Genomic DNA, 71,890 nt, shown 5'->3' with positions numbered 1-71,890 from the left:
TATCTTGACTATGATGCAGGGCGTCTGTCCTTCTATCAGGTGGGTGATCACATCCGACACTTACACACCTTCACCGCCTCCTTCTCCGAGCCGCTCTATCCTGCTTTATATCTGTATGATAATTGCATCATCAGAATGATAAAATAATGGCAAAGGTCACGCTTAAAGTCATCCCTCACCATCTATCATGGATCTGGAACAGAACCAATATTGAAAAACTGTCTGGGTGAAGGAAGAGCTGCTGCAGACTGCCTGAAATCTAGGAAAATTGCTATAACTCAACTGTTTACCCCTGTTCAATCCTGTCTCAGTTACCATTAAACTTGTTGAATTCCAGTAAGTAAATTCTTCTTGGTCTGTTGTTGTCGCCCGCATTCCCAAGATGTTCACCGCACTGCTCATACATACCCTGACAAACTCTCTTGGATGAAATAAGCTTACATTCTAGTAGTTTGGTCTCCAGCCACTATGTCCACACATAATACCTGAAAACAAAGGATTAGTGATGGGTGAACTCGAACTGTAAAGTTCAGGGTCTGTACCAGATACCTACTGTCCATGCACGGACCTGGAATACGGAGTTCTCAGGGAACTCCCTTGTTACGTTTCAGGTTCGGCCACCCTGATAATTTATTTTTTTAAATTAAGGAATAAAGCAGGACCATTATGTTTACAGACCTTCCCCGTGGCTGTAACACTACTTTCAGGTCTGCTCATTAGCCCTTATACATATTCACTGTTTCCCCCACCCACAGACAGTCCCGACGTCTGTGATTGGTTGGAGTCCGACTGCACCACACCCTTTTCACTTGCAGGGTTAGTAATGGGGGGGTCTCATAGATCCCTCCCCATTACTAATCTAGGGCTTAGTGGCAGCTGTGAGCTGTTATTACCCCTTATATTATGCCGATTGTCACCGCATCAGGAAAATTTGGATGAGCTAGGTAAAGTGCCAGAATTGACAAATCTAATGGATGCAACCATTCAGGGTGACTGCAGGCTGCTATTTTTAGGTTGGGGGAGGGCCCAATAACCATGGGCTTCCCCAGCCTGAGAATAACAGCCTCCAGCTGTCTGCTTTATCATGCCAATTTATTTATTTTAACACAACTATAGAGATGCAGTCAGCGCGTGTAATTCCAACCAATCTCAGATGCTGTCACAGAGGGTGGGGGCGCAGTCTGACTGAAACCAATCACAGACGCCTCGACTGACAGAGGGCGGGGGAAGCAGTGAATATGTATGAGGGTTAATGAGCAGACCCGGAAGTGGTGTGACAGCCAGGTCGGTAAGTATAATAATGCTCCTGCTTTAATCCCCCCAGCCATTTCAACTACCATTTTACAGCACAATAACTTATAATTGTTTGGGTCCCCTTAGACTTCTATAAGGTTCCCATAGACTCATATGGAGTACATATTCTGGTTGAAGTTTGGTCCCAAGTCAGATTTTTTTTAATGTCCATCTGGACCCAAACATCTGCGAGTTCGCCCATGTCTGCAAATGATCAAAGATATTCCTTCTCTAAAAGGACATTTTAGAATCTGTAAATAGCTGGAGGACCATGTCTGGTCATAAAGATTGTCACCCAACTTTTTTACCACCCAAAAAAATCTATTGATTAGGCCTCTTTCACACATCCATGAAAAACCACGCACGTTTTTCACGGACGTGTCAAAGGTGCGTAATGCCCTCCGTGAGCTGTGTTTATGGCACACGTGTGTTCTCCGTGTGTTATCCATGATAACACACGGAGAACATGAACTTTCTACTCACCTGTCCCTGGCTTCGCTGTCCTTTGTGCTGATCTTCGGTCTCCGGTCCTGCAGACTCCCCGCTACTGCTGCTTCCGGCCGCAGTGAAGTGAATATGCAATGAGCATAATGAGCTGCGGTCGGAAGCAAGTGACAGCAGCGGCAGAGACAGCAGTGCTGGAGAAGGTGAGTAAAGTTTTGTTTTTTTTCTCGCAGACACATGTGTTTTCTCCAGTGCGTGTCACACGGAACACATCCATGTGGTCCGTTTGCATTATGTATGACCCGTTTGCGTTCCGTGTGACACCCGTGATGCCGGAGAAAAAACGGACATGTCTACGTGTGCAGCACACGGGCACACGTATGCTCCACACGTACAAACGGTCCATGGCAGAAAACGCACGTGAGCGCAGACCCATTGATTTTAATGGGTCTACGTGTGCCAGTGTCTCCGGTACGTGAGGAAATGGACCAAACACGTATCGGAGGCACGGACGTGTGAAAGAGGCCTAAAGCAGTGAATGTGGAGCTACTTACTGGTAGATGAAAGGATTTACAATTATAGGAGGAATTCTTCATACCTTGGGGTAAAGGGCAATATAATAGGAACAACTTAGTCGCGACCTCCATCATGACATGGTGTCACCCACCCACAGTTATTGGTAAATTCCTGCAATACTGACACTATTTCTGTGAGTTGAATGTTTCTCTATGAAAAGAAAGCAATGTTATGGGTGCCCTGTTTGTCTTTTTGGCACATGGTTTGTATCATGGTATTGTCCCTGCTGGTGATGCTGACCCCCAATATAAATGATAAGAATGTGATAGGTCACTGTAAGATGGTCAATGGTAAAATCCTGGAGGGGAGATAGTGTTCACTGAGGTTATTGGCTTCAGTGATGTGAAGGCCGGAATGTATGCTCCAGCATGCCAGGTGCTGAGAGAGGTAATGGGCTATGACAACTGCTGAGGTTTTTTTTGTGAATAGTCAGAAAAGAGATGGGTGGGATGGCCGTTCACATATCCACCCTATGGTGTGGTGCAGCAGGTAAATGAAACACTCTGCAATAACTCTGTGTTCTGTGTCTATAGGTACCAGTGCATCTCAATAAATTACAATATCCTCAAAAAGTTAATTTATTTCAGTAATTTAATACATAAAGGGAAACAGATATTATATAGAGTCATTACACACAGAGGGATCTATTTCACAAGTTTATTATTTATTATATAAAGTCATTACACACAGAGGGATCTATTTCACGTGTTTATTATATAGAGTCATTACACACAGAGGGATCTATTCCTATATATTATATAGAGTCATTACACATAGAGGGATCTATTCCTATATATTATATAGAGTCATTACACACAGAGGGATCTATTCCTATATATTATATAGAGTCATTACACACAGAGGGATCTATTCCTATATATTATATAGAGTCATTACACATAGAGGGATCTATTCCTATATAATATATAGAGTCATTACACACAGAGGGATCTATTCCTATATATTATATAGAGTCATTACACAAAGAGGGATCTATTCCTATATATTATATAGAGTCATTACACACAGAGGGATCTATTCCTATATATTATGTAGAGTCATTACACACAGAGGGATCTATTTCTATATATTATAAAGATTCATTACACACAGAGGGATCTATTCCTGTATATTATATAGAGTCATTACACACAGAGGGATCTATTCCTATATATTATATAGAGTCATTACACACAGAGGGATCTATTCCTATATATTATATAGAGTCATTACACACAGAGGGATCTATTCCTATATATTATATAGAGTCATTACACACAGAGGGATCTATTCCTATATATTATATAGAGTCATTACACAGAGGGATCTATTCCTATATATTATATAGAGTCATTACACAGAGGGATCTATTCCTATATATTATATAGAGTCATTACACACAGAGGGATCTATTCCTATATATTATATAGAGTCATTACACACAGAGTGATTTATTTCAAGTGTTTATTTCTGTTAACATTGATGATTATGGCTTACAGCCCATGAAAGCCCAAAAGTCATTATCTCAGAAAATTAGAATAATTACCACAAAACACCTGCAAAGGCTTCCTAAGCATTTAAAATGGTCCCTTAGGCGGGCTTTGCACACTACGACATCGCAGGTGCGATGTCGGTGGGGTCAAATTGAAAATGACGCACTTCCGGCATCGCATGCGACATCGTAGTGTGTAAAGGCTCGATTATACGATTAACGAGCGCAAAAGCGTCGTAATCGTATCATCGGTGCAGCGTCGGCGTAATCCATGATTACGCTGACGCGACAGTCCGATGTCGTTCCTCGCTCCTGCGGCAGCACACATCGCTGTGTGTGAAGCCGCAAGAGCGAGGAACATCTCCTACCGGCGTCACTGCGGCTTCCGTAGGATATGCGGAAGGAAGGAGATGGGCGGGATGTTTACATCCCACTCATCTCCGCCCCTCCGCTCCGATTGGCCGCCTGCCGTGTGACGTCGCTATGACGCCGCACGACCCGCCCCCTTAACAAGGAGGCGGGTCGCCGGCCAGAGCGACGGTCGCAGGACAGGTGAGTCCATGTGAAGCTGCCGTAGCCATAATGTTCGCTACGGCAGCTATCACAAGGATATCGCTGCTGCGACGGGGGCGGTTACTATCGCGCTTGGCATTGCAGCATCGGCCTGCGATGTCGCAGCGTGCAAAGTACCCCTTTGTCTGGTTCAGTAGGTTATACAAATCATGGGGAAGACCGATGACTTGACAGATGTACAGAAGGCACTCGGACGCACTCCACTAGGAGAGTAAGCCACAAAAGGTCATTACTAAATATGATGGCTGTTCACAGAGTGCTGTACCCAAGCATACTAATGGAAAGTTCAGTGGAAGGAAAACGTGTGGTAGAAAAAGGTGCAGAAGCAACCGGGATAACCACAGCCTTGATAGGATTGTTAGGAAAAGGCCATTCGAAAATTTGGGGGGATTAACAAGGAGTGGACGCTGCTGGAGTCAGTGCTTTAAGAGCCACCACACACAGACGTATCCAGCAGGGCTGTGGAGTCGGAGTCGGAGTTGGTGTTCATTTTGGTGGAGTCGGAGTTGGTATAAAATGGAGCAACTCCGACTCCTAAAATATATAATAAATGGGGTACAGGAGTTCAATGCAGAATGTGTTGATTATTTTTTCATAGGAATCTGGGAAAGTTATGTAATGTCCTATAAATGGCTGTCCTATTCCTGATCTAAGGCTACATTCACACACAGCGTTTTTGCTGCGTTTATTGAGGATACGTTTTTCAGCTGCAAAAGCAGATCAGCTTTTTCAAAAACAGCATCACCTGAAAGGTTTCTGAGCTCATAGATAATATTTTCAATAGCAAAAGCAAATTAGAAAAATACCGGACAATGCTTCAAACATGATAAGTACAATTACACTGATGAATGAGAGTAATGACCAACACCTAATAGAAAATGTAGGATTCAGTCTGTGTGAGATGGAGCCACAGCGCTGTTCATGTAACTGAGGAACAAGCAGATATTACAACAGAAGAACAGCAAAATGATACTTTAGGATTAGATGATCTTGTTGAACCTGCTTCAAAACACTTTCATATCCATCACATGCGCGGTGTTGTGCACACGATGCAGCCGGCAATAAGAGATAGTCTGCAGGAGGGACATGCTGGAAATCTGATTGGAAAAATGAGGAAATTGGTTATTGCTGCCAGAACCCCTAAAATTGATTCCATCTTGAAAAGACGTGCTGGGAAAGGAGTAATTGTTGATCAAGCCACTCAGTGGGGCAGCACTTACTTAATGATTGAGCGATTGCTTGAACTAAAACCATTTCTTATAGACATGGCAAACCCTCAGGTAACCCTAAATGAAGGTGAATGGACACGGGTGGCTGAATTGAAGGAATTGCTTAATCACCCATTTACCGTGACTAAAAAATTACAAGCTGAGGATTTAACTCCTGGCATTTTCGTAAGGTATTAGAAGAACTTGCTATGTTGCCTGTCCTAAAGAGAAGGTTTAATCGCAGATGGCATTTCTGCTTCAATGAAACGGAGATAGACACAGCTATTGGAAAATAAAATTCTTCTGGCAGCTGTTTATGTGGACCCAAGTCAGCGTATACTGCTTGATGATCAACAGCTTACTAAAGGAAAATAAGCTCTGACTGAGGTAGCAGTTAGGATGAGCGGCTACAGGACTGCCAGGCGCAAGAGGACTTGGGACCTGACAGTGCTACTGCTGCCATATCTTCATCCCCGTCAGATGAGGAGTTTAACTTTGACAAGTATTTGGATGACATGGAGCAGGCAAAGCGCTGCAGCAAGGAAAAAAAGATTTCACTCCGTCTCCTATAGCAGCAGATTGACCAGATTTCAGAAATTTTTTTCACTTGCTCTCAAATTAATAGAAAAATTCAACAGTTCATCAAACCTGACTTGGCATGAAGCCATTCCTTTATACCCGGAAATTATTAGAGATGTTCCCATGTGGTTACGGCTTTGCCTCCAACCCAAGTTACTGTAGAGAGGCTGTTCTCTAGCCTTAAAATTATTAGGTCAGATTCGAGGTCATCTGCGAAGGAGGATCTGATGGAGGCAATTCTATTTCTTAGAATAAATTCATAGACTGCACAAATGGTATTTAGTATGTTTTTGTTGAAAACTTATTTTTTGCCATTTTATATATATATATATATATATATATATATAAAATCTATTACATAGTGTATTACATATTTACAATTTATTAGTTTTTTGTGTTCTAAAGTTGTATCCAATAAATATATTTTATGTTCTATGTAATATCTTGATTATTGTATCATAAAAATGATTAAATGTCTGATGTTCAGATTATACTACAATACATTTTCCACTTAAATATAAGCAATATATGTGGGAGTCAGAGTCGGTGCAAGGGAAATTGAGGAGTCGGAGTCGTAGGTTTAGCTTACCGACTCCACAGCCCTGGTATCCAGGACATGGGCTACAAGTGTCACATTCTTTGTGTCGCCACTCATGACCAATAGACAACGCCAGAAGCGTCTTACCTGGGCCAAGGAGAAATGGAGCTGGACTGTTCTCAGTGTCCAAGGTGTTGTTTTCAGATGAAAGTAAATTTTGCATTTAATTTGGAAATCGCGGTCCCAGAGTCTGGAGGATGAGTGGAGAGGCCACAATCCAAGCTGCTGAGGTCTGGTGTGAAGTCTCCACAATCAGTGATGGTTTGGGGAGCCATGTCATCTGCTGGTGTAGGTCCACTGTGTTTTATCAAGACCAAAGTCAGCGCAGCCGTCTACCAGGAAATTTTAGGGCACTTCATGCTTCCCTCTGCCGACAAGCTTTTAGGTGATGCAAATGTAATTTTCCAGCAGGATTTGGCACCTGTCCACACTGCCAAAAGTACAAATACCTGGTTTACTAACCACAGTATGATTGTGCTTAATCCGCCAGAAAAACTCGCCAGACCTAAACCCCATAGAGAATCTATGAGAGCCACCAATGCAGACCAGCTGAAGGCGGCTATCAAAGCAACTTGGGCTTCCATAACACCTCAGCAGTGCCACAGGCTGACGCCTCCATGCCACATTGCCGCATTGATGCAGTAATTCATGCAAAAGGAGCCGCGACCAAGTATTGAGACATGTACTGTACAGACTTTTCAGTAGGCGCCAACATTTCTGAGTGTAACATCATTTTTTCAGTTGGTCTTATATAATATTCTAATTTTCTGAGATAATGACTTTTGGGTTTTCATTGGCTGTAAGCCATAATCATCAACATTAACAGAAACAAAATAGATCCCTCTATGTGTAATGACTCTATATAATACACACGTGAAATATTATTATTATTTATTATTATAGCGCAATTTATTCCATGGCGCTTTACATGTGAAAGGGGTATACAAAATAGGGACAAGTACAATAATCATTGTGAGGTAAATCCGGAGATATGACGATAAATCATGATATTCAAGTATGTCAGGAAGCCCTCTCCTGGTGTCACCCCCCCTTTCCTTCACACAACTGGTTTAGCAACAAATCCCATGGCCATGTCCTGTGATATGGAAATGAGGTGGTGTGGGAACAATGGACACAGGATGACTCCCTGCCGTCACCCTGTAACAAGAGTTGTATCTCATTAGCAAGGCTATGGAACTAGCTAGACAGAACGACTCCAGTAAAAAATGGTTCATATCTCGCAAGCCATATTTCCGATAAATATGGCAACCATAAAAATGGTGTCTCTGCATGCGGACGATGCCGGCACACCCTTTTTATGGGAGCAGGACATTGGGAAATGCCCCAGGCGTGATATCAGCCAATGGGGAACTGGCAGACAGGTCATGAGTCCCCTCGTTCTGTAGCTAAATTCATAACTGTCACAATGAGAGCATTGGCGTCTGCCTACGACGCTCCCAGGCAAAGTCATGGCCAATATCCCCTTTGCTGGATAATTCTGATCCATGCAGGGGGAGTGGCAGTGCTTCCCTGTGAGGTCACTAAGGTAGGAGGGGACCTGGATCTGCCCAGGTTGATAACCCTACTTCGGCCATTTTCCAGTGTACTTTCGCTGGGGGCACGTGTAGGAAACATCTGTGGGAGTTCCTGGAAACCTGGGTACAGCGCCCCCCTGTGGCCAGACGCAACAAGGTAACTGCTGGAACTGTGTATGCCTGTTTGTAACCCATGCTTTATCTGTAACTGTACTCTGACATAACTGTATATTCTGTAGATTCCCTATTGTATATATTGTAGTTTCTAGTGTGCTTTAGGCTGATTAAATTATATAATTAATCTTGGGCTGTTCTGTTATCTCGATCTTGAATCCCACGTCTGTGTGTTCGGCTAATAGTTACCGTAAATCGGTTGGTGGCAGCGAATTGTGCCAAGGATTATTGTGGGGAGGCCAGTGAGATTCGGGGAGATTTTATATATTCCGCCCGCGGAGGTCGGGGGAATATATACCTTACTCTCACCGGGGACCCTTCAATAATCGGCATAAGTAGTATAGCGGCCTCCTTGCTTATTGTCGGGCAATTCCATAATTGGCCTGACTATAAGAGGGGCGCTAGAGAGCGCGTCACGTGCTCTGTCTGTCGGTCGGGAGGTATAAAGGAGGGGTGACCCCCACTTGTTACCCCCCGATTGTGACGTACTGGTAGCCAGCGCGGGGGATTTCTGAGTGACCCCCCCGGTGGTTTGTGACATATTGGTGGCATAGCGGTGGGATCGAGATAATAGTGTGTGTGAGTGTGAGACCCATACTCCCAGACACTAAAGACTGCCTGCAGCAGCTGTGGCTGCTGGGGTCTTCAGACTAGCTCAACACTAGAGTGTCAGAGTGCAGATACTGTAAGGTGTGTGGAGGCATCAGGTGTCAGTTCTGTGTCAGTGACCAAAAGTCTGCAAGAATGGCTGATGGCACCAGGAGCAGAGCTATGCAACTGGCCAATGCTAAGGCAGGAGCCGAAGAGAGGGAGGACGGTGCTGTGGACAGCAATGAGGAGGTTGCCCACGAGTCCTCCAGGAGCTCGACGCCAGAAAACCGTTCTGCCGAGGACATTGCGCAACCTGGCACTGCTGGACAAGATGAGGAGGAGCTCACCCAAGGTTCCTCAACGAGCCAGATGCCAGCCCTCCGCTCTGAAAGGGACAGTGAATCACCAGGCTCCGCAGCGTGCCGCAGATCACCACGTGCCATTCCACCGAGCCTGGGAGGCTCGGATAGCCTTCTTCAAATGGCTATGGCCCTTCTCCAGGCTGGAGACCAGAAGGGCTACAAGGAACTCCTGGCAGAGCGCAGGGCAGAGCGGCACGCAGAGCGTGAGGCTGCGGAGCGAGAGCGGCAGGCAGCGCGTGAAGAGCGAGAGCGAGAGCGACAGGCAGACCGTGACTACCAGCTGCAGCTAGCTCAGCTCCGGCCCTCATCAGCCACATGTGACCTTCAAAACACCAAACTTCCAAAGGTCCGTGTTGAGGACTTCCCAGTGCTGGAGAAGGATGGAGACTTGGACTCTTTCCTGACTGCTTTTGAACGGACTTGCTTGCAGCACCATCTGAACAAGGACCAGTGGGCCAAATACCTGACCCCCCGTTTAAGGGGTAAGGCCCTGGATGTCCTTGGGGACTTGCCTGCTGAGGCAGATCAGGGCTACGACACCATCAAGCGGGCCCTGATCCAACAGTACAACCTCACTCCAGAGTCCTACCGCAAGAAGTTCCGGAGCCTACAGAAGGGACCAAAGGACTCCTGGGCTGACCACCGGCGGGCACTTGCCCGAGCTGCCGACCACTGGACCCAAGGCCTGCAGCTTTCCACCGGACCGGAGATCCTGGACTTGTTCATCACGGAGCAACTCTTGTGGAACTGCCCTGAGGATCTCCGCCAGTTCATCCGAGACCAGAAGCCAAAGGGGTCCACGGCTACAGCTGCCCTTGCCGATGACTACACCAACAACCGGGCCCCTGAGGCCAGGAGAGCGGCCACCAGCAGCACCTGGAGAGGGGGTAAGATGAATTCTGCGACTGCCCCACCTGCCCCTAGACTGCAGGGGGTGTCCCCCTCAACTCCCCTCTCCAGGCCCGTGGCGGAACCAAGACGGTGCCACCAGTGCAACCTACCTGGACACTTCAAGGCCATGTGCCCTCAGCGTCCCAAGGCCCCGGCTCCGTCCCCGTCCCAAGGGCCGCCCAAGGTGTATTGTGTGGGTGGGGGTGGTGGTAGGTCCCTGGACAGCTTCCAACCTGTCACCGTCGGCCGGTCTGTGACCATAGGACTGCGAGACAGCGCCTCGGAGGTGACTCTGGTGCGGCCTGAGATGGTGTCCCCCCAAGACTTGATCCCTGGAAAAACCCTCGCTGTCTCCGGGATTGGAGGCACTGACCCGGCGCTGCCTGTTGCTGACATTTATGTGGACTGGGGCGCAGGGCGGGGGGTGAGAGAGGTGGGGGTAACTGATCGGATCCCTGCAAACGTGCTACTTGGGACAGATTTGGGGCAGATAACCTCCCAGTTTGGGCCCCAACCAAGGGCTGAACCTTCAGCCCGTACTGACATGCCTCCGGACAATGTTAATGTGTTATCTATGAATGATGTAAGGGAGGAGGGAGTGAACTCTGATATTTCTGCTTGCATAGACACCATAGACACACACTCAGCTGCAGCTGTGACAGGGGAGGGGGTCAGAGAAAGGTGTGACAATGCCTCTACAAGTAACCAGCCTGTGAGCTGGGATCTGTTGCCCTCTGCAGGGATAAGCAGAGAGCAGGGTGCTGCAGGGGGAGGACCAGTGTGTGGGGTGGGGGCTACCACAGCAAATGTGGGGTCCCCAGAGATTTCACAGCGGGGTTCTGTTGCTGCAGGAGGGGAACAGGCAGGTGAGATTGGGGCCGGTCCAGGAGCGGAAGTGCTCCCAGGTAAGATCTCGGTGCATGGTTCCCCCACAACCGGGGTGTCAGGAAGCCAGGTAGGTCTGCCTGAACCGGCGACTTGGTCAGGAACGGAGGAGGAGCAGGCACGACCCACGGTCGCAGCGGCTGTGGCCGCTGTCACCCGCAGTGGGAGTGCTGGAAGCCAAGGGGCCTCCCGGAGGTCCGATAGCTCTTCCCCTTCTGACCAAGTGGCAGCCGAGTCAGGTGGAGGCCAGGACACAGGTCCCGGGGTACTGACTGAAGATGTGACAGTCTCGTCGATTCTGGCCACATCTAGTCAGGGGTTTCAGGCAGCGTTAGAAGCTGACGACAGCCTGAAAGCTCTTAAGGAGCAGGCGGCACAGCCTCCCTCGGACTCGGACCCGGAGCGAGTGGTCTGGGACCAAGGACGGCTGTACCGGGCCACGGTCCAGCAGGGTTCACGGGAGGCGTGGCCCAGGGACCGACAGTTGGTGGTACCCTATCCGTTCCGGACGGAGTTGTTGCGGATCGCACATGAGATTCCGATGGCCGGACACCTAGGGATCGCTAAGACCAAGGCCAGGTTAAACCAGCATTTCTACTGGCCAAAAATGGGGGCCGATGTGGCTGCCTACTGCCGTTCGTGTGAAACCTGTCAGAGAGTGGGGAAGGCGGGGCCACGCCCCAAAGCCCCACTAGTATCTCTGCCAATCATCGATGAGCCTTTCAGGAGGGTGGCTGTGGATCTGGTCGGCCCGCTGGCCATCCCCAGCAGCTCCGGGAAACGCTTCCTACTGACGGTAGTGGACTATGCCACCCGGTACCCAGAAGCAGTGGCCTTGTCGTCCATTCGGGCTGACAAGGTGGCCACCGCATTGCTGGAGATTTTCTCCCGAGTGGGTTTTCCCCAGGAAATGCTCACTGACCGGGGGACCCAATTCATGTCCCAGCTGATGGAGGCCCTCTGTAAGCAGGTCCAGGTGCGACATCTGGTGGCCAGCCCGTACCATCCACAGACTAATGGCCTGTGCGAGCGGTTTAATGGCACCTTAAAGCAGATGCTTAAGATGTTGGTCGACTCCCATGGGCGTGACTGGGAGCGGTATCTCCCACACCTGTTATTTGCTTACCGGGAGGTTCCACAGGCCTCAACAGGATTCTCACCGTTTGAGCTCCTGTACGGGCGACGTGTGCGGGGCCCCCTGGCTCTGGTGAAAGAGGCTTGGGAAGGGGATTTGGCCACCCCTGGAGTGTCGGTTATCGAGTATGTCATGCGCTTCCGGGACAAAATGCAGGCCTTGACGCAACTGGTACACGACAATATGGCTCAAGCCCAGGCCGATCAGAAGCGTTGGTACGACCAGAACGCTTGTGAGAGGACCTACCAAGTGGGTCAAGAGGTGTGGGTACTGGTCCCCGTACCACAGGACAAGCTTCAGGCAGCCTGGGAAGGCCCATACCTCGTGTACCAGCAGCTCAACCCTGTGACGTACCTGGTCACCCTGGACCCTGCCCGTGGAAGGCGGAAGCCCTTCCATGTGAACATGATGAAGGCACATCATGAGCGGGAGGCATGTGCGCTCCCCGTGTGCAACCTGCCCGAGGAGGGAGAAGCGGAAACCCTCTTGGATATGCTAGCCCAGGTTAGGGCAGGCGGATCCATTGAGGATGTGGAGGTTGGCCACCAGCTCTTGGAGGACCAACGGTCCCAGCTGTGGGCCACCCTACACCCCTTCCGGGGGTTGTTTACCAACCAGCCCGGAAGGACTGACTTGGCTGTCCATCACGTGGACACTGGGGATCATCCCCCGATCCGGCGTTCAGCATATCGGGTCTCCCTGGAGGTGCAGCAACACATGCGCCAGGAGATTGACGAGATGCTGAAGCTGGGGGTGATCCAGGCATCCAACAGCGCTTGGGCCTCGCCTGTAGTCCTCGTCCCTAAGAAGGACCGAACCACTCGGTTCTGCGTGGACTACAGGGGGCTCAATGCGGTCACGGTCGCCGATGCGTACCCAATGCCACGCATCGATGACCTGCTCGATCAGTTGGCCGGGGCTCAGTACCTGACCATCATGGATCTGAGCCGGGGATATTGGCAGATCCCCCTGACTCGCAAGGCCAGGGAACGCTCTGCCTTTATTACCCCATTTGGACTGTACGAGTCCACGGTGATGCCATTCGGGATGAGGAATGCCCCTGCCACTTTCCAGCGGATGGTCAACACCCTGCTCAAGGGACTTGAAGGGTACGCGGCCGCGTACCTGGATGACATTGCCGTCTTCAGTCCCACCTGGGAGGACCACCTAGAGCATCTAGCACAGGTGCTCAGGCGGATCCACCGGGCAGGTTTGACCATCAAGCCGGGAAAGTGTCAGCTGGCCATGAGCGAGGTCCAGTACCTCGGTCACCGGGTAGGTGGGAGAACACTGAAGCCCGAGCCTGAGAAAGTGGAAGCCATCGCATCCTGGCCCACCCCCAGGACCAAGAAGCAGGTGATGTCCTTCTTGGGGACCGCTGGGTACTATAGGAGGTTTGTTCCATGCTATAGTAGCCTGGCAAAGCCCTTGACGGACCTCACCAAGAAGAAGCTGCCCTCTGCAGTCGATTGGACAATGGACTGCGAGACAGCCTTCCGGGCCCTAAAGGACGCCCTGTCCAGCCCGCCCGTGCTACAGGCAGCCGACTTCACGCGGCCGTTTGTAGTACAGACCGACGCCAGTGACTTCGGCCTCGGTGCGGTGCTCAGCCAGGTGGACTCTGCGAGCCAAGAGCACCCAGTCTTGTACCTGAGCAGGAAGCTGTTACCAAGGGAAGTTGCCTATTCCACGATGGAGAAGGAGTGCCTGGCCATAGTGTGGGCCCTGCAGCGTCTGCAACCCTATCTATACGGGCGCCACTTCATCGTGGAGACGGACCACAATCCCCTCAGCTGGTTGCACACCGTCTCTGGGACGAATGGGCGATTGTTGCGATGGAGCCTTGCGCTCCAGCAATACAACTTCACCATTCGCCACAAAAGGGGCCGTGACCACGGTAACGCAGACGGGCTATCCCGACAAGGAGAGGTCGCGGACGGGCGCACGGGGGAACACCGGAGTGTGCTGCCCCCTAGCGCCCTCAAAAGGGGGGAGGTGTGAGGTAAATCCGGAGATATGACGATAAATCATGATATTCAAGTATGTCAGGAAGCCCTCTCCTGGTGTCACCCCCCCTTTCCTTCACACAACTGGTTTAGCAACAAATCCCATGGCCATGTCCTGTGATATGGAAATGAGGTGGTGTGGGAACAATGGACACAGGATGACTCCCTGCCGTCACCCTGTAACAAGAGTTGTATCTCATTAGCAAGGCTATGGAACTAGCTAGACAGAACGACTCCAGTAAAAAATGGTTCATATCTCGCAAGCCATATTTCCGATAAATATGGCAACCATAAAAATGGTGTCTCTGCATGCGGACGATGCCGGCACACCCTTTTTATGGGAGCAGGACATTGGGAAATGCCCCAGGCGTGATATCAGCCAATGGGGAACTGGCAGACAGGTCATGAGTCCCCTCGTTCTGTAGCTAAATTCATAACTGTCACAATGAGAGCATTGGCGTCTGCCTACGACGCTCCCAGGCAAAGTCATGGCCAATATCCCCTTTGCTGGATAATTCTGATCCATGCAGGGGGAGTGGCAGTGCTTCCCTGTGAGGTCACTAAGGTAGGAGGGGACCTGGATCTGCCCAGGTTGATAACCCTACTTCGGCCATTTTCCAGTGTACTTTCGCTGGGGGCACGTGTAGGAAACATCTGTGGGAGTTCCTGGAAACCTGGGTACAGCGCCCCCCTGTGGCCAGACGCAACAAGGTAACTGCTGGAACTGTGTATGCCTGTTTGTAACCCATGCTTTATCTGTAACTGTACTCTGACATAACTGTATATTCTGTAGATTCCCTATTGTATATATTGTAGTTTCTAGTGTGCTTTAGGCTGATTAAATTATATAATTAATCTTGGGCTGTTCTGTTATCTCGATCTTGAATCCCACGTCTGTGTGTTCGGCTAATAGTTACCGTAAATCGGTTGGTGGCAGCGAATTGTGCCAAGGATTATTGTGGGGAGGCCAGTGAGATTCGGGGAGATTTTATATATTCCGCCCGCGGAGGTCGGGGGAATATATACCTTACTCTCACCGGGGACCCTTCAATAATCGGCATAAGTAGTATAGCGGCCTCCTTGCTTATTGTCGGGCAATTCCATAATTGGCCTGACTATAAGAGGGGCGCTAGAGAGCGCGTCACGTGCTCTGTCTGTCGGTCGGGAGGTATAAAGGAGGGGTGACCCCCACTTGTTACCCCCCGATTGTGACGTACTGGTAGCCAGCGCGGGGGATTTCTGAGTGACCCCCCCGGTGGTTTGTGACAATCATAAACTATACAAGGCACAGACAGATACAGGAGGACGGCGGTCCCTGCCCGTGAGGGCTCACAGTCTACAAGGGATGGGAGGATACAGTAGGTGAGGGTAGAGCTGGTCGTGTGGCACTGTATGATAGATCCCTCTGTGTGCAATGACGCTATATCATATATAATACACACATGAAATAGATCCCTCTGTGTGCAATGACTCTATATCATATATAATGCACACGTGAAATAGATCCCTCTGTGTGCAATGACTCTATATCATATATAATACACACATGAAATAGATCCCTCTGTGTGCAATGACTCTATATCATGTATAATGCACACGTGGAATAGATCCCTCTGTGTGTAATGACTCTATATCATATATAATACACACATGAAATAGATCCCTCTGTGTGCAATGACTCTATATCATATATAATACACACATGAAATAGATCCCTCTGTGTGCAATGACTCTATAACATATATAATGCACACGTGAAATACATAATTTCTGTGTGTAATGACTCTATATAATAGATGCATTTCCCTTTTTGTATTGAATTACTGAAATACATTAACTTTTCGATGATATTCTAATTTATTGAAATGCAGCTGTACATAGCGTAGCTATGACTTACAGAAGTGCAGGAGTTAATTATACCTCAGAGACCCTCCCCCCCCCCCCCCCGCCCCCCTTTCTGTGTGGTGAAGAAACCTTTTCACTTTCGGCTCCCGCTCGTTCACTCTACAATGGCGTCTGCTGAGCTGAGGGACGAGCTGAACTGCTCCATCTGCCTGAGCCTCTATACAGACCCCGTATCCCTGAGATGTGGACACTTCTTCTGCCGCTCGTGTATTGTGAGTGCGCTGGATGCACAGGAGGCGGCTGGAGTGTATTCCTGTCCTGACTGCAGAGCACAATATCCGGAGCGTCCGGCCCTGGAGAAGAACCGGAAGCTGAGGAACATAGTGGAGCGTTTCTCATCTACTCAACCTGAGATGGAGGAGACCAGAATCTTCTGCACTTTCTGTACAAAGTCTCCTGTCCCGGCTGTGAAATCCTGTCTCCATTGTGAGACTTCAATGTGTGAGGAGCATCTCGCAGCCCACAACAAGTCTGTGAATCACAATCTAATTGAACCTACGGTGTCATTTATGGATCGAAAATGCTCAACGCACATGGAGGTGCTGAAATACTACTGCCCTAGAGACAACGCCTGTATCTGTGTGTCCTGCTGGGTGGCCGGAGCCCACAAGGGACATGATGTGGAGCTACTGGATGTGGTCTCTGAGAAGAAGAAGCAGGAACTGAGGCCTGATATAGAGAGACTAAAGTTCAAGAATGAAGATGCCAAAAAAAGAATCCAGAATCTGAAGGATCATGGGGCAGAACAGGAAAAGAAATCATCTGGACTCGCTGATAAAGTCTCTGATCTGTTTACTGATCTCCGGAAGAAGCTGGATGATCTAGAAGAGAGAATCCAGGGAGAGATCTCCAGGCAGAAGGATCAGGTCTCACTTTCAGTCTCTGACCTGGTCGGACAGGTGGAGCTTCACATGAAGGAGGTGTCGAAGAAAATTAATAGCCTTGAAGGATTATGTAATATCTCTGATCCATTATCTTTTCTACAAAATGTAAACACCGGTGACATCAGTGCTGGGGGCTGTGATGTCATCGGTGATGTAAGAGATGCTCCATGTGTGGATGAAGGCCTCGTCTCGCAGATATTACACAAAGGAATTTTGAAATTTGTTGATGACCTGATTGATATGAAGATGAAGAGACAGTTCTCAGTGATGGAGAAATCGGACATATTACTGGATATAGACACGGCTCATAATAAGATTATTATATCTCAGGATCTCAGATCTGCTTCTCATACCTCTACATCACAGAACAGACCCGATGGGCCCAAGAGGTTCAAATGCCGTCAAGTGTTAAGTTCCCGCAGCTTCTCCTCCGGGAGACATTACTGGGAGGTGGACGTGACTCAGGCGAGTAGTTGGATGGTTGGGGTGGCCGGGGAAAGTCTGGAGAGGAAGGTCAATGACAAAATATCTTATATTGGCTATAATGAGAAATCCTGGGCCATCATTTTTTCGAAAAACCTTTTTGCAAGTCATAACAATATCCATAAACTGCTGGTATCAGATTCTCCTGTGCGGGTTGTGGGGGTCTATCTGGATTATGAGGCCGGGCGTCTGTCCGTCTATCAGCTGTGTGACGCCATCACACACTTACACACCTTCACCGCCTCCTTCTCCGAGCCGCTCTATGCCGCTTTACATATATATGATAATTGCGTGATCAAAATTATAAAATAATTACAATAAAATGGCGACTGTAAACCCTAAAATTAATCCTTCATCATCTACCGGCCTCACACTGCGAGGTCTGACTCTGTCCTGACTCCAGACAGGGCCCGAGGGGCTGCAGACGGGGGAAGTTTTGCCTGACTGTTATTTCAGTAATCAATGTCCATGAACCCTACGGAGTGTAAAAAAATTATAAAAGTTTAGATCTTTTTTAGAAAAAAATAAATAATTTTTTAGCCGCCAACCTCGTAAGATATAGTTTAGCTGCAAGTTTCTCCCCCTTAATGTCTCCAATAAATGTATTGAATCGTTCATCACTTTTTCCACGTGATATCACTGTGCTTATGTGGGCGGGTATGAAGGGTTTCCATAGAATTATTTTTTTAAGGAGACATCATGATTACAGCTAAACAGCCTTGTGAAGACTTCACAGAGAAGGCGCTTTTAACTCCTTGGCCTCCTTGGTGTGAACCTTGGAGCTGGTGTGCCAGAATGGTTGGACTTTGGAATAGAGATGAGCGGATCCGTGGAAGTTTATGTTAGCGGCTTCATCTCGATTCTCGACTTAAAGTTCCGTATGGGACCCGAATTTGACCTGAACCCAAATGGAAGTCACTGACTGACCAGTTCAGGTCTCAGCCCACATGCCTCCAGCCATGCACAGATCACTTCCGGGGGTGGGTGGGCCAGGGCTGGACTGGGACTGAAAATCAGCCCTGGCATCTGAAATCAGACAGGCCCACCTGATATGAAGTTAATGTAACATAAATTTGTCGATTTGTGGATTGCCTGAGCAAATTTCCAGTGACTAAACTGCTTGGAAGCTAGAATTATACTTTGTGGAATTTAAGTTTCCCTACAGAAAATTTAGAGGATTAGTCTAAAGCGGGCTTTACATGCAACGACATCGCTAGCGAGATGTCGTTGGGGTCACGGAATTCGTGACGCACATCCGGCCTCGTTAGCGACGTTGTTGCGTGTGAAACGCAGTAACGACCGTTAACGATCAAAATTACTCACCTAATCGTTGATCGTTGACACGTCGTTCCTTTCCCGAATATCGTTGCTGTTGCAGGACGCAGGTTGTTCATCGTTCCTGCGGCAGCACACATCGCTATGTGTGACTCCGCAGGAACGAGGAACATCTCCTTACCTACGGCCGCCCGCAATGAGGAAGGAAGAAGGTGGGCGGGATGTTCCACCCACTCATCTCCGCCCCTCCGCTTCTATTGGGCGGCCACTTAGTGACATCGCTGTGGCGCCGAACGAACTGCCCCCTTAGAAAGGAGGCGGTTCGCCGGTCACAGCGACGTCGCTAAGCAGGTAAGTAGTGTGACGGGTCAGCACGATTTTGTGTGCCACGGGCAGCGATTTGCCCGTGACGCACAAACAATGGGGGCAGGTACGCTCGGTAGCGATCTCGCTAGCGAGATCGCAGCGTGTAAATCAGCCTTTACACGCTTCAATTTCTCGTGCGGTCGCATGTGCGATCGCACCCGCCCTCATCGTTTGTGCGGCACAGGCAAATTCTTGCCTTTGTCGCACAAAGTCGTAAATCCCCGTCACACGTACTTACCTCCCAAACGACCTCGCTGTGGGTGGAGAACATCCACTTCCTGAAGGGGGAGGGACGTTCGTCGTTACTGCCACGTCACACAGCGGCCGGCCAATAGAAGCGGAGGGGCGGAGATGAGTGGGACGTAAACATCCCGCCCACCTCCTTCCTTCCGCATTGCCGGCGGGACGCAGGTAAGCTGCAGTTCATCGTTCCCGGGGTGTCACACGGAGTGATGTGTGCTGCCTCGGGAACAATGAACAACCGGACGTTCAATTTTTAGAAAATGAGCAACGTGTCAACGATGAACGATAAGGTGAGTATTTCTGCTCGTTCACCGTCGCACGTAGCTGTCACACGCTATGATATGTCATACGATGCCGAATGTGCGTCACTTGCGACGTGACCCCGACGACACATCGTGAGACATATCGTAGTGTGTAAAGCCTGCTTTAGTGTGACCAGATTATTTTAAAGTTTAAGCAGCCGCCATAAATCTCATCCTACTGCAGACACCTCCTCACTGGCCACAATAGAAGCCTCCGGTCCTGGGTAAAGGCACAAATATTACTTGCAGCCGAAGAAGTCTACTTTCCCGCCTACAAGCTCCTCTCTGGTGGGTAGAAGAAAGGCCAAGTTCTCTGTGTGACAGCAGACAGCCTGTGTGGGCCTGGGCAATACTGGAGTATGCAGGAGCCGTCTGTATGTACATTACAGTGCAGGGATCTAAATAGGACGTCAGGGCAGAGAGCTGCATGCGCCTCCTTGGAGTGAGTGAGCGGCCCACTGCAGGCACCGGCCCCTCTGGCATTTGCCAGAACTGCCCTACGGCCAATCCGGCCCTGTGGGTGGGTGTTCTTTTTCCAATCTTTTTTGTCGAATGAACACTACACTACGCTGTTGTTACCACCTGTGCAGAAGTAACACTAACATAGCATAACAACATAACACTAGGTATCGCAAGACAAACTAATGGAGGAGTAGTGAGATGCTCTAACACTAAGGGGTACTTTACACGTTGCAACATCGCTACTGATATATCATCGGGGTCACAGTTGTTGTGAAGCACATCCGGCGCCGGTAGCGACATCGCAATGTGTAAATCCTAGGAGCGACGATGAACGAGCGTAAAACAGTCAAAAATCGCTGATCTGTGTCACGTCGTTCATTTCCATAAAGTCGCTCCTGCTGCTGATACGATGTTGTTTGTCGTTCCCGCAGCAGCACACATCGCTGTGTGTGAAGCCGCAGCAGCGACAAACATCTCCTTACCTGCGTCCCGCCGGCTATGCGGAAGGAAGGAGGTGGGCGGATGTTATGTCCCGTTCATCTCCTCCCCTCTGCTTCTATTGGCCGGCCGCTTAGTGATGTCGTGGTGACGTCGCGGTGACGCCGAACGCACCTCCCTCTTGAAGGAGGGATTGTTCGGCAGTCACCGCGACATCGCCGACCAGGTAAGTGCGTGTGAAGCTGCCGTAGCAATAATGTTCGCTACGACAGCAATCACAAGATATCGCATGTGCGACGGGGGCGGGTACTATCGCGCTGGACATCGCTAGCCGATGCTAGTGATGTCGCAACGTGAAAGGTAACCCTAAGTGTCTCTAGAGACACTAGTGGAGGAGTATTCAAACAAGCCAAAAGGTGAGGAGCAGGGAAATCACGTCAGGTACAAGAGGAGAGAGCGGGGCCAAGGTCAAGGTACGAGACAGAGGTCTGGAAGCCCGGAGGTCACGTCAGGTAAATGGGTAGAGAGCGGTGCCGGGGTCAGGGTACAAGCTGGAGGTCTGGAAGCCTGGAGGTCATGTCAGGTACATAGAGAGAGAGCAGGGCCGAGGTCAGGGTACAAGCCGGAAGTCTGGAAGCCAGGGAGTCAAGTCAGAGTCAGGGGAACAAGCAGAGAAGGGTACTTAGGTTAAGGGTAGCGGGGACAAGATCAGGTCAGTCATTTACGGGAACCAGAGACACAACTGAAATACAGAAACTATCACCAGCAGCGGGTGATGTTGCTCCTAAATAAAGCAGAGCAGTCAACCGGAACGGGGCTCCAGTGAACAGGCCCCTCACAAAACAAACACAGGGCTCGAAACCGGGAGTGACCCATCCACTGGAGCATAACACAAAAACAAGGCATTGGCTCTGCAGGAGAGCAGAGCACCGCCAATCAGGATCATGACAACTGCCATATCTGTAACAACCCACACGATAAAAAGAAGATGAAGACAAAAGTGGAAAGACTAAATGGCACATGCAATCCGAATAATAGGATAAAATAAAATCTTCTTTATTTGTTACATGATAAAATTGTTAAAAAAACTGAACATAACTGGCGCGATTCCGATTTTGGTACAGCACATTTTGGATCATTTCACATTTATCTTGTGCTCTATGCTGAGCACTTACTTCGGGGTTTCCATCTACATCTCCAAAATAAGTGATTCAGGTGAAACCCACAACGGATCTATCAAATCAAACAAAGACTGGAGGACAAGGAGTAAAGTGCAAATATGTTTAATAAATAGCAACTGGCACAAAGGAATCAGCGGCAAAAACAGGCCGGCAAATAAAATATAGATGTACTAGATGACAATTACATATAGGGCACAAGTAAAATGAATAAATAACAGACTGGGTCAAAAACATGAACAAGGCATCCTGCACATAAAGAGCATGGTGTAAAATTTTGACAATTGTTACACATAGACAGATGGTAAAAACCAGCACTGGATAAGCACAATGATAAAAGTATATACTCTGAAATAACAGAGATATATAAAATATATAAAATAGGATCCAAGTCTCAGTAATCACTAATAAACAGTGCTTGATACAGATGCTGGTGAAACAGCAACTTCTGAGGTGACAGAGTCAAATAGTTAAACAGTCAAAAAGCAGATAAACAGGTTTAGCCACCATGAGGTGCTGAATGGATGCCAATGAACAGTCAGATTAAGTACAAAGACATGAATGCATGAATAGAATCCCAGCCGCTTTAAGTAAACATACCCATAAGTGCACAAAGCCGGCCTGATAAGCAGCAGAGAAGACCCCCCGGAGAGAGCCCCAACTATACATTTCACAATCTCAGCTATAAGATTATTTCATCAGGGGGAGGTGGAACACTGTGAGGCAACCATGTGTTTTTATACATGGTGCTCCCATGCTCCAGCTGCTCCACCCCCACTCTGTCAGCGCGGCCGGACCAATCGCGGCCGGTAACCAGCACCATCAGCAGTCAACGCCCTTTTTTTTTTTTTTTTACTATCAAATCAGTAGCAATTGAAGAATTGGCTTTATTTATTTATTTATTTTTTAAGCCCTTCACCTTGCAGTATAGATGATTAGGCGGCTTTATTCCTCTGGTCAATACCATTACAGCGATGCCAGGTTTATATTGTTTGTTTTTAGGTTTGGCGACTATCACACTACAAAAATGCTTTTTCCAAAATAAAGTTTTTTTGCATCAATGGATTTTGAAGCCTACAGGTTTTTTTTCTGCCGACAGAGTCATGTTAGGGCTTGTTTTTTGTCGAATGAATTGGAGTTTTTATTTGCACCTTTTTTAGTCACATAATAATTTTTGATCGCTTTTTATTCCACTTTTTGTGAGGCAGAATCAAGAAGAAATAGGAACTCAGGAATAGCTTTTTGCTTTTTTTTCTATGCCATTCACCATGCAGTAAAAGTAATGATAGCTTTAGTCTTTAGGTCGGTACAATTACAGAGATACTACATTTATATAGTTTTTTTAATGTTTTGCCAGTTTTACACCATAAAAACAATTTTATAAGAAAAAAACCTGTTTTTGCATTGTTGCATTCTGAGAGCTATAACTTTTTTACTTTTTGTCTGACAAAGCTGTATGGTGGCTTGTTTTTTTGTGGGACAAAATGACGTTTTCAGTGGTACCATATTTATTTACATATGACTTTTTGATCGCGTTTTATTCCACTTTTTTGTCAGCTGTATGTTAAAAACGCATAGTTATTGCTACATTTTTTTTTTGCTGTGGTCATTAAAGGGGTTAACTAGTATGACAGTTTTATAGCTCAGGTTGTTACGGATGCGGCAATACCAAATATGTGTACTTTTTTTTTTTTTTTACACAAATATAATTATTTATTAGACTTTTTTATTTTTTTGTTCTTTATTTTCTGTGGGGTTTTTTTTTATATTTTTCCTTTTTTTTAACTATTTCATTTAGTCCTTTTATAGGGACAAGACTCCACAGTGCTCTGATTGCAGCTGCAATGTTCTGCAGTGCTCGATCACTGCAGGACATCGCAGCTGTCAGCGCTGCACTGGGAGTCTGTGTGATCGCGTAGCAGGCATGATCACACAGGCTCTTTGTAGTCAGGTGACCTGGGGTCACCATGACAAGGCTCGGGCCCTCACGATTACATCGTGGGGGTCCCGATCAGAGGGCAGAGGGAGCATGATCCTTCTCCCATTTCCGTAAGTGATGCGATCGGTATTGATTATGGCAATTAAGGGGTTAAACAGCCAGGGACAGTGCGGGCACCATCACTGGCTGCAATCGCGGTTGTACAGCCCCCTGTTCCCCTGCGATTGTTAGGACGTACCGGTACGTCACTGGACTTTAAGTCACCAGAAAATAGAACATACCGGTACGTCCTGCGGTCATGAAGGGGTTAAAAAAAATTGTCTCGATGGTAGAAATAGACTCAAATATTAAACGATAAAAATCCAGAATTCTAATAATCCGACACTTGGTTCAAGCTCAGATGTGGAACCAGGGAGAAACTTTAAACTGAGGTTTATGGATTTTTTTGTGACTGTCCGATAATTCAGGATATCATAGATGTAGGATGAAAGGGAATCTGTCAGGAGGAACTTTCCTCCTTTCTAGATGGGCACGCAGGTCATAGGAAGATGATATTTGCGATCTGATGTCTTACTCCAGAGAAATCCACATTTTCCAGCCTATGGGCCGGACATAGGTCTCTCTCAGAATCCGCCTCCAGAGGTCATTTTAAATAAAATTGGGAGAATTACCAGTGTGAGACATGTAATGACTGACAGTCTGCTCTCCTGATCTCACTGCAGAGCTGTGTGTGATTATAACTGATGCATCTGCAGGTTCCTCTCAGCTTCAGCCTCCATCTCACAGGCAGACAGGATTGCAATATTGTTGGAATACAGCAGAGCTGTGAGAGTTGCAGCTGCCAACGTGTTTGGAAGAAGACAATGTTATCCTGTTCTGTGTTATGTCTCACCCTGGTAGCCCTGGAGGCAAATTCTCATACAAATCAGCGTACAGCCCCTAGCCTGGAACAGATCCAATATTGAAAAACCGTCTGGAAAAAAGAGCTGCTGCAGACTGCCTGAAGTCTAGGAAAATTGCTATAACTCGAGTGTCTATATGTACCAGATACCTAGTGTCCATGCACAGACCCTGATTATGGAGTTCTCAGGGGACTCCCTTGTTACGTTTCAGGTTCGACCACCCTGATAATTTATTTTTTTAAATTATGGAATAAAGCAGGACCATTATACTTACAGACCTTACCCTTGGCTGTAACACTACTTTCGGGTCCGCTCATCATTAACCCTCATACATATTCACTGTTTCCCCCGTCCACAGTCAGTCCCGACGTCTGTGATTACTTGGAGTCATACTGCAGCACACCCTTTTCACTTGCAGGGTTAGTAATGGGGGGGTCTCACAGATCCCTCCCCATTACAAATATAGGGCTTAGTGGCAGCTGTGAGCTGTTATTAACCCCTTATATTACCCCGATTGCCACCGCATCAGGGCAACTTAAATGAGCATGGTAAAATGCCGGAATTGTCACAGCTAACGCATGCAAAAATTCAGGGTGGCTGCAGCCTGGGGAAGGGCCCAATAACCATGGGCCTCCCCAGCCTGAGAATAACAGCCTCTAGCTGTCGGTTTTATCAGGGCTGGGTATCAAAATTGGGGGGACAGCACTCCATTTTTTTAAAATTATTTAAATAGAAATAAGCTGCATGAGGTCCCTCTTATTTTGATACAGAGCCAAGATAAGCACACGGCTGTGGTCTTTTTTTTTTTTGCTCCCCTTCTTCCGAGAGCAGTAACTTTTTTATTTTTCTCTCAATCTTGCCATATAACGGCTTATTTTTTGAAGGCCGAGTTGTAGTTTTAAATAAAATGATGAGTTTTACCATATAGTGTACAGGAAAACGGCAAAAAAAATTCCAAGTGTGGAAAAATTGTGAAAAAAGTGCGATTGCACAATTATTTTGGGATATTTCAGTCACCTTGTTTACTATATGATAAACTAATGTGTCATTGTGATGCCTGATGTTGGTGCGAGTTTGTAGACACCAAACATGTATAGGTTTACTTTTGTCTAATTGGTTAAAAAAAAATTCAGAAGCTTGTCCAACAAAAGTGGTGCAATTTTGCGCCATTTTCCAAAACCCGTAGCATTCTCATTTTTTGGGATCTGGGGCTCAGTGATGGCTTATTTTTTGCGTCTCTAGCTGACAGTTTTTAATGGTTCAATTTTTGCAATTTTTTCGCAGATTCTACATTTTGATCGCCTGTTATTACATTTTGCGTAAAATTTGCGGTAACCAAAAAACGTAATTTTGCAGTTTGGAATTTTTTTGCTGCTACGTCATTTACCATTCAGATTATATGATTTTATATTTTGATAGATCGGACGTTTCTGAATACAGTGATACCAAATATGCGTGTTTTTTTATTTTATTAACGCTTTACTTTTCAATGGGGCGAATGGGGGGGTGATTTGAACTTTTAGGTTTGTTTTTTTTAATTTTCTAAAACATACTTACTCCTTACTGCCCACCTGTTAAAAGCCCCCTGTTCCAGCAACCAAACATCCCTATGGGCTTTGTCTGGGTTCTCTCTGTGGGTTTTTGCCTTCCACAGGTTCAACACTGGAGAACAGCGGCACTAAAATAGGCTGATCTAGATGGACATAAGGTCTTCCTTCAGCCTTAGAAACAATGTTACTATGTTACTAAGTAAGGAAAGTGTAGGAATTAAGCTTCTTACCTTATGCTGCAGCTATTAGAATTACTTTCCCCAGAGGATCGATTTTCACTCGAGATCCGGAACTTATAATGCCTGTCTGGGTCACTGTTTGAGAGGCCATGTTTGTGCTATTGTGTGTCTATGCCATTGGTACTCCAAATTAATAAGATTTCTTTTACAAGCGCTTGGGTTATCAATACAGCACAGCCTAGTATGGTGTACTGAAAGTTTCTGTTTTATGTGACCAGCTTATATAGTATCCCAAACAAAGAAATTACTCTGCACTAATACGTGCCGCAGGAGTGTTTGTAGAAATGTGAAACTTCTCTGCACATCAGTATTAGTTGAACCCAATAATATCAGTCAGTTATAAGACAAGATGGTTTCTATACAATACAAAATGGCTTGTATTCTCTCACACTGGGATGGCTGTTCACATATATCCATCCTATGGTGTGGTCCAGCAGGTAAATTAAACCCCCTGGAATAACTGTATGTTCTGTTTATATGTAGCACCCATGGGGTAAGGGGTTAAACTGTTACTCATCGCCGGGCCGGTGATGTTAGGTCTGTCACGGGGTGGCCCTTATGCCTGGTTTCATGGCCCCGAGGTGTATAATTAAGGAGGGGGTTGGTGGTGATGGAGGTTTAATTTTGTGACGCCACCTGCTGTATGCGGCCAGGGAATTAGCCGCCAATGCTGTCGCTGTCCTCTGGGGCGAAAGGTAGTAGCAGAAGAGATGTTTCTGGGCCCACAGGTTGAGCGCGCCTCGAGGAGCATAATGAGGGGAGTAGTAATGGCGGGCACCAAAGCACGGGGCAGTGGTGCTGGTAAGAACAGGCCGACACAGTCTCTGCGGGTTCCAGGTGTTTTACTCACAGTTCCTTAGGTAACCCGGTCGCCGCTGCTGAAGTACTGGCCACCGCTGTGATGGGCCCAGCCAATCCCCAGCAATTCAAGGTCACCGCCGGTGCTCCCACTGTGAGTTTTTTCTGATCGGGGTCCATGTAATCCCAGTGTGTGGAATGTGGAACGGGCTGCGGGTGTTTCCTGCACTCTCCGCAGAAATGTGAGGTAAAAGAAGATTGGACCGAGGTCCCAAGTGTGTGTCTCACCCCCAGCTGTGCCTGCGGCTAACTGACTGTGTCAAGATGCTCCTTCCCTGTTCCCTAAGTGGTGCCCGCCACCCAGGTGGTTGCCCTAGTGATCGGGAAGTCCCATGCTTCGTGATATCCACCCCCCACCTACCCTAGTGCATCCCCCCATTGGGAAAGCACCTGTGTTTGTTGTGTGAATGTGAGAAACACCAGCGATTAACCTCTCCTTACCCGGGATGAGTACTACATCTTAAGAGAGATGCAGTACCGTGTGGCGACTGATCCTTAGGGGCGCCACATATATAGGTAGCAGACCTCCCAAAGCTGTGCTCTTGTGGTATAGAGCAGAACTCAGTACTTGAGCGGTCAGACCCCACAGCTAAATGGACTATTTTTATTCTGTTTTATTTTCTTTATGCCAGACAGGCCGTTTTTATTTTGCTTTGTTTTTGCTGGTTTATGAAGTTGCAATAAACTAGCTGAAAACTTAAAGGGAAAGTAATCCTGTGTCTATCTCGATCGGCAGCTGAATGAGCAAATCCTTACATCACCAAGAGGCTCCACAATTACATAAAGTACGAGGCTGCAGGCTGAGCACATCCATAACGATCATAGACCTACTTGGCGACTTCTAATATTTCAGATTTAGTAGGATGCCTTCATATTTAGACTAGAAGTCGTAGCCGCAGCAGCAGAGGTTCTGCAATGTGATGTTCTGCAGAATCTGACACACTCTACTGTATACATAGTGTGACTATCACTTCCAGAGTGTAAGGTTTAATTTTACTTCAGAGATCCTACTCCCTTCCTGTGGGAAGAAACTTTTTCACTTTTGGTTCCTGCTCTTTCCCACTACAATGGCGTCTGCTGAGCTGAGGGCCGAGCTGGACTGTGCCATCTGCCTGAGCCTCTATACAGATCCCGTATCCCTGAGATGTGGACACTTCTTCTGCCGCTCGTGTATTGTGAGTGCGCTGGATACACAGGAGGCGGCTGGAGTGTATTCCTGTCCTGACTGCAGAGCAGAATATCCGGAGCGTCCGGCCCTGGAGAAGAACCGGAAGCTGAGGAACATAGTGGAGCGTTTCTCATCTACTCAGCCTGAGATGGAGGAGACCAGAACCTTCTGCACTTTCTGTACAAAGTCTCCTGTCCCGGCTGTGAAATCCTGTCTGCAGTGTGAGACCTCAATGTGTGAGGAACATCTCACAGCCCATAACAAGTCTGTGAATCACAATCTAACTGAACCTATGGTGTCATTTATTAATGGAAAATGCTCAACACACAAAGAGATCCTGAAATATTACTGTCCTAGAGACAACTCCTGTATCTGTGTGTCCTGTTGGGTGGCCGGAGACCACAAGGGACATGATGTGGAGCTACTGGATGTGGCCTCTGAAAAGAAGAAGCAGGAACTGAGGCCTGATATAGAGAGACTAAAATCCAAGACAGGAGAAGCTGAAAAAAGAGTCCAAAATCTGAAGGATCATGAGGCAGAACAGGAAAAGAAATCATCTGGACTCGGTGATAGAGTCACTGGTCTGTTTACTGATCTCCGGAAGAAGCTGGATAGTCTAGAAGAGAGAATCCAGGGAGAGATTTCCAGACAGAAGGGTCAGGTGTCACTTTCAATCTCTGACCTGGTCGGACAGGTGGAGCTTCACATGAAGGAGGTGTCCAAGAAAATCAATAGTCTGGAAGAATTATGTAATATCTCTGATCCGTTGTCCTTTCTACGAGATGTAAACACTGTCCCCCGTGCGTATGAGACATACGTACCCTGGACTCCTGCCGAACAGATGGTTTTCCTGCAAAATGCCCCTGACCCGACTCGAAACCCCGTCAGCTTCTCACGTTACTTGGCCCAAATACAGGTCTCTTACCGGAGCACTTGGTTGGACATGGAGGGTTTATGTAGAGTCAAAATGTCCCCTGAAATGTATGCCAAACTTACTGCCCATCTAGCAGCGCATGTTCCGGACGATACTCATACTGTGGCATCCGGCCAAGACTTCATGATAACACTCAATCTTTTCTGCGCCCAGGAGCAAAGAACTAAGGGCACAATGGGACCAGTGCATCAAGGTCCTGTGGAAAATGTCAGTTCATTTTACTACAGATTGATGCAGTCATTCGCAGATGAAGGGCTGGACTTACAAGCAGGCGCAATACGTTGCCTCATGGTAAGATTCTTCATGGATGGAATATATGCACCTCTGGCAGATAAGTTGAAAGCGTGCTGTCCCGAATGGAGGAACATGGAAGACATAGATCTTCTAGTCAACAAAGCAAGTGGCTTAGAAACCGACGCAAGGGATAAAAGGACCAAGAAAGTTGTCATAGCGGCAGTGGACGGTCAGCCAGAAGTTACAAGAAGAAAGGGACCGACCTGCTACTATTGTGGGAACAGAGGACATGTGATCAGAGACTGCAGAAAGAAAAAGAGGGAAGGTCAGAACCAACCCGAGAGTCAGGAAGAAAAGACTGCCTGACTTGCGGCAGCACGGGATAGGGATGCCAGAGGTCCGTTTATACACGTCCCCCTTAAATTGGTAACAAGGAAATAAGGGCTCTGGTGGGCACGGGAGCCTCACGCTCCGTGCTCCCCAGGAACCTGGTACCTGAAGACACCATCTCGCCCGAGTCTACCATAGTATCCGGTTTTGATGGACAAGCCCAGATAATCCCAATAACACATCCATTAAAGGTGAAACTGGGACCACACATATTCGTGTCCAAATTCTTAGTGTCCCCCCTGGGTGGAGATGCCCTATTGGGAGCAGATGTACTATCAAGATTACAGGCTCAGATTGTCTATAATGAAGACGGTTCCGCTGTCCTGCGAATTCTGGAAGATATTCCAGAAGAAGTCCTGTGCACTTTCCAGATGATCGAGGATCGACCAGAATTTGATGCCACACAGGAAGCAAACACGGACCCTGTACTTCTCAAAGCTTCTGCAAAACTCTGGTCAACATCGAAAACTGACCTCGGCACACAACCCGTGCCCCCCGTGAAAGTTTCAGTCAAACCTGGAATTACACCACCACAGTTAAGACAGTATCCTCTTAACGCTCAACAGGAAGCCGCCTTGGATCACCAAATAAAAGGACTAGTGAAGTCGGGAGCTCTCAGAACTACTAAGTCTCCGTACAATACTCCGCTTTTTCCTGACAAGAAAAAACAGGTGAAGAAAGGTGATCCAATCACGTACCGGATGGTACACGATCTGAGGGCAGTGAACTCAATACTGGAGCCCCTCACTCCCGTTGTTCCCAATCCACATACTCTGCTCACACTGGTACCGGCTACTTCTATCCATTACATTGTCATAGATCTTGCCAATGCTTTTTTCTCGGTACCATTGGATCCGGCATGTCAAGACCTCTTTGCATTCACACATAAACAAAACCAATATACATGGACAAGGCTGCCACAAGGGATGCAGCATTCCCCTACTCTATATACTCAGGCTATGAGTAGTGTCCTTCAAGGCTGGCAGCCCCCTGACCGCTGTGTCCTTCTCCAGTACGTTGATGACCTACTACTTTGCTGTCCAAGCAAAGAAGAATGTAAAAAGGCTTCAATAAAGGTACCGTCACACTAAGAGAAGCTCCAGCTATCCCACCAGCGACCTGACCTGGTAGGGATCACTGGAGCGTCGCTACACGGGTTGCTGGTGAGCTGTCAAACAGGCAGATCTCACCAGCGACCAGTGACCAGCCCCATCCAGCAGCGACGCGTGGAAGCGATGCTGCGCTTGGTAACTAAGGTAAATATCGGGTAACCAAGCGCTTGGTTACCCGATATTTACCTTGGTTACCAGCGCACACCATTTAGCGCTGGCTCCCTGCACTCCTAGCCAGAGTACACATCGGGTTAATAAGCAAACCGCTTCGCTTATTTACCCGATGTGTACTCTGGCTACGTGTGCAGGGAGCAGGGAGCCGGCACTGGCAGCCTGAGACTGGCGGGCGCTAGTAACTAAGGTAAATATCGGGTAACCAGCAAAGCACTTCGCTTGGTTACCCGATATTTACCGTGGTTATCAGCGTCCGCAGAAGCCGGCTCCCTGCACATTCAGTTGTTGCTCTCTCGCTGTCACACACAGCGATGTGTTCTTCACAGCGGGAGAGCAACAATAAAAAATGGTCCAGGACATTCAGCAACAACCAGCGACCTCACAGCAGGGGCCAGGTTGTTGCTGGATGTCACACACAGCAACATCGCCAGCAAGATCGCTGTTGCGTCACAAATACCGTGACTCAGCAGCGATGTTGCTAGCGATGTTGCTTAGTGAGACGTGGACTTACAGGGAAGGTATCATCAAAAAAAAATAATTCTATAACTCAAAACATGTAAAGTAATAATGTTTAAATGTTTTGTTTAAATATTATTATTTGTTTTTAATTGTGCAAAATATAAAAAAAAAATTAAAAAGTTTGATATTTTCCACTGTTAAACACTAGAGGGAGCAGCTTCTGAAATCCTACAGAAATCCTACTGTAGAAAAAGCTCACATTACAGCTGCAGTAAAAGTGGGCGGAGTCTGCTCTCCTGTGTGTGATGTCGCCTCCCCCCTCCTAATCTGAGTGTTTACAACAGATAACAGAGAATGACATGCAGGGACACAGTGCAGAGCCCTTTTGTTGGTGACTACAAATGTCTAAAGTGTCACCAAGGACAGCAGGAGTATCACACAGGACAGGATTAGATACACGGCTCAGTAGACAGTATCACACCGGACATGATTAGATACACAGCTCAGCAGACAGTATCACCCAGGAGAGGATTAGATACACAGCTCAGCAGACAGTATCACCCAGGAGAGGATTAGATACACAGCTCAGCAGACAGTATCACCCAGGAGAGGATTAGATACACAGCTCAGCAGACAGTATCACACAGGATAGGATTAGATACACAGCTCAGCAGACAGTATCACAGGATAGGATTAGATAAACGGCTCAGCAGACAGTATCACACAGGAGAGGATTAGATACACAGCTCAGCAGACAGTATCACACAGGATAGGATTAGATACACAGCTCAGCAGACAGTATCACACCGGACATGATTAGATACACAGCTCAGCAGACAGTATCACAGGATAGGACTAGATACACGGCTCAGCAGACAGTATCACACCGGACCTCCCCCCTCCTAATCTGAGTGTTTACAACAGATAACAGAGAATGAAATGTCGGGACACAGTGCACAGCCATTTTGTTGTTGATCACAAATGTCTAAAGTGTCACCAAGGACAGCAGGAGTATCACACAGGACAGGATTAGATACACAGCTCAGCAGACAGTATCACACAGGAGAGGATTAGATACACAGCTCAGCAGACAGTATCACACAGGAGAGGATTAGATACACAGCTCAGCAGACAGTATCACACAGGACAGGATTAGATACACAGCCCTGCAGACAGTATCACACAGGAGAGGATTAGATACACAGCTCAGCAGACAGCATCACACAGGAGAGGATTAGATACACAGCTCAGAAGACAGTATCACACAGAAGAGGAATAGATACACAGTTCAGCAGACAGTATCACAGGATAGGATTAGATAAACGGCTCAGCAGACAGTATCACACAGGACAGGATTAGATACAAAGCTCAGCAGACAGTATCACATAGGAGAGGATTAGATACACAGCTCAGCAGACAGTATCACAGGATAGGATTAGATAAACGGCTCAGCAGACAGTATCACACAGGAGAGGATTAGATACACAGCTCAGCAGACAGTATCACACAGGATAGGATTACATACACAGCTCAGCAGACAGTATCACCCAGGAGAGGATTAGCTACACGGCTCAGCAGACAGTATCACACCGGACATGATTAGATACACAGCTCAGCAGACAGTATCACAGGATAGGATTAGATACACGGCTCAGCAGACAGTATCACACCGGACATGATTAGATACACAGCTCAGCAGACAGTATCACATGATATGATTAGATACACAGCTCAGCAGACAGTATCACACAGGAGAGGAATAGATACACGGCTCAGTAGACAGTATCACACAGGATAAGATTAGATACACAGCTCAGCAGACAGTATCACACAGGATAAGATTAGATACATGGCTCAGCAGACAGTATCACGCAGGATAGGATTAGATACACAGCTGTGCAGACAGTATCACACAGGATAGGATTAGATACACAACCCTGCAGACAGTATCACACAGGAGAGGATTAGATACACAACCCTGCAGACAGTATCACCGGTACACACACAGGTACTCACATGCAGTGGCACACACACACACACACACACACACTGGGGCTGGGTAGAGGGGAGGGGGTGTCATTAGAGACAGTAACGGCGGGGGGAGGGGTGGCAACAGTAGCGGGGACTGGGTAGAGCGGAGCAATGCTCTGCTGCACGCTCACCCACAATGCTCTGCCACATGCACAAAATGCTCTGCCACACACACACACACAAGCACACACACACACACACACACACATTGCTCTGCCAACACACACACAAAATGCTCTGCCACATACACACAAGCACGCACACACATTGTTCTGCCAGTACACACACAAAATGCTCTGCCACATACACACAAGCACGCACACACATTGCTCTGCCAGTACACACAAAATGCTCTGCCACACACACAAGCACGCACACACATTGCTCTGCCAGTACACACACAAAATGCTCTGCCACATACACACAAGCACGCACGCACATTGCTCTGCCAGCACACACAAAATGCCTCTCCACCTACTGGTAAAGAGAGCGGCAGATAACAGACAGGCCTAGTGGCCGACCCCATGTAATTCAAATGAGCCATGTCAACACATTTTTCGGCTCCCTTTTCCTCTACCCTATGTGACGCAGATGTATGATAATCTGGTGGACAGCACTGACTATCTTGATGATCAAATTTTCGCGGTTCTCCAAGCAGTAAATAGTACCATTGCCATACAGAGACAATTAATCATTGTAACCAACCAACATAGTTTGGTACTGGATTACCTCACAGCGGCCCAAGGGGGGATCTGCCAAGTAGTAGGCCCCAGCTGTTGTCACTACATAGACCCAAAGGGTACCTTAAAAGCGCAAGCCAGTCTAACTGAGATACAAAAGCTGATGAAAAAACATGATGAGGAGGTACTCAGAAGCTCGGATGCTTGGTGGAGCAATACCTTCTTAATGTTCAACCCCGCAAACTGGTTTAAGGGAATAGGAGGATGGTTCATGGGGATACTGCAATCAGTGTTCCAAGTGCTACTCTGTCTGTTAGGGCCTATGCAGTGTTTAGATTGTTAATGGCTTTATTTTCCCGCTGCCTGAAGAAATGCAAATATAATAATTATTCAGCGCCAATATGAAAGCACTAATATGCTCTTTTTTCTCTGCTCTTTCCTCTAGAATCACCTTGGCGTATTAAGATGTGACTCTTGTCGGGAGGTTTGCAGGCTCAGTATCCGGAGGACGGATGTGGATTTGAAGATTTAAAACCCCCAGGCAACCCGCGGCTTGGACAGCACCCGGTGACCAGCCTGCTATTCCAGCTTCTCGACAGGACCCAGTCCCATTACGAACGCCAAAGGGGGGATTGTGCGGAAAGAGTTAACTTAAAATTGAATAGATGGACATTGATGCCGCTTTGCAAGGTGCACAAACAAGCCCAGCTACGCTCAGACGCTGAGAGCTGATTCAACGACTCTGAATGTTATGTTTTCCCAAGGACAGAGATAAGACTTGCGCCTAGTCAAAGACAATGAAAGTTATGTTATGCTTTGTTGGGAAATTAAACTTATGCCTTTCTACACGACATAGCTACGCCCCTATTAGGTAAACCCTGTATGTGATAAATTAGCAGTCTTCGGAGTGCACACTCTCGCTTTATGTGCAGATATCAGTCTCTTGTCTGTATCTCATTTAGGCTGGGAGAAGCTGAGGGAGGGGGTGGGCCCGGGACTCCCTCCGCATTTGGTCATCGCTGGCAACAGTTGTGACCTATTGGTCAACTTAACAGATGCTTGCAGACTGATCCAGCCGCGATTGACACTGTACAGAATGCAGCCTCGCAACGAGCCTGTAGAGGGGTAACCACAGGCCATTTCCCACAGCCGGTAATGTGAACACACTACCGCTCGGGAGAACTGCAGTGATTTGTCCTCTATCTATCTATCTCAGAAAAAAATTACTTTTTTTTTTCTCAATGTGCTTTAAAACACATGTACCAACCTGTGGAAAGCCCGCACCAAAACCGCACCGAAACTGCCCGAAAACCGCAGCAAAACGCATTTGGATTTCGGTGCGTTTTTTGCGTTTGTTTTCCCGCGGGTGCAGTAATCTTTCAGTACCTGCGGAATTTTCTTAAGAAAAATTCCGTTTTCCATTGCGCACAGAGCCTTAGATTGACTTCTGACTACTCTCCACAGTCTGCTCTTCCCACCTGGTCAACTAGTGGACTGGAGTGGCTCCACCTCTAGGCAGCCATTCATTGGTCCCACCCTAGCTGGGTACCATTCTATGGGGGATTTGTTGGGGTAAACTGGGATTACCTGGGTTCTTGGTGTTACCAGCACTGGGGTTCTGGGTCCCTAAGGGGGTAGGCCCTGCATCCTGGCGGGGATACAGAACCTTGTAGCACCCTGAGGTGTTCAGGGGCGCTACACACAGCCCTGTGCGAGGCGCGTGCAGTGTTTGATCGGTTCATATTTGTGGTTAAATCAGCGTGATCAGTTGTAGTGTGCACACAAAAGCCCCCCAAAATAAAAAAAAATGTATAAACCCCGTCCACTCTGTCCCGGAAGTGTTCTGCCAATGACCCATAAGCAAAACACTTCTGGGGCAGGGTGGGCGATGTTTTTATTTTTGGGGTTTGTGTGTGTACACTGCATCTGATCACTGTTATTTAACCACAAATATGAGCCGATGAAACACTGCAAGCGTCTGTGCATCACTCATAACCAAGCACACCTTGTTTTTAAAGCTCGGATTCTGAACCTCGAGCCTAAGGTTTGCTCATCTCTAATGCAGACATCTTATTATTTATACTACAAATCGTAGCCGCAGCAGCAGAGGTTCTGCAATGTGAGGTTCTGCAGAATCTGAGACACTCTACTGCAGGGGCGGCAATTAAATATATATATACACACATATACATAATATATATACACATAAACACACTGTATACATACATACACACAATCCCCATATACTACATCACTACACCCGCCACATACTACACCTGTAATATACATCACTACATCCCTATACACTACACCTGTAATAAACTACACCTCTATATACTATACCACTATATGCTACATCACTACACCCCTATATACACATGTAATATACTACATCACTATATACTACACCTGTAATAAACTGCACTACTACATCACTATATACTACACCTGTGATAACCTACATCACTACACCCCTATATACTACACTTGTATTATACTACACATGTGATAAACTACACCACTACACCCTATATACTACACCTGTATTATACTACACCACTACATCACTATATACACCTGTAGTATAATACATTCCTATATACGACAACTGTATTATTCTACACCACTATATACTACACCCCTATATACACCTGTATTATACTACACCCCTATATACTACACCTGTATTATACTACACCATTATACCCCTATATACACCTAGCTGGGTACCATTCTATGGGGGATTTGTTGGGGTAAACTGGGATTACCTGGGTTCTTGGTGTTACCAGCACTGGGGTTCTGGGTCCCTAAGGGGGTAGGCCCTGCATCCTGGTGGGGATACAGAACCTTGTAGCACCCTGAGGTGTTCAGGGGCGCTACACACAGCCCTGTGCGAGGCGCGTGCAGTGTTTGATCGGTTCATATTTGTGGTTAAATCAGCGTGATCAGTTGTAGTGTGCACACAAAAGCCCCCCAAAATAAAAAAAATTTATAAACCCCGTCCACTCTGTCCCGGAAGTGTTCTGCCAATGGCCCATAAGCAAAACACTTCTGGGGCAGGGTGGGCGATGTTTTTATTTTTGGGGTTTGTGTGTATACACTGCATCTGATCACTGTTATTTAACCACAAGTATGAGCCGATGAAACACGGCAAGCGTCTGTGCATCACTCATAACCAAGCACACCTTGTTTTTAAAGCTCTGATTCTGAACCTCGAGCCTAAGGTTTGCTCATCTTTAATGCAGACATCTTATTATTTATACTACAAATCGTAGCCGCAGCAGCAGAGGTTCTGCAGTGTGAGGTTCTGCAGAATCTGAGACACTCTACTGCAGGGGTGGCAATTAAATATATATATATACACACATATACATAATATATATACACATACACACAATCCCCATATACTACATCACTACACCCGCCACATACACCTGTAATATACATCCCTATACACTACTCCTGTAATAAACTACACCTCTATATACTATACCACTATATACTACATCACTACACCCCTATATACACATGTAATATACTACATCACTATATACTACACCTGTAATAAACTGCACTACTACATCACTATATACTACACCTGTGATAACCTACATCACTACACCCCTATATACTACACTTGTATTATACTACACATGTGATAAACTACACCACTACACCCTATATACTACACCTGTATTATACTACACCACTACATCACTATATACACCTGTAGTATAATACATTCCTATATACGACAACTGTATTATTCTACACCACTATATACTACACCCCTATATACACCTGTATTATACTACACCCCTATATACACCTGTATAATACTACACCCCTATATACTACACCTGTAATATACTACACCATTATACCCCTATATACACCTGTATTATACTACACCCCTACACCCCTATATACCCCTGTATTATACTACACCCCTACATACACCTGTATTATACTACACCCCTATATACATCTGTATTATACTACACCACTATATACACTACACCTGTATTATACTACACCACTATACCCCTATATACACACCTGTATTATACTACACCCCTATATACACCTGAATTATACTACACCACTACACCCCTATAAAACGACACCACTATATACTACACCACTACACCCCCCTATATATGACACCTGTAAAACTACATTCCCATATACTACACCACTACACCCCAAATATTTGTCAACAGTTACCCCCCTCCCGCCCCCCATTGTCCCCGCAGGTTACTAGTAACCACTCACCTCTCCCTTCTTATTGTCCCCTCCTCAGGCACCTCTGTACAAGCCCCCGCTGAGCTGCTTCTCTTTCACATGCCCAGGCTGCACCGATGCGGTATTCCAAGGAGCCCCCGTCGCTTCTTCTCTTGTACGGGCCCCGCCGCTGCTTCTCTCCCGGCTGCTGCAGCGTCTTCTCCAGCCGAGCGGGAACTTTTCAAATGACATATGGGCACCATACTGACGATATCAGGGCGCGCGTGTGTCACAGAGAAAGGTGTCGGGCAGGGAACAGAGGAGAGATTCCTGCGTTACGCTGCCTGCACTGTGAGGAGCTGCAGGATCGCTCCCTGCCCGGCATGCAGCGTGTGATGAGGGCAATCTGACCAGGGGTCTCACGGAGCCTGGAGCTCCGGACAACAGGTCAGATTTCCCTCATCACTGACCGGCCAGCAAGGACGCCCTGAGCCAGGCGGACCGGTCACAGAGAGTAGGCGGTCCGGATGTGGCCCGCGGGTGGCCCCTTGCCCAGGTCTGCTCTACTGTATACATAGTGTGACTATCACTTCCAGAAGTGTAGAGGTTAATTTTACCTCAGAGACCCTCCCCCCTTCCTGTTAAGAAACATTTTCACTTTCGGTTCCTGATCTTTCACACTACAATGGCGTCTGCTGAGCTGAGGGACGAGCTGAACTGCTCCATCTGCCTGAGCCTCTATACAGATCCCGTATCCCTGAGATGTGGACACTTCTTCTGCCGCTTGTGTATTGTGAGTGCGCTGGATGTGTCGTGGGCGGGGGGTGCGCTGCTCGACCGCGCCTGCGGCTCGGGTCCAACTGCTGCTGCTCGGTGGCTCGAGTGGTGGGCCGGATCCCGGGGACTCGAGCGGCGCTCCTCGCCCGTGAGTGAAAGGGGTTGGTTTGGTTTGGGGATTGAGTTCGTAACGCCACCAACGGGTCGTGGTGAGGTTGGGACACCACCGCTGCTGGTAACGGGGATCCCGGGAGCGTTGTTAGGGAGCAGCTGGGATGTTTCCCCCCTCCGTGGGAAGGGGTTAGTGGTCCCGGGGCCCGGTGAGGGGTGAAGGGAGGAATGCAGGGCAGGTGAAGTGCAGGGTCACGGGGGCAGCGCGGTGCCGGATGGCACGGTGGTACTCACTCAGCCAGGAATGAACACAGAGTCTCCGGTAAAACAAACGGCTGGATGGACGGGTCCTGCAGCCAGCTGCCTTGGCTACTCCCGGTCGGTGGGTGACGGCTGCCTTTCCCTGCATCTTCTGTGTGTTTTCGGTCCCGATGGCTTCCCACCGGTGACCCGCTCCCCAGCGTATGGATGCCGGAGGAGCCCTTTTGCCCGCAGGCTCAGGCCCTGGGAGCTCTAGCTCTGGCGGTAGCTTTATCTCGCTGTACGGTTTGGACGGTTGCCTTCACTCGGGTCTTTGATGCTTGGAAAGCCTGGAGGTTCCCTTCGCTAACGGATTTGACCAGTTTTACGGCGACTCCCAGCCTGGTTGGGGTCCCCGGTCCTTGCTGGTTTGGTGCTGGCTTCTCTTCGCTCCCCAGTTCGGTACCGGTGGGCCACCGCCCAACCCCGGCCCTACGGTTCCGCATCGATAGGCCTCTCCTGCAGACGGCCACCACCGTCTGCCAACCTTGCTGTAAGTGCCCGGGCCACGTACCTGGACACGGTCAGTCTGCTTCTCAACTACCACTTCCCTCAACTGTAAAACTGAAACTCTCCAACTCAACTCCAAAACTGAAACTGAATCCTTTTCCCGCCTCCAGGACTGTGAACTCCTCGATGGGCGGGGCCAACCGCCTGGCTCCGCCCCACCTGGTGTGGACATCAGCCCCTGGAGGGAGGCAACAAGGATTTGTGCGTGCGGCTGGTGTGCCTAACCGGGTTGTGTTGTTGCAGTACCTGTGACGTCCTGGCTTGCCCAGGGCGCCACAGATGCACAGGAGGCGGCTGGAGTGTATTCCTGTCCTGACTGCAGAGCACAATATCCAGAGCGTCCGACCCTGGAGAAGAACCGGAAGCTGAGGAACATAGTGAAGCGTTTCTCATCTACTCAGCCTGAGATGGAGGAGACCGGAATCTTCTGCACCTACTGTGATTCTCTGACCCCGGCTGTAAGAACGTGTCTGCATTGTGAGACCTCTATGTGTGAGGAATATTTCGCAGCCCATAACAAGTCTGTGAATCACAATTTAATTGAACCTACGGTGTCATTTATGGATCGAAAATGCTCCACACACAAAGAGATCCTGAAATACTACTGTCCTAGAGACAACTCCTGTATCTGTGTGTCCTGCTGGGTGGCCGGAACCCACAAGGGACATGATGTAGAGCTACTGGATGTGGCCTCTGAGGATGTGAAGGAGAAACTGAGATCGGTTATAGAGAAACTAAAGTCCAAGACAGAAGAAGCTGAAAAAAGAATCCAGACTCTGAAGGTGTGAAAAATATACTCTTAAATATATTTTTCTTCAAATACGCGATAAGACGCATGAAAAATGGACTACAAAATGTGTAAAAAATAAATGTAGTTTATATATGATAAAAATGATTTCTAAATTATAAAGTTGCAAGTCAGTTACAGAAAAGGAAAAAAGATATACTGCATTAGCTTACGTAAAAGAGTTCAATGAGTCCATACTGATCAATAGAAAATCTTCATCCATCTCTCCTTGGATCCTGAATGGTAAGGCAGGGGTGATATACTGTAGTCTTTTCAGCATGTGTTCATCTTGCAGCCTGGAAGAATTCTGGGACAGTTGTCGACGTGCAGGAGGAGAGAGTGGCCCCCTCTATCGTGTCATGATATCTATATGGCAACTGTCCAAACCATATAGGGTATTTCAGCTGGACGCATGTCACATGGCGTAATCTCTAGAAGCTTCCAGATGGAAGGATATATATTATATATAAAATGTACCATGCTATGTCAGCATCTATCCATATTCAATACAGATACCTTAATATTTATTCCTTCTAAGAACTTTATCAATAGACTATGCCCTCCAACATAAACAGAACTGTGAAAACATATAATATGTCCTATTATAAAATGTTTGATAACTAGATGTATTAATTTTAATGTTTTTACAGAAGGATCATGGGGCAGAACAGGAAAAGAAATCATCTGGACTCGCGGATAGAGTCACTGGTCTGTTTACTGATCTCCGGAAGACGCTGGATGATCTAGAAGAGAGAATCCAGGGAGAGATTTCCAGGCAGAAGGATCAGGTCTCACTCTCAGTCTCTGACCTGGTCGGACAGGTGGAGCTTCACATGAAGGAGGTGTCCAAGAAAATCAATAGTCTTGAAGGATTATGTAATATCTCTGATCCATTGTCCTTTCTACGAAATGTAAACACTGGTGACATCAGTGCTGGGAGCTGTGATGTCATCAGTGATGTAAGAGATGCTCCGTGTGTGGATGAAGGCCTCGTCTCGCAGATATTACACAAAGGACTGGGGAACTTTGCCGATAATGTGATTGAGGTGAAGATGAAGAGACAGTTCTCAGTGATGGAGAAATCGGACATATTACTGGATATAGACACGGCTCATAATAACATTATTATATCTCAGGATCTCAGATCTGCTTCTCATACCACTACATCACAGAACAGACCCGATGGGCCCAAGAGGTTCAGATCCCGTCAGGTGTTAAGTTCCCGTAGCTTCTCCTCCGGGAGACATTACTGGGAGGTGGACGTGACTCAGGCGAGTAGTTGGATGGTTGGGGTGGCCGGGGAAAGTCTGGAGAGGAAGGTCAGTGGAAAATTATCTTATATTGGCTATAATGAGAAATCCTGGGCCATCATTCTTTCGAAAAACCTTTTTGCAAGTCATAACAATATCCATAAACTGCTGGTATCAGGTTCTCCTGTGCGGGTTGTGGGGGTCTATCTGGATTATGAGGCCGGGCGTCTGTCCTTCTATCAGCTGTGTGACCCCATCAGACTCTTACACACCGTCACCGCCTCCTTCTCCGAGCCGCTCTATGCCGCTTTACATATATATGATAATTGCACGATCAAAATAATGACAAAAAATACTGGCCTTACACTGTGAGGTCTGAGGCTATGTGCCCACGGGAGATCGCACCTGCGGATGTATCCGCAGGTACGGCCGCAGGTTTCCCGCAGCTGCCCACCGGCATCCGCAGCTATTTTTAGCTGCGGGATTCCAGCGATATAGAAGCGGTAAACCTGCGGACTTTCATGCGAATTACCTGCGGACGTCCCGGCCTCTACCTCCATAGTGGAGGGCCAGGATTTCCGCAGGTAATTCCGCAGGAATAATTGACATGCACTTATGTGCGGCTGCGGGATATCCGCAACATGTTCCACAGCCGCACATTCCGCAACGTGGACACAGACACTCCCCATGTCCCACAGGATAACATGGGGAGTGTCTGTACATGCTAAAACCTGCGGATTTATCTGGAAAATCCAGATAAATCCGCAGGTTTTCCAAGGCAAATTCCGTAGAAACAAGCTCTTGTGGGCACATAGCCTAACACTCTGTCCTGATCGCAGGCAGGGCCCGAGGGGCTGCAGACGGGGAAGGTTTTGCATGTTTGTTATTTTTATAATCAGAAGTTGCCATTTCCATGAACGTTACTGAGAAAAAAAAAAAAGTTATTTTTTTTTTTGAAAAATATTTTTTTTTCCCAATAAATGTATTGAATCCTTCATCACTTTACTACGTTATCACTGTGCTTATGTCAACGAGTATGCTTACCCTTAAGGACCTTTGGGTTTTCCAGGTGTGATCTCTGTAAGGCTATGTGCCCACGCTGCGGAAAATGCGCGGATTTTCCAGAAATCTGCAGCACAGCTACTCCCCAGCCATTTCTATGGCATTTGGGAAATGCTGAGCCCACGCTGCGGATTTTTCCGCAGTGGAAATCGTGCAGATTTTCGTGCGGAAAAATCTGCAGCATGTCAATTATTGTTGCGGATTTTCGTGCGGATTTTGCCTATTCAATTGAATTTAAAAAAAAAAAATCACAAAAACCGCAACAAAATCCGCATCAAATCCGCACAAAATCCGCACCTATGAAAAGGTGCGGATTCCGGGGGAAAGCTGTGGATTTTGATGCAGAAAAATCCGCAGATACAGAGTCCCGTGGGCACATAGCCTAAAAATAATCAGCATTGCGCAACCCCTGCACTCTTGTCCATCTCATGGTTACAGATGAACAGCCTTGTTAGGCTATGTGCGCACAGTGTGTTTTTCACGGCGTTTTTTGGCTCAAAACTGCATGACTTTCCTTCCCCAGCAAAGTCTATGAGTTTTGATTTTGCTGTCCACACACATTTTTTTTTAAGCTGCGGTTTACTGATTGGATGGGGGTAAGAAATGGGTGAAAGTGAAGATAAACACAAACATTGTTTAGTGACTATGGACCCAGTTACCTTCAGGTCCAATACTGGTCTAATTCATTGCAGTACACTTTGATGTTGCAGACATCTTATTATATATACTAGAAATCGTAGCCGCCGCAGCAGAGGTTCTGCAGAATCTGAGACACTCTATGGCTATGTGCGCACGTTGCGTACAGTCACTGCAGAAATTTCTGCAGCGATCTGAAGAGCACATGTGCGCTTTAAATCGCTGCAGAAATGTCCGTAGTGAGCGCCGATTCCATGCGCTCTGCCTGCAGCTCCTGCCATAGACAGAGCAGGAGCTGCCGGCAAAGCGCACGGAAGAAGTGACATGTCACTTCTTTTTACGCAGCGCTTCGGCATTAGCCGAAGCGCTGCGCTCTGAAACGCCACGTGCGCACGGCCCCTGCACAATCTCCATAGACTGTGCAGGGGACGCAGGACGCATGCAGTTACGCTGCGCTACAAAGCGCAGCGTAACTGCATGAATTTACGCAACGTGCGTACATAGCCTATTACATACATCAGTGTCCCCAACTCCAGTCCTCAGGAGCCACTAAGGCTATGTGTCCACGAGAGAATGTAGCTGCGGATTTTTCTGCATCAAAATCCGCAGCTTTCCCGCAAAATCCGCACCTTTTCAAAGGTGCGGATTTACCGCGGAATTGCCGCGGATTTGATGCGGATTTTGGTGCGGATTTTTTTTTTTTTTCCCCAATTTTAAAGCCAAAATCCGGATGAAAATCCGCAACAATAATTGACATGTTGCAGATTTTTCCGGATCAAAATCCGCACCAAATCCGCCGCAGAAAAATGGGCACAGCATTTCCAAAATGCCATAGAAATGGCTGGGAAGTGCCGCTGCTGCAGATTTTCGGGAAATCCGCGGCTTTTCCGCAGCGTGGACACATAGCCTAACAGGGCAGGTTTTCAGGATTTCCTTAGTATTGCACAGGGGATACCTTAATCCCTTACACAGGTGATGATTCCTACACCTGTGCAATACTAAGGAAATCCTGAAAACCTGCCCTGTTGGTGGCTCCTGAGGACTGGAGTTGGGGAGCACCGATATACATAGTGTGACTATCACTTTCAGAAGTGTAGGGGTTAATTTCACCCTCCCCCCTTCCTGTGTGAAAAGACTTTTTAGCTTTGGGCTCCTGCTCTTTCACTGTACAATGGCGTCTGCTGATCTGAGGGACGAGCTGAACTGCTCCATCTGCCTGAGCCTCTATACAGATCCCGTATCCCTGAGATGTGGACACTTCTTCTGCCGCTCGTGTATTGTGAGTGCGCTGGATGCACAGGAGGCGGCTGGAGTGTATTCCTGTCCTGACTGCAGAGCACAATATTCGGAGCATCCGGCCCTGGAGAAGAACCGGAAGCTGAGGAACATAGTGGAGCGTTTCTCGTCTACTCAGCCTGAGATGGAGGAGACCAGAATCTTCTGCACTTTCTGTACAAAGTCTCCTGTCCCGGCTGTAAGAACATGTCTACAGTGTGAGACTTCCTTGTGTGAGGAACATCTCGCAGCTCATAACAAGTCGGTAATACACAATTTGATTGAACCTACGGTGTCATTTATTAATCGAAAATGCTCCACACACAAGGAGGTGCTGAAATATTACTGTCCTAGAGACAACGCCTGTATCTGTGTGTCCTGCTGGGTGGCCGGAGCCCACAAGGGACATGATGTGGAGCTACTGGATGTGGCCTCTGAGGACGTGAAGGAGAAACTGAGGCCTGATATAGAGACACTAAAGTCCAAGAAAGAAGAAGCTGAAAAAAGAGTCCAGAATCTGAAGGATCATGGGGCAGAACAGGAAAAGAAATCATCTGGACTCGCTGATAGAGTCACTGGTCTGTTTACTGATCTCCGGAAGAAGATGGATGATCTAGAAGAGAGAATCCAGGGAGAGATTTCCAGGCAGAAGGATCAGGTCTCACTCTCAGTCTCTGACCTGGTCGGACAGGTGGAGCTTCACATGAAGGAGGTGTCCAAGAAAATCAATAGTCTTGAAGGATTATGTAATATGTCTGATCCGTTATCCTTTCTACAAGGTGTAAACACCGGTGACGTCAGTGCTGGGGGCTGTGATGTCATCAGTGATGTAAGAGATGCTCCATGTGTGGATGAAGGCCTCGTCTCGCAGATATTACACAGAGGACTGGAGAACTTTGCTGTTGATGTGCTTGACATGTTTAAGAAGAGACAGTTCTCAGTGATGGAGAAATCGGACATATTACTGGATATAGACACGGCTAGTAATACCATTATTCTATCTCAGGATCTCAGATCTGCTTCTCGTACCTCTACATGGCAGTTCAGACCCGATGGGCCCAAGAGGTTCACATCCCGTCAGGTGTTAAGTTCCCGCAGCTTCTCCTCCGGGAGACATTACTGGGAGGTGGACGTGAGTCAGGCGAGTAGCTGGATGGTAGGGGTGGCCGGGGAAAGTCTGGAGAGGAAGGTGTTCGACAATTTTTTTTATATTGGCTATAATGAGAAATCCTGGCCCATCATTTTTGTGATAAACCTTTTTGCAAGTCACAACAATATCCATAAACAGCTGGAATCAGGTTCTCCTGTGCAGGTTGTGGGGGTCTATCTGGATTATGAGGCCGGGCGTCTGTCCTTCTATCAGATGGGTGATCACATCAGACACTTACACACCTTCACCGCCTCCTTCTCCGAGCCGCTCTATCCCGCTTTAAAAATACATGATCATTGCGTCATCAAAATCGTAAAATAATTACAGTAAAATGTTGACAGTAAAGCCTAAAGTGAACCCTTCATCATCTACCGGCCTTACACTGTGAGGTCTGACTCTGTCCTGACTCCAGACAGGGCCCGAGGGGCTGCAGACAGGGGACGTTTTGCATATCTGTTATTTCCGTAATCAGAGGAGGCCATGTCCATGACCCCTACTGAGAATTAAAATAAAATTAGTAAAAAGTTTAATTTATTTTTAGAAAAATAAAATATTTTTTTTTGTCTCCAACCTCGTAAGATCTTGTTTAGCTGCGTGTATCTCTCGCTTTAATATAGGCAATAAATGTGTTGAATCCTTCATCACTTAACCACGTTATATCTCTGTGCTTGTGTGGACGAGTATTCTAGCCTAGAGGTTTTCCAGCTGAGGTCCGCTTTACACGCTGCGATATCGTTACCGATATCGCTAGTGTGGGTACCCGCCCCCATCGGTTGTGCGACACGGGCAAATCGCTGCCCGTGGCGCACAAAATCGCGCGGACTGGTCACACTACTTACCTGCATAGTGACGTCGCTGTGACCGGCGAACCGCCTCCTTTCTAAGGGGGCGGTTCGTTTGGCGTCACAGCGACGTCACTAAGCGGCCGCCCAATCAAAGCGTAGGGGCGGAGATGAGCGGGCCTACCTCCTTCCTTCCTCATTGCCGGCGGCCGCAGGTAAGGAGATGTTCCTGCGGGGTCACACGTACCGATGTGTGCTGCCGCAGAAACGAGGAACAACATCATAGAAGCAGCAGCAACGATAATTGGGAGGAGGGGGGCATGTCAACGATGAGTGATTTTGAACGTTTTTGCGACTCAAAATCGCTCATAGGTGTCACACGCAACGACATCGCTAACGCGGCCGCATGTGCGTCAAAAATTCCGTGACCCCAACGACATCGCTTTAGCGATATCGTAGCGTGTAAAGCCACCCTAAGGGTATGTTCACACCGGGCATTTTTGCAGTGGTTGTTGTTTTTTCTTGACCAAAACCTGATTTTGTGGCAGGGTGTCTCCTGGGAGTCATCTGAGTTTTTTTTTTTTGTCTTGTTTTTTTTGTGGCGTTTTTCTACAAAGTGGGTGGTTTCAATGCAAAACTGTTACAAAGATCTGATATGGTAATTCTTTTAAAAATGTGGCAAAAACGCAGGTATTTGACAAAACAGTCAGGAAAAAAATCTGCAGGTGTTTGTGTGTGTGTGTGGCTATATACTGTGTGTGTGTGTGTGTGTGTGTGTGTGTATTTGAGATTTCAGAAATCAATACACTTTGCTGGGACTGGAGAAAGGAGCACGGATTTAGATAAAACCAAGGCAATAATGCTCAAAAAAAAAGCTGCAAAAGCGCCCTGTGTGAACATACCCTAGTTCTTCTTTTTTTAATTCATAGGTGTAATCTCTGTAAGATCGTCAGCATTGCTCAACCCCTGCACTCCTCTTACCACATCATGGTTACAGCTGAATGGCCTTGTCAAAGGGAACCTGTCAGGTGCAATATACACCCGGGACCATGAGCAGTTCTGGGTGTATATTGCTAATCCCTGCCTAGCAGTCCCTGTATACACTCGCATAGATAAAGAGATCTCTAGAAAAAGTATTTCTAAAGATCTTATATCGTATGCTAATGAGTGAGAGGACTAGTCCCCTGGGCGTTACTTCCCATGGCTAGTTGGCCTGATTAGTATGTTAGTGCACCCCTGTAGGTGTGCAAACATGCTAATGAATGTGCAGCGTCAGAGGCATGGTCACGCTCATGTTAGGTCCCACCGAGATGGGTCACAACTGTTGCCAGCAATGACCGAATGCGGAGAGGGTCCCGGTCACCCCCCTCGGCTTCTCTCAACCTCAATGAGATACAGACTGAGACTGGTATCTGCACATAAGGCAAGTGTGTGCGTTCTGAACTGAACTGAGGTTTATTACACATACAGGTTTTTATCAAGCTAATAGGGGCGTAGCTGTGTCGTGTACAAAAGCATAAGTTTCATTTCTCAGCAAAGCATAAGTAAGTTTCTTGGGAAAGCATAAGTTTTTTGTTTCTTGGCGAAGCATAGTTCATGGTTTCAATAATTCATTTGTCCTTGGCTTTTGTCCAGCATAGAAGGGTCGGTTTGTCTACTCAAGTTTAGTTAACTCTTTCCTCACACTCAGCTCTCCGCTGCCATCGCGCCTGACGCTGGATTTCGGCTCAGTGCGCTTGACCTCAGACTTTCAGTCATGTGTACTACTTCAGTTTGAAGCCAGGACACGTACACCCGGCTTCATAGTGCACATGACCCAAACTCCGGGGTCACTGAGCCGAAATCCAGCATCGGTCGGCAATGACAGCAGAGAGATAAGCGCGACCATGCCCCTAAAGCTGGTGTCACACTAAACGACAGCGACAACGACGTCGCTGTTACGTCACCATTTTCGGTGACGTAACAGCGACCTTGTAAGTCGCTGTTATGATCGCTGCTTAGCTGTCAAACACAGCAGAAGCAGCGATCATAAGGTCGCTGTGCTACATGTTCAGAGAGCAGGGAGCCGCGCTTAGCGCTGGCTCCTTGCTCTCCTGCAGCACACATCGGGTTAATTAACCCGATGTGTGCTGCAGCTACATGTCACAGTGCAGAGAGCAGGGAGCCGCACACACTGCTTAGCGCTGGCTCCTTGCTCTCCTTGCTACAGTATACATCGGGTTAATTACCCGATGTGTTCTGCAGCCACATGTCACAGTGCAGGAGCCGGCGCTGGCAGCAAGAGCGGAGGCTGGTAACGAAGGTAAATATCGGGTAACCAGAGAAAGGTCTTCCCTTGGTTACCCGATGTTTACGCTGGTTACAGCTTACCGCAGCTGCCAGTGCCGGCTCCTGATCGCTTCATTTCGTCGCTCTCTCGCTGTCACACACAGCGATGTGTGTGTCACAGCGGGAGAGTGACGACCAAAAAATGAAGCTGGACATTCAGCAACGACCGGCGACCTCACAGCAGGGGCCAGGTCGTTGCTGGATGTCACACACAGCGACAGCGACGGGACGTCGCTGCAACGTCACAGAAAATGGTGACGTAGCAGCGACGTCGTTGTCGTCGTCGTTATGTGTGACACCAGCTTAACGCTGCGCATTCATCAGCATGATAGCTGCTTACAAGGACGTACTAACATGCTAATGGAGCCAAATAGCCAGGGAAGCAACCAACGCCTTTCTGACTTTTTTTACTCACTGGTCTCATTAGCATACAATAAAAGATCTTTAGAAATCCTTTTTCTATAGATCCCTTTATCTATGCTAGTGTATACAGGGACGGTTAGGCAGGGATTAGCAATATGCACCCAGAACTGCTCGTGGTTCCAGGTGCATATCACACCTGACAGGTTCCCGTTAAAAAAAAGAAATTGTAGGTGTTTTTTTTTTTTTTTGTTTTTTTTTTCCCCAGTTAATATATAAAAGTAAATAAAAACATTTGAACAAAAAAAAGTTAAAATAAATAAAAATAAATATATATTTTTTTCTTAATCCCCCCCCACAAAAAAATTAAAAGTAATTGAAAAGTCATGTGTATCCCAAATGAGATCTAATAAAAGATACAAGTCATCCTCCTGAATGACAATAACGAGTCATTACCCTTACCAAAGAGCACGAACATAGAAATGTTAGAAACACAAAAACTTTTTTTTCAAATTCCTTTTATTCCTCTGCAGAACTCCGCACGGTGATTGCTGTAGAAAGCAATGGGGGAATCGCTACTTTATTATTCAGCACATTAATTCACCTGGAAAAAAATATTAAAAGTTCTACCATTATGTGCACCCTAATTACATTATATAAAAATAAAAAAAGCGGTATTGGCTTTATAAGTTTTTCCAGGGGCTCTATTATATTCGTAGGGGGCTCTAGAAGTTTTTCCATGGGGCTCTATGTTTTTGTACGGGGCTGTATAAGATTTGCATGGGGCTCTCTATTTTTTGAGGGGGCTCTAAGTGTTTCTACAGCGCTCTATAATATTGTATGGGGCTCTATACATTTTTGCACAGGGCTCTATGTTTTTTCTATGGGCCTCCATATGTTTTTGTATTGGGCTCTGCTTTTCTATGGGGCTCTATTTTTTTTTCATGGGGCTATATAATATTGTACGGGGCTTTATATGTTTTTCTATGGGGCTATATAATATTGTACGGGGCTTTATATGTTTTTCTATGGGGCTATATAATATTGTACGGGGCTTTATATGTTTTTCTATGGGGCTATATAATATTGTACGGGGCTTTATATGTTTTTCTATGGGGCTATATAATATTGTACGGGGCTTTATGTTTTTCTATGGGGCTATATAATATTGTACAGGGCTCTATATGTTTTTCTATGGGGCTCTATAGTATTGTACGGAGCTATATATGGTTTTTGTACGGGGCTCTGTAATTTTGTTTATCCCCTGGATATTTTAACCTGAACTCTCCTGACTACGCAGGGTTTGTTGTCTGTTACCATGGAGATGTTTAGGTTTACATATGAGGTGTATACAAATAAAAATGTTTTTGAATCAAAACCTATTGTAAAGTCTCTTTATTTTTCATTTAAATGCTCAGGCTGATGACACAAATGGAGGGCGCGAGGACCTGACTGATTAATACTGATTTGTTTTATAGATTATTCCGCGATGGTCTGATTCTTTACTGTGGTATTTGTGACGCCCTGGACTAGCCAGGTAGTCACAGTTAGCGCCCCGCACAACACCAGTCCCTAATAAGGTGTCATCAGCCAACCAATTAAAACCTGGTCACCTCCCTCAGGGCTTGATGGACACACCAGGGGGCGTGCCGAGGTGGTTGGACACTCCCACCAAGGAGTTCACATGGCCTGTGGCAGGAGAAACAAGTCAGATAAGCTGTAGAGTTCAAGTCGAGAGGCAGGCCTGTGCTCAGGTCTGCAACAGTCTGACAGGTGTCTGGGTCGGAGCCCTGATACTTCTGGCCGGGAGGCATATGGTGGCCTCAGACCCTGAAGCTAGGTCCAGAAACTACTGGGGACTAGCTAATTAACTGATTGAGGCTAGGACTTCAGGTCCTTTCCCACCCAAAGTCCCGAAAGAAGACAACAACCCAACGAGGGGGATAGAAAGCCACCTCACAGGCAGAGAGATCCCACGGGCCAGCATCTGCGGGCAACGGGCTCTCCCGACATCCACAAAGCCAGGGAGCGGACTCCTGACGCTGAAACGCAGGCAGCCCACCAATACACAACACGGTGCAGGAGAAAGGCAGAGACCACCAACAAGACTGCAAGCCGGCTGTGGATACCGACCACCATCATCTTGGTTTACCGAGACTTGTGTGTGTTACTAATCGTGAGTACAACAGTGCCCTCCGGCCGCACGTCGCCCTGCACCGCCCAACAAACACACCAACGGGTCCCGGGGCCACCATCCCTACCCACGGAGGGGTTAATATCTTGCTGTGCAACATCTCCCCCGGGTGCCCAGTAACTGCAGCGGTGGTGCCCACCTTCACCACAACCTGTGGTTGACGTCACGAACTCAAACACGGCTCCAGCCGTACACCTACGTCCCCTTAAAGCGCCAGTCCCCCTTTCAGATTGAAGTGGACCACGGGGCCCCCGGGTCCGGAGATGCTCGTGCCATTACCCGGCGAATCCGGACCCGAGCGGCTCGGCTGTCGAAGAGCATGGGGCGGTACACATCGACTCTTCTGGCATCATGAACAGGATACTTACCCATTCACTTACCTAGTGAAGTGCGCCTTGAAGTTGAAGTCAGCGGTGATCCATTGAAAATTTCCAGAATCCGACATCTTTTGGCGCGAAGATTCCCGCCAGAGTCTTCTTCCCCGCAGAAAGGGCGCGAATGCTGAAGCCCCGCCCCCTGGGAACACAGCCGTAAAGAAAAGCCGGAAGTCGAAAAACGAAACTAACCGGCCAAAGAAGAGAGTGAGACCAAGTCGCGAAAAGACCAAGGGGGAGCAGATGGAGAATATCCGCCCCTGAGCCTGATGTTGGCCCCGCACTGACCGCTGGAGCGGTGGTGCTGGAAGCCGCCAGTGAGGAAGAGGAAGCTGCAGCTCCAGCTCCGGTCGCAGGAGCGGCGAACCTGGAGGTTCCGGTGGTGATTCCCCGTGCGACAGCTGGCGGTGACCCGCCTGCCGCAGGAAGGATGTCGGCCCCGGCAGTCCGCCCGGCCGCAACAGGAATGGCGCCCGGCCCAGAGGACCCCGTAGTCGCCAGCTCCGAGTCGGAGACAACAGATGGCAGCAGCTCAGGGGATGATAAGGAATCTGTCTCAGAGGATGAGGCCCCGCTCGTCATTAGCGTCTTAGGGAACATGATGATGGCGCTCTGCAGGTACTGTCGGCAGCTAGGGCACTTTGCAGGCATGTGCCCTGAAAATGGCCGGCCTTGAAGGAGCCGGAACCAGCCGCAAGTTTTGAAGTTTAATGTTCCTGTTTTATTGGTGTTTGACCCGTTAGCAATGAACATGGCCGAGAACTTGCAGGCCACCCAAAAACTTTTTGGACTTTGTGATACCAATGTGATATGACTGAAGTTTGAATGACTATTAGATAGGGATCATGATCAAAAGATAGGAGTGATCCCAGATATTATTTGATCCATCAATAATTCAGTATCAAAGAAGATGTCCTTTGGATAATATTTCATGATTACCAAGGAATACATGTCTTGAAGCAGTTGAAGATAAAGGAAGTAACATTTACAGTTCCACTTACAGGAAACTTGTGGTTAGCTAAAGACAGCTTGAAGGAAGCTTGCATATGAAATTTACGGCTCATTGCAATATTTCGCTAACACTATGGCCGACCACAGTTGGTCAGTTGACCACTGGCAGGATGTACAAGTAAATGTGCAGGAAGCAAACGGTGCCTCCAGCAGTTTGTGGTCAAGTTACATGAACATGACTCAGCTGTCACATGCTGACGACCATTTAGACACAACCTACAATATTTTCCTATAAAATATACACCGAACTCGCTTAAGGTAGGGAAATACCTTCCAGGACATTGAAGTGTACGTACGCACTGTTCCTGTGATGCCATGCCATGTTGATTCCTTCATTAACTCGAGTTCCCTCCGATGTGAAAGGATTGCTACAACATAACGGTAATGTTGATGCATATTTCTGTTATTGTATAAGTTTCTATGACTATAAGATTCTAAATGCCTATGTACCATTGATTATATTCATGTGCTATTAAAATAAATAGTATCTTGCTATAAAGAATATTAGTATTCGTGCCTGATTAGGATATCAGTGAGCGCTTCGTAAGTACGGGCTTTCAGCCCCCTTTTTAGTAGAATTTAGCAAGACATAAATTGGCGTAGTCGGCAGGATTACTTCTATAAGAAGTAATTAAACTAATTTTTGTAATTTAGAAGTTAAAAACATATATTTGGCAAATTTCCAGATATTTTTCAATCTTTTTGCATAGTGTCAAAATGTTCAGAAAACGTAAGGATAATGTTAAGGAGGTTGTTGTGGAGATCCCCGGCTGGACTGAGGCTCCCTACAATCTTATAGCACATGAATTGGTCAATTGTGGATTGGCAGAACAATGGCAGGACAAGCTTAAGGGTAGTGAAGCTACTGATGTGAATGTATTCGGTAGTGTCCCTGTGAAAACAGGTGATGTAGTGTCTTTAGCACGGCACAAACGATGGCAGGACAAGCTTAAGGGTTGTGAAGCTACTGATGTTGTGAATGTACTCAGTGGTGCCCCTGTGAAAACAGGTGATGTAGTGTCTTGTGAATTGGCAGAACAATGGCAGGACAAGCTTATGGGTAGTGAAGCTACTGATGTGAATGTATTCGGTAGTGTCCCTGTGAAAACAGGTGATGTAGTGTCTTTAGCACGGCACAAACAATGGCAGGACAAGCTTATGGGTAGTGAAGCTACTGATGTTGTGAATGTATTCGGTAGTGTCCCTGTGAAAACAGGTGATGTAGTGTCTTTAGCACGGCACAAACAATGGCAGGACAAGCTTATGGGTAGTGAAGCTACTGATGTTGTGAATGTATTCGGTAGTGTCCCTGTGAAAACAGGTGATGTAGTGTCTTTAGGACGGCGCATCTGGATTTTGGCAAGTGCATATAGTGTAATGCATGAGCGTAAGCTAAAGATGCAGAAGAAAAGTTCCCAGGTGGAACAAAAGATGATAGAATTAGGTTGCCTGAAAACAGTTATGGAATGTAATACCCGACTGTTGAAGGATAAATTGGAACATTATCAGAATGTGGCACAAAAAGCTGCCATAAAAATTGCTCAAAATAAGTACAAGAAAAGAAGAAGAGGAAAAGTAAATAAAACCAAAGTGCATAAAAGTATCGCCTCAGATTCTATAAACTGGGATCCCGATACTTGGGATGGGGATGTGTGGGATTCATCTTCATCATCTGATGAGGAGGATTGCCATAAAGGGAAGATTCAGGCTAACCCAGTAAGGGGTCGCCTAGAGAGGACAGAGAATGAGATCATCCGGGAACATGTCCGGGATGGTCAGGGGAATCTGCAATATGACGAAGATGGTAATGCCATCACAAATGAGAAAACGATTCCTCATGTAAAAAATCGAGTAACCATTGAAGATTACTCTCAGGGAGAAGTTGATAGCATTTTAACACAGTTTAGACAAAAACCAGGAGAAGGAGAAATTCCCTGGTTGGTCAGAGTGCACGATCTCGGAGGAGGTGAAGTGCACTTTGATGCCGGAGACGTGGCAAAATTTGTCACCATGTCTCGTGACCCAGTAATTCAGAGATCAATAAAAAATTATTTTGTTGATCATAATGAGCATGGTACTCAAAACTTAATCATGATCTTAGCCCATGCTTTTCTGGACAAATATCCATCAGAAGCAGACTTTCCTATCAATGATAAACCTTGGTATACCTTAAAAGATGGTATGGAAAGGCTGAAGGAAGAAGCAATGAGGAATGCTCTTCCTCTTTTGGGACTGGATGATGATTATCTCCAGTACCCATTGACAGCCAGCATAAGTAATAGGCTGGTTAAACATGCTCCTCCAGCATATAAAACAGTTATTTTAACCTTAACTGTAGCGCTGACTGGAGAATCAATCGGTGTAGTTCTAGGGAGGATGAAGGAGTTACAGGATATGGGACAGTGGGATAAATCGTCCCCTGGAGGCCATGTTGGTAACAGTAAGCCAAACAATCCTGATTGGAAAGAGAAATCAGTAGGGGAGGCCCCATGGGTGCCTCGAAAAGACATGTTCCAGGCTTTGCTTAAAGCCGGGATCAATAAGGAAAGGATTGATGGAAAGGAGACAGGAGAATTATGGAAGTTGTACAAACAGAAAGTTCTATCTGCAAAGAAAGTGACCACTACAAATGTGGAAGGGGGTTCAAAAACCCCCAAGGTAAAGAAATCAGAAGGAAAAGGGGAAAACCCCCCAAAGAAAGTGTCTTGGGAAGATTTTCAGTCAGTTTATCCATTGGAAGAACTGGCTGCAGCCGTGGCCACAAAGGTCACGGAAGGAAGGGCTAATGCACAGACTGAAGTCTGTGTAAATGAAAGTTCAGAAGGAAGTGATTTACCATAGGTAGCCAGCCAAGCCCCCCTATTGATAAACAGGGACGATTGTCCCTACATCAATCTTAGCATACATTGGAAAGGGGGAAATATTCAAAGAGTCCCAGCTTTGATTGACACGGGGGCGGAGGCTACTTTAATTCATGGAAACCCAGAAAAAATAAAAGGACCTCGAGTAAAAATTGCTGGACTAGGTGGTCAAGTGATCACCAGGGTTCAGACACAGGTAGCTTTGAAGATAGGTAATTTACCTATCAAGCAGTATACGGTACTGGTAGTACCTATACCAGAATATATTTTGGGAATTGATATCCTAAAATGGATGACTCTTAATCTAACCGAAGGAAAATTCTCCTTTGGGGTTATGTCTTGTCATAAGGAAATGCAGATCTCACATTATATCAATGATATAATGATACAAGGACAAGATGAGCAAAGTGTGAAAGATCAATTGACAAAACTGGTTGCTCATATGTGGAGTAAAGGATGGGAAATCAGTGATGCCAAGGTTCAAGGACCGTCTCAGGTGGTAACATTTCTAGGGATTCAGTGGAACAAGGGGCACAGAGAGATCTTGCCCAATGCCAGACAGAAAATTATTAATTTTCCGGTCCCTAAATCCAAACAGGAGACTCAGTCTTATATTGGATTGTTTGATTTTTGGAGACAACATATCCCTCATTTGGGACAAATGTTGGCTCATTTGTACAAAGTAACGAGTAAAAAATATGAGTTCCAATGGGGAGAGGAACAGCAAAATGTGTTTGAGATGGTCAGGGAAGTGTGGCAAGAGATTGAAGGGATTATTCAATCTACCAAGACCACTGTATTTCATGTCGATGCTCATGTCCCTACTAACTCACTTGAACGTTTGTTTAATTCAGAAGCAGATAAAGCAGCAGCCATCAGACAAATCAGTCCAGCAGTTGACAAGGCAAGGTACAGCTGTTTGGGCACACCAGAAAGAGCCACGCATTATTCAGCAGGTTTAGACCTCAGTACATTGGAAACTGTCGTGGTACCCCCAGGTAAGGTAAAACCAATTTCAACAGGATTGGGTTGCCATATACCAAAGGATCATTATGGTCAAATAGCCACTTGTTCTAGTTTAGTGTTAAAAGGAGCCATAGTGGTGGGAGGGGTAATAGATGCAGATTATCAGGGAGAAATCAAGGTACTGATGCTAAATTTGGGAAATGAACCTTTGATATTGATGAAACACCAGAAGGTGGCTCAGATGTTAATAATTCCAATAAACTTGTCTGAAATAAGAGAAGGAACTGCCCCAGCAGAATTAACAATACGGGGTACTAAAGGTTTTGGATCCTCTAATATTACAAATGTAGGAGCAAAAATATGGATTCAAAACCTCCAAGGACCGCCCTCAGAGACAGCGGTAATAGCGGTCAGAAAAGATCGTACTCTCCTGATAATGAGACCAGGAGTGGAAAAGTGGGAATATGTCCCACAAGAAAAATGTTATTTACGAGAATAATACTGTATCTTTATTTGCAGATGGTGTTGTAAATAAGCGAAATCCATGGTATCGGCTACTGGGAAGAGCTCGATAGTGATGAGATGGAGAAATTCCTGTGTTTGATGTTTGCCTCTCTGGTCGTTGGATGGACAAGTCTACATCAGGAGGAACCTATGGCGAATGAATTTCTGATGCACCATCACATTTTCAACACACAGATTGCTGGATCTGTACACATTCTCCGGTTACAGCCACCAGTATCCCTTATCTGGATGTCCCGGTATCGATGGAGGAAATCTTAAAGTAGAAAAGTTGTTCTGATCATCTTGCTGATAAAGACACTCGAACTGTTCGTCTATAGAATACTACAGTACCCATTTCCATAGTGGGATGGATCAATCTTCCATGGTGGCAAGGCAATTTGAATGCAACAGTCACCAATTTGCAATATCTGGCTTTCAAGGGAAGAATTTGGGTACCAAGAAATAAGACTGGACTGACTAACCTGGGATTCATCCCTATGGGGAATATAAAAATAAGTTTTGGGACAGCTATAAATACTGTAGATGCTTTTAAACCCAGCTTAGTGGAAAAGACAATTCATGATATGTTATGGCCTTATGCCAATATGTTCATAAATCGGACTAGTGAAACTTCTAGTAACATATCGGGAAATGTAATGTGTAATGATTCCTTTGAATATCGAGCAAATGCCAAAACACATGATATTCAAGGGAGCTTGTCAGATAATATTGCTTTTAGTTTTAATATACTGTACAAAAGTAGTGAAAGTGATTATATTTGTGATTCAACGTTTATCTAAACAAACCAAGAAAACAAAATTTGTGGCAAACAATATTTCTTGGTCATGGTATGGTATATTCCGAGTGATCTTCTTCTAGTGGAATACTGATGATGGAAAATAATCCCTGGGATCAAGGACCGATTGTGATACCAATGTGATATGACTGAAGTTTGAATGACTATTAGATAGGGATCATGATCAAAAGATAGGAGTGATCCCAGATATTATTTGATCCATCAATAATTCAGTATCAAAGAAGATGTCCTTTGGATAATATTTCATGATTACCAAGGAATACATGTCTTGAAGCAGTTGAAGATAAAGGAAGTAACATTTACAGTTCCACTTACAGGAAACTTGTGGTTAGCTAAAGACAGCTTGAAGGAAGCTTGCATATGAAATTTACGGCTCATTGCAATATTTCGCTAACACTATGGCCGACCACAGTTGGTCAGTTGACCACTGGCAGGATGTACAAGTAAATGTGCAGGAAGCAAACGGTGCCTCCAGCAGTTTGTGGTCAAGTTACATGAACATGACTCAGCTGTCACATGCTGACGACCATTTAGACACAACCTACAATATTTTCCTATAAAATATACACCGAACTCGCTTAAGGTAGGGAAATACCTTCCAGGACATTGAAGTGTACGTACGCACTGTTCCTGTGATGCCATGCCATGTTGATTCCTTCATTAACTCGAGTTCCCTCCGATGTGAAAGGATTGCTACAACATAACGGTAATGTTGATGCATATTTCTGTTATTGTATAAGTTTCTATGACTATAAGATTCTAAATGCCTATGTACCATTGATTATATTCATGTGCTATTAAAATAAATAGTATCTTGCTATAAAGAATATTAGTATTCGTGCCTGATTAGGATATCAGTGAGCGCTTCGTAAGTACGGGCTTTCAGCCCCCTTTTTAGTAGAATTTAGCAAGACAGACTTGTACATAGCCCTTGGACCACCTTTTCATCCCTACAGTCTCCAGAGAGGCTGGTTGGAGGAAGGGCCTGCAGTGGAGTCGGCCGAGGTCTTGTCACCAAGGAAACCGGTGACGACCCTCCGGGTCAGGGGTCCCTTTGACGTGGGGCCTCTGAGAGACTGCCGGGTAAGGAACTTATTACCCGGCCCGTTTGGGCAACACCCGGACCTGAACCCGTTTCCTGGACTGAGGGAAAAGGGGTGCTGACCTCTTTTTAGAGGCAGCATCAAGGTGTAGGTTTGCTTGGGTGGGCAAATGAAAGGACCCGGTCCCGTCCCGTTCCCGGTTAATAAAAATGTTTTATTATTGCAACGTTTAAGAAATGTGCCTCCCTCAGGGCTTGATGGACACACCAGGGGGCGTGCCGAGGTGGTTGGACACGCCCACCGAGGAGTTCACATGGCCTGAGGCAGGAGAAACAAGTCAGATAAACTGTAGAGTTCAAGTCGAGAGGCAGGCCTGTGCTCAGGTCTGCAACAGTCTGACAGGTGCCGTGGTAGGAGCCCTGGTATCTCTGGCCAGGAGGCATACGGTGGCGTCAGCCTGCAGCAGCCGGGAAGACGGCTTTGTGGAACTGTGGTGGACCGGGACAGGGTAGTGGCCCGCCGGTACCAACCCGGGGAACCGACTGGAAATCGGAGCACAAAGGGGGGTACTCAGACCCTGAAGCTAGGTCCTGAAGCTACTGGGGACTAGCTAATTAACTGACTGAGGCTAGGACTTTAGGTCCTTTCCCACCCAAAGTCCCGAAAGAAGACAACAGCCCAAGGAGGGGGATAGAAAGCCACCGCACAGGCAGAGAGATCCCACGGGCCAGCATCTGCGGGCAACGGGCTTTGCCGACTTCCACAAAGCCGGGGAGCGGACTCCTGACACTGAAGCGCAGGCAGCCCACCAATACACAACACGGTGCAGGAGAAAGGCAGAGACCACCAACCGGGTGGGGGACCAGACTGCAGCCGGCTGCGGGTCCCGACCAGCATCATCTTGATTTACCAGAGACTTATGTGTGTTACTAATCGTGAGTACAACAGTGCCCTCCGGCCGCATGTCACCCTGCACCGCCCAAAAAACACCCCAACGGGTCCCGGGGCCACCATCCCTACCCACGCAGGGGTTAACATCTTGCTGAGCAACATCTCCCCCGGGTGCCCTGTAACCGCAGCGGTGGTGCCCACCTTCACCACAACCCGTGGGTGGCGTCACGAACTCAAACACGGCTCCGGCCATACACCTACGTCCCCTTAAAGCGCCAGTCCCCCCGATCCCCGGGTCTGGAGACGCTCAAGCCACCTCCTGGCGAGTCCGGACCCGAGCGACTTGGCTATCGCCGAGCATGGGGCAGTACATATTCATTACTATGGGTGGGGAAGGGGCTTATCCTGATGTTACCAGATCATCATCTGTCTTGTAATATTGGATTGTTACTTTCTTCTCCACGTGGCTTGTAATACAATTATACTGATATCCTTGTACAGTTTCTGGAGATGATGAATGTGAATGATGTGTCCTATGTTATCCACATTGGTGAATAAAATCTTGCGCCTGCGCAGGGACAGCACCGGATCGCACAGGCGCACTATGCTGTTCTGCTGTGGGTGGAGTGTGAAACCTAACTGCGCATGCTTCGGCACACATATCTCCGGCTTCTGCTCAGTGGAACCTTCCGAAGTGAAGTGCGCCTGCGCAAAATGCAACGATGTCCCTTGAAAAGCACGACATTTTGTTCTGTAATGTGGATGATGTAGGACGCATCATCCACATCAGTCAAATCAGGACGGCAATTACCAGCGGAGAGGAGGGACAGTAGCCACTGCAATGACACCCATTGGACTGGATCAGACGGATTTGCATACATTGCAGGAACTCTCTGGGTGGTGTCTCTAGTTTGCTGTCCATTCAAATCCCCAAATATTTGTAACTTTCCACCTGCTCCTGATCAGCAATAGTGACCGGTAAACAGAAGTTTGTGCAGCCGCTTCTTAGCTCAACACATCTGATATCTTTAGTATTAGATCAAATAGACATGTTAGACAGAAGTGTGAGCAGTCTCTTCTTACCTCAACACCCCTGGTATCTTTAGCATTAGATCGAGTAGACAGAAGTGTGAGCAGCCTCTTCTTACCGCAACATTCCTGGAGCATTCGATCGTGTAGACAGAAGTTTGAGCAGCCTCTTCTTACCTCAACACCCCTTGTTATCTTCAGAATTAGATCAGATAGACAGGGTGGGCAGCACTGTGAGCAGCCTCTTCTTACCTCAAAACCCCTGGTATCTTCAGTATTAGATCAGATAGACAGGGTGGACAGAAGAGTGAGCAGCCTCTTCTTATCTCAAAACCCCTGGTATCTTCAGCATTAGATCAGATAGACAGGGTGGACAGAAGAGTGAGCAGCCTCTTCTTACCTCAAAACCCCTGGTATCTTCAGCATTAGATCAGATAGACAGGGTGGACAGAAGTGTGTGCAGTCTCTTCTTACCTCAAAACCCCTGGTATCTTCAGGATTAGATCAGATAGACAGGGTGGACAGAAGTGTGAGCAGCCTCTTCTTACCTCCAAAACCCCTGGTATCTTCAGCATTAGATCAGATAGACAGGGTGGACAGAACTGTGAACAGCCTCTTCGTATCTCAAAACCCTTTGTACATTCAGCATTACATCAGATAGGGTGGAAAGCAGTGTGAGCAGCCTCTTCTTACTTCAACAATACTAATTAATACTAAGGGGAGCAGTGGGAATAAAATAAGATAAAACGAAAAAAAAAACTGGTCACTTTTGACCAGTCTTTGGGTCTTCTTTTATTTTTAGATATCCTTTTCTTTTTCTATTAATCATTCTGTGCTGATTCCATTAACAAATATTATTGGTTTTGCCATAAAAGCCCATATGACAAAAGAAGCAGATTAATACCATTAGAAAAGAAAAAAAATGATAGAAATATTGATGGTTCTTTTGTTTAATTTGCTTCTTAAAAAAAACAAAACCCTGAATAAAAGTGATCAAAATGTCATATATGCCCCAAATTGTACCAAAGAACACTACAAGTTGTCCCACATAAAAAACCTCACAAACCTCCAAAATAATGTAAATATTCTGCGTCTTGTAATAAGCTGACATAAAATAAAAACAAAAAACAATTTTCTACGTTGCAAAATGGTGGAATTGCTGCTTTATTTCAAGCCTAAACCCTCTCGAAAAAATAGTGAACGTTATTGCATCCATTATATGGTAAAATGGTCCTATTGTAAAAAGTCCTGATACGACTATTGTGACAGGAAAAATAATAATAATGGGATTTGGAATGTGGCTATAAAACTGAAAAATTGTGATGTTTGATCCGTGGTAACAGATGACAAACCCTGTGCAGTTTGATCCCGCAGTTATACAGATCAATCACAAGGTTAGAAAGAATAGAGACATGGAAAGAAGAGCGGGATCTGACTACACAGCGTCTGTAGTCTGTTACCATGGAGATTTATAGGTTTGTATAGAAGCTGTGTGCAGAAAACCTGAGCACATTTTTGATCAAACTTTAAAAAAAAACAAAAAAACGGATGCGTTTTATATAATTTTTGTGTGATTACCCAATCAGACTACTGACTCGCCCGCTGCCCCAGGGCCTTAGGTGACTCTATTTCGGGCCGGACTAGTCCGGGGTAGTCAGCGGTGGCGGGGCCCGACTCCATGACCCTGGCGGAGTCAATTAATGTGGCTGATGGGGGAGATGATGATGGGAGTTGCAGTTTATTACAATTTGTGACACCACCTGTGGAATCTTGTGGCTATGGGGCCGCAGCTGCTGGAAGGGACCCCCGGGGCTGATGTTGTGGCAGCTGAGGTGTTTCTTGCTCCCCACAGGTAGAGCGGGTACCCCGGGGTAACCGTTTGGAAAGTCTATGGTGGATGTTGATGAGGTGCAGGGCCGACAGGGCAGTGGAAAGGAACGGACACAGACAATGATTTCTTTTACCTTCTCCTTTACTTGTCCTCAGTCGGTGACCTCCAGGGAGTCTGTTACAGGTGGTAATGGCGATCCGGTAGCCTGGAAGCAGACAGGGGACTCACACTGGCCAGGTGAGTAATGAGGCCTGCTCCCTACTCTCTGTCTGTGTAGGTAGGGTGCCGCTGCTTCAGCAATGCTGTGACCTGTTCTGTCGTTCTCTGAGGTAATTTATTACCTCCCCCGTATGGCGGGCTGCGTGAACTGTCAAAGGTGCCGTTCTTTCTATCTGGGCTCCTAGCCCTGGCTTTGCAGCTGCGCCTCCGGGTGTGGGGTGGACAGAGACCTGCAGTCCTCTCGTCCTCCGGATACGACCACCGGTATTCGAGTACTCGAGTGGCCCCAAACTCCGGTATTTGGTTTTTCACGTTTGACGTTGGGGTGAGCTGGCTGCGCTCCACTCCCCGATGTCCTTCTCCTCTTTGCCTCGCGGTGGCCTGTGTTTTTCCTGGGCTGAACAATCCGGCTCAGCTCCCAGCTCACACACCACACTACTCGAGTTCTTTCCTCACTGAACTCTCCTCACAGACTAACTAACTCCTCCCCCAGGTCAGAGCTTAAGGAATCTCCCTGGAACTCCAGGTTTAGAGCTCCCTCTGTTGGCCCGGGTAGAAGAAAAGACCGGGTTTATGCCGCGCTAAAAACCACTGATGCGTGTAAATTAAAAGATTTCCTTTTTATTGGATAGTTCCTACGCGTTTCAGAGACATCCGTCTCCTTCCTCAGGAAAAGAATTCAAATTAGTTAGAAATTAGTTGATTTCTTTTCCTGAGGAAGGAGACGGATGTCTCTGAAACGCGTAGGAACTATCCAATAAAAAGGAAATCTTTTAATTTACACGCATCAGTGGTTTTTAGCGCGGCATAAACCCGGTCTTTTCTTCTACCTGTGTGATACAAAATTCCTCTCCCGGGGCTGCAGCTAAACCACCAGGCACTCACAGGCTATCATAAGGGGTTGTGACTGGCACAACCTCACCAGGTGAGTGCTTCTTTGTCTTGTTTGTCCACCCTCATACCGGGTAAGACCCTATTGCGCTTTTTTCCCCTTTACAGTTTTACAAGGTCTCTGTTGGCCCGGGGGAGAAACTGTGTTGGACGATGGTACTTACTGGCCAATGGATTTCCCCAGCTACCTCCAGGCTCAGCATTAATCCTTTTGAGGAGGGCAACACTGCTGTGGCAACCAGACCGCTGGGGCGCCACACTTCGAGATCCTGAATAGACAAAACAATCACTGATCTCGGGGAGACCAGCCAGAGAAAACACTGCCGGCAGCCAGCAAAGGTGCTCAACACAGTGAAATCCTAGGTGCATTGCCCCCTGGGAAGTATGCAAATCAAAAAGGTCAGTGGAGCCTGTGTTAGGAGTCTCGACATGGAAAATAGCCAGATATCCCTCCGGGAAGGATCTAGCCAAGGAGTGGCTCTTTTTAGGAAACCACCATAATCACCATATTAAGTGGCCCTTTTAGTCAATATCCAGCTCTTGACAAGTCTTAAGATATGACAAGGGAAATACCAAGGCCAGGTATCCATCCACAGACAGCTGTTTCGGGGTATTGCCCTGGTCTACTAGACATTGCTCCCACCTAGCCAGAATCCTACTCCACACTGATGAGGGGCAATACCCGAAACAGCTGTCTGTGGATGGATACCTGGCCTTGGTATTTCCCTTGTCATATCTTTAAACGCGTCAAGAGCTGGATAGTGACTAAAAGGGCCACTTAATATGGTGGTTATGGTGGTCTCCTAAAAAGAGCTACTCCTTGGCTAGGTCCTTCCCGGAGGGATATCTGGCTATTTTCCGTGTCGAGACTCCTAACAGAGGCTCCATGGACCTTTTTGATTTACGAGATCCTGAATTAACGGAATTTTACTGTTCATATCACAATGGGTGGTGGGGGCTTTGTCCTGGTTTTATCAGAGCGAAACCGATTATGTATTATAGTCACTTTCTTGTATACTTTACTTCTAATAATATACTCATGATGTTTTTGTCAATCTCAGGAGACGATCAATGAGATCCAACCGCTGAAATTTCTTTACGACCTGATGTCAACATTGACTAGACACAGAACCAATAACACCTTAGTTTGGAGCCCCTGAGGCTTAAGCTGCCACAGGGTACTGCACCTCACTTAACGTGCGGTACTCATCCCGGGTAAGGAAGAGGTTAACTGTTGGTGATTCTTACATTCACAACCACACACAGGTGCTTTCCTACCAAGGGGCGGTTGGCCTGGGGTAGATAGGGGGGTGGCCATCACGAAGCATGGGACTTTTCCAGTCATTAGGACAACCACCTGGGGGGCGGGCACAATTTGGGGAAAAGGAAGGAGCATCTTCACATATGGTCAGTTAGCCCTGGGCACAGCTTGGGGTGAGGAGCACAGTCGGGACTTCGGTCCAGGCATATTCTCTCTACCTTCACACTTCTGGGAGCAGTACAGGACCCGCGGCTTGAAGCAGGCAGCTCAGTCCGAGTTCTTCACAGCTACCGGGGATTCCAGGGTCTGCGGCGAGTGCAGGAAACACCCGCAGCCCGTTCCACATTCCATCCACGGGATTGGAGGGACCCCAACCAGAAAGGACACACAGAGGGAACACTGGCGGTGACTTTCGAATTATCCAGGATAAGCTGGGGCCCATAACGGCAGAGACCAGTACCCTGAGGGCAGCACTTGAACTGTTAGGAAAAAATACCTGGACCCGCAAGAGCTGACTCAGCCTCTTATTGCCGACACCGTCGCCCTGCGCTTCAGCGCCAATGTGCTTCACTTTAGATGTTAACTGGTTGCCCGAGGCCGACTGGTTTCGCCTTCAGGTCCCCTTCGTCCCAGTGCCAGTCTGGTTCTCTGTTACCTTCTTCCCCTGCACCAGTCTTTGGTAAGTGGGTCCCCGTGGTAAAGAACACTGGGGGTCCCCGGTCTGTGGTTTGTCCACCTCTTCCGCCTGACGGTAGCATGAACCCTGTGGTGTTGGAGTCTCTGGTTCTGTCCCTGGTTCTCCCTTTGCTACTGAGTCTTCGGATTCTTTAGGGTCAGCAAGGTCCTTGATGGTCCCCTTTGCTGTGCAGGTGTTAACAGGTCGGCTTGAAGCTCTTTTGTGTCCTAGGTCCTGTACCCCGTATGTGCGTAGTTCTGGGAGTACTCCACCATACTCCACCAGCAACCACCTCTCCTGGTTACCAGGTCACCGTTAACCGGTGTCAGGATGCTCCTCAGTTGCACCCTCCACCTTTACTCGACTTAGATTGACTTCTGACTATTCTCCACAGTCTGCCCCTCCCACCTGGTCAACTAGTGAACTGGAGTGGCTCCACCTACAGGCGGCCAGTCATTGGTCTCACCCTAGCTGGGTACCATTCTATGGGGGATTTGTTGGGGTAAACTGGGATTACCTGGGTTCTTGGTGTTATTGGCAGTGGGGTTCTGGGTCCCTAAGGGGGTAGGCCCTGGATCCTGGTGGGGATGCAGAATCTTGTAGCACCCTGAGGTGTTCAGGGGCGCTACACACAGCCCTGTGCGAGCCGCGTGCAGTGTTTGATCGGCTCATATTTGTGGTTAAATCAGCGTGATCAGTTGTAGTGTGCACACAAAAGCTCCCAAAATAAAAAAAATTATAAACCTCGTCCACTCTGTCCCGGAAGTGTTCTGCCAATGGCCCATAAGCAAAACACTTCTGGGGCAGGGTGGGCGATGTTTTTATTTTTTGGGGTTTGTGTGTGTACACTGCATCTGATCACGCGTATTTAAACCACAAATATGAGCCGATGAAACACGGCAAGCGTCTGTGCATCACTCATAACCAAGCGCATTTTGTTTTTAAAGCTCGGATTCTGAACCTCGAGCCTAAGGTTTGCTCATCTCTAATGCAGACATCTTATTATTTATACTACAAATCGTAGCCGCAGCAGCAGAGGTTCTGCAATGTGAGGTTCTGCAGAATCTGAGACCCTCTACTGTATACATAGTGTGACTATCACTTCCAGAAGTGCAGGGGTTAATTCTACCTCAGAGACCCTCCGCCCTTCCTGTGTGAAGAAAGGTTTTCACTTTCACTTTCATTTTCTGCTCTTTCCCACTACAATGGCGTCTGCTGAGCTGAGGGACGAGCTGGACTGCTCCATCTGCCTGAGCCTCTATACAGACCCCGTATCCCTGAGATGTGGACACTTCTTCTGCCGCTCGTGTATTGTGAGTGCGCTGGATGCACAGGAGGCGGCTGGAGTGTATTCCTGTCCTGACTGCAGAGCACAATATCCGGAGCATCCGGCCCTGGAGAAGAACCGGAAGCTGAGAAACATAGTGGAGCGTTTCTCATCTGCTCAGCCTGAGATGGAGGAGACCGGAATCTTCTGCACTTTCTGTACAAAGTCTCCTGTCCCGGCTGTGAAATCCTGTCTGCAGTGTGAGACCTCCCTGTGTGAGGAGCATCTCGCAGCCCATAACAAGTCTGTGAATCACAATCTAACTGAACCTACAGTGTCATTTATGGATCGAAAATGCTCCACACACAAGGAGATCCTGAAATACTACTGCCCTAGAGACAACTCCTGTATCTGTGTCACCTGTTGGGTGGCCGGAGCCCACAAGGGACATGATGTGGAGCCACTGGATGTAGCCTCTGAGGACATGAAGGAGAAAATGAGGTCGGTTATAGAGAAACTAAAGTCCAAGACAGAAGAAGCTGAAAAAAGAATCCAGAATCTGAAGGATCATGGGGCAGAACAGGAAAAGAAATCATCTGGACTCGCGGATAGAGTCACTGGTCTGTTTACTGATCTCCGGAAGACGCTGGATGATCTAGAAGAGAGAATCCAGGGAGAGATTTCCAGGCAGAAGGATCAGGTCTCACTCTCAGTCTCTGACCTGGTCGGACAGGTGGAGCTTCACATGAAGGAGGTGTCCAAGAAAATCAATAGTCTGGAAGGATTATGTAATATTTCTGATCCATTGTCCTTTCTACGAGATGTAAACACTGGTGACATCAGTGCTGGGAGCTGTGATGTCATCAGTGATGTAAGAGATGCTCCATGTGTGGATGAAGGCCTAATCTTGCAGATATTACACAGAGGACTGGAGAACTTTGCCAATAATGTGATTGAGGTGAAGATGAAGAGACAGTTCCCAGAGATGGAGAAATCTGACATATTACTGGATATAGACACGGCTCAGAATAACATTATTATATCTAAGGACCTCAGATCTGCTTCTCATACCTCTGTATGGCAGTACAGACCCGATGGGCCCAAGAGGTTCAGATCCTGTCAGGTGTTAAGTTCCCGCAGCTTCTCCTCCGGGAGACATTATTGGGAGGTGGATGTGACTCAGGCGAGTAGGTGGATGATAGGGATGGCTGGGGGAAGTCTGGAGAGGAAGGGCAACGAAAAATTATCTCGTATTGGCTATAATGAGATATCCTGGGCCATCATTTTTTCGAAAAACCTTTTTGCAAGTCATAACAATATCCATAAACTGCTGGTATCAGATTCTCCTGTGCGGGTTGTGGGGGTCTATCTGGATTATGAGGCCGGGCGTCTGTCCTTCTATAAGGTGTGTGACCCCATCAGACTCTTACACACCTTCACCGCCTCCTTCTCCGAGCCGCTCTATGCTGCTTTACATATATATGATAATTGCATCATCAAAATCATAAAATAATGACAAAAAATCCCGGCCTTACACAGTGAGGTCTAACACTGTCCTGATCGCAGGCAGGGCCCGAGGGGCTGCAGACAGGGAAGGTTTTGCATGTTTGTTATTTTTGTAATCAGAAGTTGCCATTTCCTTGAACGTTACAGAGAATTAAAAAAAATGTATTTTTTTCCCAATAAATGTATTGAATCCTTCATCACTTTACCACGTTGTCACTGTGCTTATGTCAATGAGTAGCTTACACTAAAGGACCTTTGGGTTTTCCAGGTGTGATCTCTGTAAAGATAATCAGCATTGCGCAACCCCTGCACCTTGTCCATCTCATGATTACAGATGAACAGCCTTGTTGGGCCTCATGCACACGCTGCAGTTTAATGTTTTTTTTGATGCATTTTGTGGTGACCTTTTAGTCACCACAAAATGCATTGAATGGGCATTGAATAGCCCCTATGGGTGTTCTAACATGCTAAGAGGACTGCTCGTGGTTCTGGTTGCATATTGCACCTGACAGGTTTCCTTTAAGTCCTTGGCCTCATTGGTGTGAACCTTGGAGCTGGTGTGCCAGAATGGTTGGACTTGTGGATGCAGAAGAGCCTGCTGAATGATCTTCTTTATATCCCAAAAGTTTTCATGTAAAATTCTTAAAGGGAACCGGTCACCAGATTTTTCCTTATTAAACCAAAAATATCCCCTTCTGCAGCTCCTGGGCTGCATTCTATGAAAGGGCTCCTTGTTGCTGGCCCCCTTTTTGTACACACAACCCCCCTTTTTTAAATGCACAGGCGCGAGATTACGGATGGGTACGAGGATGGCGCTGGTGAGGTCATGCACAGCGCCGCCCATAATCTCGCGCCTTCGCATGTAGCTCACCGGTGCAACCGCGGGCAGCTATGTTTTCTGCTCTGCCCGCGATATAGCAGAGCGAACTGCGCCTCCGCGAGCCGACCTAACTGCAGAGGCTCAAGATTTGAAAATGCGATGAGGATGATGACGGAGGCGTCATCACGTCAATCTAGAAAAGAGGACGCCGATCAGCGCAGGAGGGTGGACAGAAGGCAAAATAGAGCCCGCCCATCTGGCCAACCAAACTAATTTCCATACGAAAAGGTAATATTTTATAAAGTTGTTTTGGAGGTCTGAAAAGGGGGCCAGCAACAAGGAGCACCTTCATAGAACGCAGCCCAAGAGCTGCAGAAGGTGATATTTTTGGTTTAATAAGGAAAAATCTGGTGACAGGTTCTCTTTAAGGCCGGTTTCACACATCTGGCTTTTCGCCGGTTTGCTGGTTCCGGCGCACACCAGTACACTGTATACAGTACAATGTCAGCGCGACAAGTGCCGGTCACATGCTGTCATGTAACTGGAGCATGTGACCCGAAAGTTGCGGCACTGCCATTGTACTGTATACAGTGTACTGGCGTGCGCCATATCCGGCAAACCGGCGAAAAGCCGGATGTGTGAAACCGGCCTAAGTCACTACTTAGACTATTCTGGAATTGGGGTGAAGGAGCAGTTATCAGACAGGAGAAGGAGAAAACCAACTCCTTCACCGTGCTTGATACCGGGGTGGATGGTGTGAGCCAGATGGAGACCACCATAAGAAAGTGCAGCCAGAGATGCTGTGTCAGAGGGGGTGAGCCAGATGGAGACCACCATAAGAAAGTGCAGCAGGAGAGGCTGTGTCAGAGGGTGTGAGACAGATGGAGACCACCATAGGAAAGTGCACCAGGAGAGGCTGTGCAGAGGGGGTGAGCCAGATGGAGACCACCATAAGAAAGTGCAGCAGGAGAGGCTGTGTCAGAGGGGGTGAGTCAGATGGAGACCACCATAAGAAAGTGCAGCAGGAGAGGCTGTGTCAGAGGGGTGAGTCAGATGGAGACCACCATAAGAAAGTGCAGCAGGAGAGGCTGTGTCAGAGGGGGTGAGCCAGATGGAGACCACCATAAGAAAGGGCAGCAGGAGAGGCTGTGTCAGAGGGGGTGAGCCAGATGGAGACCACCATAAGAAAGTGCAGCAGGAGAGGCTGTGTCAGAGGGGGTGAGTCAGATGGAGACCACCATAAGAAAGTGCAGCAGGAGAGGCTGTGTCAGAGGGGTGAGTCAGATGGAGACCACCATAAGAAAGTGCAGCAGGAGAGGCTGTGTCAGAGGGGGGGGGCCCAGATGGAGACCACCATAAGAAAGTGCAGCAGGAGAGGCTGTGTCAGAGGGGGGGAGCCAGATGGAGACCACCATAAGAAAGTGCATCAGGAGAGGCTGTGCCAGAGGGGGGAAGCCAGATGGAGACAACCATAAGAAAGTGCAGCAGGAGAGGCTGTGTCAGAGTGGGTGAGACAGATGGAGACCACCATAAGAAAGTGCAGCAGGAGAGGCTGTGTCAGAGGGGGTGAGACAGATGGAGACCACCATAAGAAAGTGCAGCAGGAGAGGCTGTGTCAGAGGGGGTGAG

General features: G+C 47.3%; 5 protein-coding genes across 6 annotated transcripts in view; all 5 read left to right on the top strand.

The window, feature by feature from the left end:
- The window catches only part of LOC142246447 (E3 ubiquitin-protein ligase TRIM62-like), a 1,974-nt gene extending 1,437 nt beyond the window's left edge, over nucleotides 1-537 (top strand). Inside the window, exon 1 of the mRNA XM_075319502.1 lies at nucleotides 1-537. This exon is cut by the window's left edge and continues 1,437 nt beyond it. Coding sequence (XP_075175617.1) covers nucleotides 1-147 — 147 coding nt within the window. The 3' untranslated portion in view covers nucleotides 148-537.
- Nucleotides 538-16,307: 15,770 nt separating this feature from the next.
- LOC142246446 (nuclear factor 7, brain-like) lies at nucleotides 16,308-35,749 on the top strand. 2 transcript variants are annotated; one of them, XM_075319500.1, is made up of 2 exons: nucleotides 16,308-17,596; nucleotides 34,994-35,749. In XM_075319500.1, exons 1-2 carry the CDS (start codon nucleotides 16,352-16,354, stop codon nucleotides 35,078-35,080), a joined length of 1,332 nt encoding a protein of 443 aa, XP_075175615.1. In that variant the 5' UTR covers nucleotides 16,308-16,351; the 3' UTR covers nucleotides 35,081-35,749. The 2 variants fall into 2 exon arrangements, with proteins under 2 accessions (XP_075175615.1, XP_075175614.1); XM_075319499.1 differs by lacking the exon at nucleotides 34,994-35,749 and having other exon boundaries at nucleotides 16,308-18,229.
- Nucleotides 35,750-39,457: 3,708 nt separating this feature from the next.
- Nucleotides 39,458-42,969, top strand: LOC142246445 (nuclear factor 7, brain-like). Its single transcript, XM_075319498.1, has 3 exons — nucleotides 39,458-39,580; nucleotides 40,740-41,252; nucleotides 41,911-42,969. Exons 1-3 carry the CDS (start codon nucleotides 39,458-39,460, stop codon nucleotides 42,877-42,879), a joined length of 1,605 nt encoding a protein of 534 aa, XP_075175613.1. The 3' UTR covers nucleotides 42,880-42,969.
- A 2,407-nt stretch (nucleotides 42,970-45,376) lies between these two features.
- LOC142246444 (E3 ubiquitin-protein ligase TRIM11-like) lies at nucleotides 45,377-47,243 on the top strand. Its single transcript, XM_075319497.1, has one exon. The coding sequence runs from the start codon at nucleotides 45,377-45,379 to the stop codon at nucleotides 46,949-46,951; it is 1,575 nt and encodes a 524-aa protein (XP_075175612.1). The 3' UTR covers nucleotides 46,952-47,243.
- A 20,630-nt stretch (nucleotides 47,244-67,873) lies between these two features.
- On the top strand, nucleotides 67,874-69,581 carry LOC142246443 (E3 ubiquitin/ISG15 ligase TRIM25-like). Its single transcript, XM_075319496.1, has one exon. It carries the CDS (start codon nucleotides 67,874-67,876, stop codon nucleotides 69,446-69,448), a length of 1,575 nt encoding a protein of 524 aa, XP_075175611.1. The 3' UTR covers nucleotides 69,449-69,581.
- The last annotated feature ends 2,309 nt before the right edge of the window (nucleotides 69,582-71,890 follow it).

Source organism: Anomaloglossus baeobatrachus, chromosome 7 (assembly GCF_048569485.1).
Source record: "Anomaloglossus baeobatrachus isolate aAnoBae1 chromosome 7, aAnoBae1.hap1, whole genome shotgun sequence".
Classification (NCBI taxonomy): domain Eukaryota; kingdom Metazoa; phylum Chordata; class Amphibia; order Anura; family Aromobatidae; genus Anomaloglossus; species Anomaloglossus baeobatrachus.
This window is presented reverse-complemented; position numbering and strand designations above follow the sequence as displayed.

What these genes read in the sequence shown, in the direction of transcription:
- LOC142246445 (XM_075319498.1), top strand. Translation starts at nt 39,458, where the DNA reads ATGGCGTCTGCTGAGCTGAGGGACGAGCTGAACTGCTCCATCTGCCTG. An exon ending in GTATTGTGAGTGCGCTGGAT is followed by an intron (nt 39,581 to 40,739) that starts GTGTCGTGGGCG and finishes TGGCTTGCCCAG; the next exon opens with GGCGCCACAGATGCACAGGA. An exon ending in AAAGAATCCAGACTCTGAAG is followed by an intron (nt 41,253 to 41,910) that starts GTGTGAAAAATA and finishes TTTTTACAGAAG; the next exon opens with GATCATGGGGCAGAACAGGA.
- LOC142246443 (XM_075319496.1), top strand. Translation starts at nt 67,874, where the DNA reads ATGGCGTCTGCTGAGCTGAGGGACGAGCTGGACTGCTCCATCTGCCTG.
- LOC142246444 (XM_075319497.1), top strand. Translation starts at nt 45,377, where the DNA reads ATGGCGTCTGCTGATCTGAGGGACGAGCTGAACTGCTCCATCTGCCTG.
- LOC142246446 (XM_075319499.1), top strand. Translation starts at nt 16,352, where the DNA reads ATGGCGTCTGCTGAGCTGAGGGACGAGCTGAACTGCTCCATCTGCCTG.